We start from the raw sequence: 72,089 nt of genomic DNA, 5'->3' as shown, positions 1-72,089 counted from the left end.
TAATATTTTGGGGGCGTGGAACCAATTTTCAGCATTTCAATGATTTCTTATGGTAAAATTTGCTTGCTTGCTCCAGTGGATTTGGATTACAAACACTGTCCCGAAACAAATTATTATTGCTCGTATTCCAAGGCACTACTGTACATACATTATTACACTTGCAAAAAGAACAGGAGGGAAAGGTTTTACTCCAGATCTTCTTGTAAGAGAGAGGAAGGGAGAGACAAGACAGGAAGTTATATCTATTCCTAAACCCCACCCTGCTCATAGCAATACACTAGGCATATACTCTTCCCTCTTAACCCCTAGGTGACCTAGGACGTACCGGTACGTCCTGGAAGTCTGTCCCCAGACGACCCTGGATGTACCGGTACGTCCTGAGCTATGAAGCGCGCTCCGGAGCGGAGCGCGCTTCATAGCAGGTGGGGGCTGGCTGCAATCAGCAGCCGGCACCTCACCGTTAATGACACGCTGCAGCGTGACATTGACCCCTTAAACGCCGCGATCGCGCCGCAGCGTTTAAGTGTAAGTGACAGGGGGAGTCCCCTGTCACTTACCGATCGGGACCCTCGCAGTGTGACTGCGGGGGTCCCGATCGTTAAAACGGACCGCCGGAGGTCTCTCAACTGCCTCCGTGCGGTCCGATCGGCGCTCTGGTCACTGAGCCTGCACAGGCAGGCTCAATGAGCAGAGCGCCGATAACACTGATCAATGCTATGCCTATGGCATAGCAATGATCAGTTTAAAAATCTAAGTTATGTATGTACAAGTCCCCCAAAGGGACCTAAAATGTGTACAAAAAAAAAGTTAAAAATCACTAACACACTGCCCCAAAACCCCTCTCCCAATAAAAGTTTAAATCACCCCCCTTTCCCATTATATAAATAAAACATATAAAAAAATAAATAAACAAATAAACATATAATATACCGTAGCGTGCGTAATTGTCCGATCTATTAAAATATAACAGGCGTCATTGCGAACGGTGAACGGCGTAGACGAAAAGAGCGAAAAAAGTGAGCGGATTACCGATTTTATGTTACATTATATATAAAAATAAATTAATAAAAAGTGATCAAAACGTCCGATCTTCACAAATATGGTATTAATAAAAACTAGAGATCATGGCGGGAAAAATGACACCCCATACAGCCCCGTAGGTGAAAAAATAAAACTGTTATAAGCGTCACAATAGGCCCATTTTATTAATATTTATTTGCCAAAAAAAGGATTTCATTAAAAAAATATATATAACATTAGAGAATCTGTGTAAACCTGCATATGGTTGTTTTCGGGCTGACCTATAGAGTAATAGTATCATGTCGCTTTTACCATATAGTGCATTACGTAGACACAGGAACCCCCCAAACGTTACCATATTGCATTCTTTTTTACAATTTCACCAATTTATATCTTCATAAATAATATATTTGGGATTCCATCATACATGTTATGGTAAAATGAAAGACGCCATTACAAAGTACAACTATTCCTGTAACAAATAAGCCATTACATGGCCTTGTAGATAGAAAACTGAGAGTGCTGGAGCTCTTAGAAGGGGAGGAGGGAAAAACAAAAGCGCAAAGATCAAAATTTGCGCGGTCCACTGGGTCATTTTGGGCCTGGTCCTCAAAGGGTTAAAGCAGAACCACCTGTGCTTAAGTGTATACCACTATACAGACTGCAGGGGGTATAGGACCCCCCTTCCCTTTAAAATCCTGTCCACCTTTGCTTAGGGCTCCGGAAGGAGTCTGTAGCCAAGAGAGCCACACCACAGTTTGGCCATTGCAGAGCATCAAGTGAACCTCAGTAAAGGTCTCGGAAAAACCTGCCAAGAGCCGACCTATGTAAATCATTATTCCCCCTCTGGTGAAGAAGCTTTACAGGACTGTGACTACTCAAGTAAATTAAAAGACAGAGACTCCTATAGTATGTGCCATCTTAGCCTCAGGGTGTTCCCGCGCTCTAATCACCTGTCTTGTAGAATCCTTACTGCAAGACTGTACAATGTCCATTGTTTTATTGGAATTAAGTAAAATAGAAGAGACTGCCCTTATTGCTTATCAGTCATTGTGTCCTGCAGTTTATTCTCTACTACTCCACTCCATTGTAAAACTTATTTCTGCTCCAACCTACATAAATGAGATAAATGGTGTTCTGCCTGGGCTGAATGTACAATGTTTTACCAGGGGGAAATGCAAAATAATTTTTTCAACTGGTGTCAGAAAGTTATGGAGATTTGTAAAGTACTTTTTTTAAAAAATGCAAATCTTACATTACTTTTCAGCTGCTGTATGTCCTGCAGGAAGTGGTGTAGGGGAAAACATATAAAAATGGGTAAGCATTAGACAGTCTGATACTGCCGTCCTTGACAGAAGACCAACAATCCCTTCTCAATGCCGAGATAACGGAGGCCAAAGTGACTGCTGCTATCAAGTCCTCCCCCTGTAACAAAACTCCGGGCCCTGATGGCTTCGGCAATGAATATTACAAAATGCTGCAGGTGGACATGATACCAATACTCACTCGCCTATATAATGATGTGTACACTTGTAACGCCCCGGTGGATCTCTTCCTGGATTCCAGAACAATCTAACTCCCGAAACCGGGACGAGATCCTCAGCTGCCACAATCATACCGCCCCATCACCCTGCTCAATAGCGATTAAAAATTCATGGCGAAGATTTTAGCGACTCGTTTACAACAGTTTCTTTCCTCTCTCATACACCCTTCTCAACGAGGTTTTATCCAGACTAGACAGGCTGTCCGCAACATCCGCACTGCTATCTCCTGCCTGGTGGAGGCTCGTGACTTGTCCTCCCCCCTGACTATGTTGTTAAGTTTGGACGCGGAAAAGGCTTTCGATAAAGTCTCCTGGGCCTTTCTCCACTTAACCATCCATCGCAGACAGCTTGGCCCGACTTTCTCCAACTTTATTTCGTATACCCAAACTGACGCTTACTCCAAACTGACGGTTAACGGACTCAACACCCCGCCATTCGACATCTTTACAGGAACCAGGCAGGGCTGCCCTCTCTCCCCTCTTCTCTTTAATCTTTCTCTGGACCCTCTTTTATACTACCTATCTCCTGTTACTCCCTCGCCAACGCCCCCCCCCCCCCTACTCCCGCGATCTTACCATGGTGGCATTCGCGGATGATATCCTTCTCGCGGTTAAAAACCCCTCTTCTGCACTTTCCCCTCTGCTGGAGGACCTCCAGACTTTGAGCCAGCTTTCCGGTTATGTCCTAAATCTGAATAAATCGGAAGCTCTGATGCTTCGTCGTCCACGCTGGTCATACGTGTATCCATTTCGCTGGTGCTCCACGAGGATCAAATATCTCGGAAATACCCTGACAAAACACGCTGCCCTTCTGTATAAAGCTAACGTTGCCCCGTACATTTCTTCTTTAGAACTCTCGGTAGCTAATTGGCCACTTGCCCTTGTCTTATGTGGGCAGGGCACACCTCCTTAAAATGATAGAATTCCCACGTCTTCTTTACATCCTACATTCCCTCCCAATATTCCTGCGCCCTAGGGATGAAAAGAAAATCAACTACCTGTATCGCTATTTCATTTGGAAGGGGGGACGCCCTAGAATACCTTTTCACCTTCTAAAACAACCCAAGCCCAATGGGGGTTTGAATTTCCCGGATATCCGGGCATACAACATTGCGACCCTTCTGCGCATCACCATGGACTGGCTTTTTCACACCAATCACTTCACTGACACGAAGAGAGATCAACAATTCCTCCCACGCCTTTCCCTGACCAATTTCCTACACCAACCCTTCCACACTATCCCGGAGCCTTGCAGGCTTAAAGAGTCACTGTCGTATTTTTTTTTTTTTTTTGCAGAAATCAATAGTCCAGGCGATTTTAAGAAACTTTGTAATTGGGTTTATTAGCCAAATCTTCCATTATCTGCATGTAAAAAGCCTTTTCCCAGGTCCCCCCCCCCCTCCTTCCTCTTTTTCATCCACTCTGAAAAATCTGAAAATTGTGACTTGTTGCAGGAGACGTCCCCTGTCTGCTCTAGGGAGAGGGGAGGGGGGAGGAGGAAGGAGGGAGTTAGCCGGCAGCAGAAAGCAGATAACAGAGGATTACAGGCACGGAGCTGGGTGACAGCTGTAATCTGAGCTCAGACAGGTCACTGGTGACTGTCACAGGAGATATCCCGTGAGGGATTTGTAGATTAACTCTGTTGTCCTGTTTTGGTCTTTTCTTTAGCTCTCTCCATAGGAGAACAATGAAGACAGGGGGGAGAGCTTCAAACTGCTTTTTCATGATAAAAATGCATTTTTCGGATAATAAACCCAATTACAAAGTTTCTTAAAATCGCCTGGACTATTGATTTCTGCAAAAAAAAATTTCACAACAGTGACAATTTAACCCCTTACTAATGGCCACATGGAGGGCATGGCATAAGATGAGACTACTTAAGGGACTGCATCCTTGCTACTCACCATTTCTCTCTCTTATTCACAATCCTGACTTTTAGAACGGTTCCCCCCACAGAGATTTCTTTTATTGGCAGAGGGGAGGGCTTAGCTCTGTATCGCAGTTTCTGAGGCCAGATACCCCGGCCATCCTCTCCTTTCCTGAGCTTAGAGAGAAGTACCCACACTTAGATATTCACGTCTTTCCATATCTGCAGGCCCGTAGCTACATATCTAAGGTAACAGCTGAAATACATACACTAGAATGGTCTCCGTGTATTAGGAAGGCCTTTATGCACCCTGCCACCATGCGAGGCCACACATCCTTTTACTATAAATTCATACACTCTCTCCTAGACCTAGGGGGTTCCCCGGCCCTACTGAATAAATGGTTGCAGGATATACCAGGTCTGTCCACTCCCACTCTCCTTCATGCCCACGTGAGAGCCCTTAAATATTTACCTTCCAGCCGTTATCCAGAGATGCAGCTGCAGCTGCTTCACAGATCATATATAACCCCGCTTAGAGGATGCAGGATGGGTATCTACCAATCGAGTGCTTGTTTCAGATGTGGGGAGGAGGGAGCGGATATTTATCATTGTTTGTGCTCCTTCTGGGAGAAAATCAGGTCGTTCTCTACCGCCCACCTGGTCAACTATATTCCCTTAGGCCCAATTTGGGCCATATTCGGCTATATAGACGCAGACGACTTTCCTTGCTCGGCGGGTGGTAGAAAACTTCTATATATGCTTTCTGCAGCGGGTGTGAAAACCATACTACATACGTGGAATCACACAACGGCTCCTCCGTTTAAACTGTTCTTGGAAAAACTTTCCTTTATCGTGAAGATGGACTGGGTGGAGGCCTCGCAAAAAAAGGAGACTCATGTGGAAGGGTTCTTTGCTGGGAAAGCTACATAGCAATATTACCGTTGTAGATTAGACGTTCCATTAAGGAGTGTTTTTGTGTGACTAGTTGGTATCAGAAACGTCTGGTGGCGGAGGATCCGCCCATTGACCTGGGGTGAGCCGGAGTATCCCACACGCGTGGAGGGGGAGTTGACTCCCTATTTTATGTAGGAGCTTCACCAGTCTGTTTTTGTTTGTTATTTGTTTTTCTTGGGGGGGGGGGGGAGGTTCAATTGTTTTTCCTGGTTATTCTTTTGCTCATATATTCTTTGCTTATTCAATGGCAAGCTATATCCTTGTTGCCGTTTTCGGTTTCTGCTAAGCCATGCCTGCTGTATCATGCTTGCACTTATCAACAACATCTAATGAGTGTATGTTACTGTTGTTCCTTATATGTGAAAACTCAATAAACACATTTAAATATAAAAATGGGTAAGCAACTGGTTGAGTGATAAAAAAACAGAGGGTAATCATTGATGTGTTTTAGTTACTAGTGGGGTACCACAGGGGTCAGTGTTGGGACCACTTCTTTTTAATATTTTTTATTAATGACTTTGTAGAGGGTCTACAGAGTAGTACATGAGACTAAACTAAGTAAAGTGATCACCACAGAGGAGGAGAATATAGTATCACAGAGGGATCTGGAGAAGCTGGAGGCTTGGGCAGAGAAATGGCAAATTACGTGTAATATAGATAAATGTAAGGTTATGTACTTAGGCCGTAGAATTATATAAGTACAGTTATGTCCTAAATAATAAAACACTGGGTAAAACTACTTCCGAGAAGGACCTGGGGGTATTGGTGGACAGTAAACTGAACTTTAGTGATCAGTGCCAGGCAGCAGCTGCCAAGGCTAATAAAATAATGGGATGCATCAAAAGAGGTATAGATGCTAAAGATGAGAACATAGTTTTGCCTCTTTATAAATCACTGGTCAGACCACACATGGAATACTGTGTACAGTTTTGGGCACCGGTATATAAGAAGGACACAGCTGAACTGGAGCAGGTGCAGAGGAGGGCAACAAAGGTCATTAAGGGTAATGGGTGGGTTACAGTACCAGGATAGGTTATCAAGCTTGGGGTTATTTACGCTAGAAAAAAGACGTCTTAAGGGCGATCTGATCACAATGTACAAATATATGAATGGACAGTACAGAGATCTTTGTAGTGGTCTCTTTACTCCTAGGTCTGTAACCATTACAAGGGGGCATCCTCTACGTCTAGAGCAGGGGTCTCAAACTCGCGGCCCGCGGGCCAACTGCGGCCCTCGGGACACTAGTTTGCGGCCCCCACCTTAATGGTAACTTTACTGTAAGTGCGGCCCTGTGTCACTGACAGTGGCGGATTATAATGTGGGCGTTTTGGGCCGGCCACGCGGGCCGAGGCTCCGGGGGGGCCCATGCCGCCCACATTATTAATTTGCAGCACACGGCAGCACTTCACTTTCGGGGCCCAGTGGGCCCCTGAGTAATGTGCTGCTGTGGTGTGCACTGTCCCTGGAGTACGGATGTCGTATGCCCCGCTCTTGCGAGCCAGATGCGGCTCTTTTGATGGCCGCATCTGGCTGGCAGATCGCCCCGCTGCTGCCCGCCTCACCTACTGTAGCGCCCGGAGGTGCTCCTCCTATCCAATCAGTGGAGACCGGGAGTGTGGTGCGCTACGGCGGGCCGTGATGCACACATCCAATCAACGCGTGCGCTATGGCCAGCCACAGCGCACCACGCTCCCGGTCTCCGCTGATTGGAGGAGCACGTCTGGGCCCTACGGGCGGCCAGTAGGTGAGGCGGACAGCAGCAGCCACTATCTCGGAGGAGGTGAGGAGGAAGGGGGGGGGGACATGGGGATGGGGGAGAAACGGGAGAGAAGCATGGGGATGGGGGAGAAACCGTGGAGAGAAGCGGGGGGGGGGAATGGTGGGGGGAGAAACCGGGGAGAGGGGGGGCGGGGGGGGATGGTGGGTGGAGAAACCGGGGAGAGAAGGGGGGGGGAGAAACCGGGGAGAGAAGCGGGGGGGGGGGGACATGGGGATAGGGAGAAGCAGGGGGGGGAAACATGGGGATGGGGGGGGGAGAAACAGCGGAGAAAAGCAGGGGGGAGAGAAACCATTTGATGACATTGGAATGTTTTTGTAAGAGCTTTTCTTGTGCAAACCCTGATGCGGCCCAGCCTCACCCAGACTCTACCTCCAGCGGCCCCCGGGTAACTTGAGTTTGAGACCCCTGGTCTAGAGGAAAGAAGATTTCACCATCAGCATCGACGCGGGTTCTTTACTGTACGAGCGGTAAGACTGTGGAACTCTCTGCCACATGATGTTGTCATGGCCGATTCATTAAATTAGTTCAAGGGAGGCCTGGATGCTTTTCTTGAACAATATAATATTACAAGTTATGGGCATTAGATTTCCGGTGATACGTTGATCCAGGGATTATTCTGATTGCCATTGGAGTCGGGAAGGAGTTTTCTCCCTGTGATGGGGCAATTGTCATCTGTCTTATAGGGTTTTTTTCCTTCCCCTGGATTAACCCAGTAGGGTTTTCCTAGGTTGAACCTGATGGACTCGTCTTCATTCAACCTTATTTACTATGTTACTATGTTACAGTCTGACACGGTGCTCTCTGCTGCCACCTCTGCCCCTTACTGGAATTGTCCAGAGTAGCGGAAAATCCCCATAGAAAACCGCTCCTGCTCTGGCCAAAGTTGGCAGCAGGGAGCACTATGTCAGACAGGAAATAATATGCTACTTCCTGCAGGAAATACAGCAGCTGATAAGTTCTGGATTTGCCTTTTTTTTTTTTTTTTTATAGAAGTTATTTACAAATTTGTATAACTTAGTACATTTAAAAGTAATTTTGTGTCTCTGGAGTACCCCTTTAAGTTATGTTAGATGGTGAATTTTAAAGCCTCTATTCCTGTTATCAACAGAGCTGATCTCCATCCGATGCAATGTAAATGTACAGACTGGATTACCCATAGTGCAGGCATGCAGCATCATAAGTCATCCATTGGCTTTTATAGAGATACCTTTCTATACGATACACATTGCTGATCCTACATGTTATTCTATTTATATAAAAGATAGGCTAGTATATGCTTAAACAACACCAGGAGCCCTATGGAAAGGTCCAGTATATGGTCTGGGAGCTCTCCAAGCACATAATTCATAGGTAATTCACAGTCCTTATACTAATAGCTTTCTGCGTATATAACAATATGACGGCTCCTTTAAGAGACTGTGATGCTAATGAAACCAAGTGCATGGTCAGCAGCTGGATAATAGGGGTAATATCCGTGTATGGTATAAGAGAGTATCACTAAGAGGTGATGGCGGACAATAATAATGTGTCCAGAGATGGACGGGCTTCCTCATCCACTTTACTGCACTTCACATGGAGTCTTATTTACTGCTATAGTTAATGCGTATAATCCACTTCCATCATAAACATCTATGATGGAAGCGCCAGCTGATATTGGAAACCTGATCAATTGGTGATGGTTTTTCTATGTGTAGAAATAATTTAGGTTAGGTTCCCCCATATGTGGGCTGCATGTTGCCAGTATATGCCAGGATATTAGCAAAAATATATGCCAAGTTATACTATGGTGGGCCGGTTCACTTTAATGGACTAAACTTAAGGCCCTATAACACAAAGCAATTATCGGTAGTATTTGGCTGATTAAGGCCATTACACGGCCAATCGGCTGATGTTGGCTTTTAATGTCCTTCAACAGGTTGAAAGACAAAAGACAAAGATAGCAACGATGTGCTGCCGTCACTGACCAACCAACGTTATCTCCTATGGGCTCACCAGTGGACTGCCCTGTACAACCAATAGCGCCACCAGAGAAATCCAAATAACCAACAGTACCAGCAGAGTACCCCATGTAACTCATAGTGCCAGCAGAGTAACCCATATAACTTATAGTGCCAGCAGAGTAACCCATATAACTCATAGTGCCAGCAGAGTAACCCATATAACTCATAGTGCCAGCAGAGTACCCCATATAACTTATAGTGCCAGCAGAGTAACCCATATAACTTAAAGTGCCAGCAGAGTGACCCATATAACTCATAGTGCCAGCAGAGTAACCCATATTACTCATAGTACGAGCAGAGTAACCCATATGATTCATAGTGCCAGCAGAGTACTTCATATAACTCATAGTGCCAGCAGAGTAACCCATATAACTCATAGTGCCAGCAGAGTAACCCATATAACTCATAGTGCCAGCAGAGAACTCCATATAACTCATAGTGCCAGCAGAGTAACCCATATAACTTATAGTGACAGCAGAGTAACCCATATAACTCAAAGTGCCAGCAGAGTAACCCATAAAACTCATAGTGCCAGCAGAATAACCCATATAACTCAAAGTGCCAGCAGAGTAACCCATATAACTCATAGTGCCAGCAAAGAACCCCTATTACTCATAGTACGAGCAGAGTAACCCATATAACTCATAGTACGAGCAGAGTAACCCATATAACTCATAGTACGAGCAGAGTAACCCATATAACTCATAGTACGAGCAGAGTACTTCATATAACTCATAGTGCCAGCAGAGTAACCCATATAACTTATAGTGCCAGCAGAGTACCCCATATAACTTATAGTGCCAGCAGAGTAACCCATATAACTCATAGTACGAGCAGAGTAACCCATATGATTCATAGTGCCAGCAGAGTACTTCATATAACTCATAGTGCCAGCAGAGTAACCCATATAACTCATAGTGCCAGCAGAGTAACCCATATAACTCATAGTGCCAGCAGAGAACTCCATATAACTCATAGTGCCAGCAGAGTAACCCATATAACTTATAGTGACAGCAGAGTAACCCATATAACTCAAAGTGCCAGCAGAGTAACCCATAAAACTCATAGTGCCAGCAGAATAACCCATATAACTCAAAGTGCCAGCAGAGTAACCCATATAACTCATAGTGCCAGCAAAGAACCCCTATTACTCATAGTACGAGCAGAGTAACCCATATAACTCATAGTACGAGCAGAGTAACCCATATAACTCATAGTGCCAGCAGAGTAACCCATATAACTCATAGTGCCAGCAGAGTACCCCATATAACTTATAGTGCCAGCAGAGTAACCCATATAACTCATAGTACGAGCAGAGTAACCCATATGATTCATAGTGCCAGCAGAGTACTTCATATAACTCATAGTGCCAGCAGAGTAACCCATATAACTCATAGTGCCAGCAGAGTAACCCATATAACTCATAGTGCCAGCAGAGAACTCCATATAACTCATAGTGCCAGCAGAGTAACCCATATAACTTATAGTGACAGCAGAGTAACCCATATAACTCAAAGTGCCAGCAGAGTAACCCATAAAACTCATAGTGCCAGCAGAATAACCCATATAACTCAAAGTGCCAGCAGAGTAACCCATATAACTCATAGTGCCAGCAAAGAACCCCTATTACTCATAGTACGAGCAGAGTAACCCATATAACTCATAGTACGAGCAGAGTAACCCATATAACTCATAGTACGAGCAGAGTACTTCATATAACTCATAGTGCCAGCAGAGTAACCCATATAACTTATAGTGCCAGCAGAGTACCCCATATAACTTATAGTGCCAGCAGAGTAACCCATATAACTCATAGTGCCAGCAGAGTAACCCATATAACTCATAGTGCCAGCAGAGTAACCCATATAACTCATAGTGCCAGCAAAGAACCCCTATTACTCATAGTACTAGCAGAGTAACCCATATAACTCATAGTACGAGCAGAGTAACCCATACAACTCATAGTACGAGCAGAGTACTTCATATAACTCATAGTGCCAGCAGAGTAACCCATATAACTTATAGTGCCAGCAGAGTAACCCATATAACTCATAGTGCCAGCAGAGTACCCCATATAACTCATAGTGCCAGCAGAGTAACCCATATAACCAACAGTGTCAGCAGAGTACCCCATATAACTCAAAGTGCCAACAGAGTACTCCATATAACTCATAGTGCCAGCAAAGAACCCATATTACTCATAGTACGAGCAGAGTAACCCATATAACTCATAGTACGAGCAGAGTAACCCATATAACTCATAGTACGAGCAGAGTAACCCATATAACTCATAGTACGAGCAGAGTAACCCATACAACTCATAGTGCCAGCAGAGTAACCCATATAACTTATAGTGCCAGCAGAGTAACCCATATACCTTATTGTGCCAGCAGAGTACTTCATATAACTCATAGTGCCAGCAGAGTACCCCATATAGCTCATAGTGCCAGCAGAGAACTCCATATAACTCATAGTACGAGCAGAGTAACCCATATAACTCATAGTGCCAGCACAGTAACCCATATAACTCATAGTGCCAGCAGAGTAACCCATATAACTCATGGTGCCAGCAGAGTAACCCATATAACTCATAGTGCCAGCAGAGTAACCCATATAACTCATAGTGCCAGCAGAGTAACCCATATAACTCATAGTGCCAGCAGAGTAACCCATATAACTCATAGAGCCAGCAGAGTAACCCATATAACTCATAGAGCCAGCAGAGTAACCCATATAACTCATAGTGCCAGCAGAGTAACCCATATAACTCATAGTACGAGCAGAGTAAGCCATATAACTCATAGTGCCAGCAGAGTAACCCATATAACTCATAGTGCCAGCAGAGTAACCCATATAACTCATAGTGCCAGCAAAGAACCCCTATTACTCATAGTACTAGCAGAGTAACCCATATAACTCATAGTACGAGCAGAGTAACCCATACAACTCATAGTACGAGCAGAGTACTTCATATAACTCATAGTGCCAGCAGAGTAACCCATATAACTTATAGTGCCAGCAGAGTAACCCATATAACTCATAGTGCCAGCAGAGTACCCCATATAACTCATAGTGCCAGCAGAGTACCCCATATAACTCATAGTGCCAGCAGAGTACCCCATATAACTCATAGTGCCAGCAGAGTAACCCATATAACCAACAGTGTCAGCAGAGTACCCCATATAACTCAAAGTGCCAACAGAGTACTCCATATAACTCATAGTGCCAGCAAAGAACCCATATTACTCATAGTACGAGCAGAGTAACCCATATAACTCATAGTACGAGCAGAGTAACCCATATAACTCATAGTACGAGCAGAGTAACCCATATAACTCATAGTGCCAGCAGAGTAACCCATATAACTTATAGTGCCAGCAGAGTAACCCATATACCTTATTGTGCCAGCAGAGTACTTCATATAACTCATAGTGCCAGCAGAGTACCCCATATAGCTCATAGTGCCAGCAGAGAACTCCATATAACTCATAGTACGAGCAGAGTAACCCATATAACTCATAGTGCCAGCACAGTAACCCATATAACTCATAGTGCCAGCAGAGTAACCCATATAACTCATGGTGCCAGCAGAGTAACCCATATAACTCATAGTGCCAGCAGAGTAACCCATATAACTCATAGTGCCAGCAGAGTAACCCATATAACTCATAGTGCCAGCAGAGTAACCCATATAACTCATAGAGCCAGCAGAGTAACCCATATAACTCATAGTGCCAGCAGAGTAACCCATATAACTCATAGTACGAGCAGAGTAAGCCATATAACTCATAGTGCCAGCAGAGTAACCCATATAACTCATAGTGCCAGCAGAGTAACCCATATAACTCATAGTGCCAGCAGAGTAACCCATATACCTTATAGTGCCAGCAGAGTAACCCATATAACTCATAGTGCCAGCAGAGTAACCCATATAACTTATAGTGCCAGCAGAGTAACCCATACACCTTATTGTGCCAGCAGAGTACTTCATATAACTCATAGTGCCAGCAGAGTACCCCATATAGCTCGTAGTGCCAGCAGAGAACTCCATATAACTCATAGTACGAGCAGAGTAACCCATATAACTCATAGTGCCAGCACAGTAACCCATATAACTCATAGTGCCAGCAGAGTAACCCATATAAATCATGGTGCCAGCAGAGTAACCCATATAACTCATAGTGCCAGCAGAGTAACCCATATAACTCATAGTGCCAGCAGAGTAACCCATATAACTCATAGTGCCAGCAGAGTAACCCATATAACTCATAGAGCCAGCAGAGTAACCCATATAACTCATAGAGCCAGCAGAGTAACCCATATAACTCATAGTGCCAGCAGAGTAACCCATATAACTCATAGTGCCAGCAGAGTAACCCATATAACTCATAGTGCCAGCAAAGAACCCCTATTACTCATAGTACTAGCAGAGTAACCCATATAACTCATAGTACGAGCAGAGTAACCCATACAACTCATAGTACGAGCAGAGTACTTCATATAACTCATAGTGCCAGCAGAGTAACCCATATAACTTATAGTGCCAGCAGAGTAACCCATATAACTCATAGTGCCAGCAGAGTACCCCATATAACTCATAGTGCCAGCAGAGTACCCCATATAACTCATAGTGCCAGCAGAGTAACCCATATAACTCATAGTGCCAGCAGAGTAACCCATATAACCAACAGTGTCAGCAGAGTACCCCATATAACTCAAAGTGCCAACAGAGTACTCCATATAACTCATAGTGCCAGCAAAGAACCCATATTACTCATAGTACGAGCAGAGTAACCCATATAACTCATAGTACGAGCAGAGTAACCCATATAACTCATAGTACGAGCAGAGTAACCCATATAACTCATAGTACGAGCAGAGTAACCCATACAACTCATAGTGCCAGCAGAGTAACCCATATAACTTATAGTGCCAGCAGAGTAACCCATATACCTTATTGTGCCAGCAGAGTACTTCATATAACTCATAGTGCCAGCAGAGTACCCCATATAGCTCATAGTGCCAGCAGAGAACTCCATATAACTCATAGTACGAGCAGAGTAACCCATATAACTCATAGTGCCAGCACAGTAACCCATATAACTCATAGTGCCAGCAGAGTAACCCATATAACTCATGGTGCCAGCAGAGTAACCCATATAACTCATAGTGCCAGCAGAGTAACCCATATAACTCATAGTGCCAGCAGAGTAACCCATATAACTCATAGTGCCAGCAGAGTAACCCATATAACTCATAGAGCCAGCAGAGTAACCCATATAACTCATAGAGCCAGCAGAGTAACCCATATAACTCATAGTGCCAGCAGAGTAACCCATATAACTCATAGTACGAGCAGAGTAAGCCATATAACTCATAGTGCCAGCAGAGTAACCCATATAACTCATAGTGCCAGCAGAGTAACCCATATAACTCATAGTGCCAACAGAGTAACCCATATACCTTATAGTGCCAGCAGAGTAACCCATATAACTTATAGTGCCAGCAGAGTAACCCATATAACTCATAGTGCCAGCAGAGAACTCCATATAACTCATAGTGCCAGCAGAGTAACCCATATAACTTATAGTGACAGCAGAGTAACCCATAAAACTCATAGTGCCAGCAGAATAACCCATATAACTCAAAGTGCCAGCAGAGTAACCCATATAACTCAAAGTGCCAGCAGAGTAACCCATATAACCACCAGTGCCAACAGAGTACTCCATATAACTCATAGTGCCAGCAAAGAACCCCTATTACTCATAGTACGAGCAGAGTAACCCATATAACTCATAGTACGAGCAGAGTACTTCATATAACTCATAGTGCCAGCAGAGTAACCCATATAACTTATAGTGCCAGCAGAGTACCCCATATAACTCATAGTGCCAGCAGAGTAACCCATATAACTCATAGTGCCAGCAGAGTAACCTATATAACTCATAGTGCCAGCAGAGTAACCCATATAACTCATAGTGCCAGCAAAGAACCCCTATTACTCATAGTACGAGCAGAGTAACCCATATAACTCATAGTACGAGCAGAGTACTTCATATAACTCATAGTGCCAGCAGAGTAACCCATATAACTTATAGTGCCAGCAGAGTAACCCATATAACTCATAGTGCCAGCAGAGTACCCCATATAACTCATAGTGCCAGCAGAGTAACCCATACAACTTATAGTGACAGCAGAGTAACCCATATAACTCATAGTGCCAGCAGAGTAACCCATATAACCAACAGTGTCAGCAGAGTACCCCATATAACTCAAAGTGCCAACAGAGTACTCCATATAACTCATAGTGCCAGCAAAGAACCCATATTACTCATAGTACGAGCAGAGTAACCCATATAACTCATAGTACGAGCAGAGTAACCCATATAACTCATAGTACGAGCAGAGTAACCCATATAACTCATAGTACGAGCAGAGTAACCCATACAACTCATAGTGCCAGCAGAGTAACCCATATAACTTATAGTGCCAGCAGAGTAACCCATATACCTTATTGTGCCAGCAGAGTACTTCATATAACTCATAGTGCCAGCAGAGTACCCCATATAGCTCATAGTGCCAGCAGAGAACTCCATATAACTCATAGTACGAGCAGAGTAACCCATATAACTCATAGTGCCAGCACAGTAACCCATATAACTCATAGTGCCAGCAGAGTAACCCATATAACTCATAGTGCCAGCAGAGTAACCCATATAACTCATAGTGCCAGCAGAGTAACCCATATAACTCATAGTGCCAGCAGAGTAACCCATATAACTCATAGTGCCAGCAGAGTAACCCATATAACTCATAGAGCCAGCAGAGTAACCCATATAACTCATAGAGCCAGCAGAGTAACCCATATAACTCATAGTGCCAGCAGAGTAACCCATATAACTCATAGTACGAGCAGAGTAAGCCATATAACTCATAGTGCCAGCAGAGTAACCCATATAACTCATAGTGCCAGCAGAGTAACCCATATAACTCATAGTGCCAGCAGAGTAACTCATATAACTCATAGTGCCAGCAGAGTAACCCATATACCTTATAGTGCCAGCAGAGTAACCCATATAACTCATAGTGCCAGCAGAGTAACCCATATAACTTATAGTGACAGCAGAGTAACCCATAAAACTCATAGTGCCAGCAGAATAACCCATATAACTCAAAGTGCCAGCAGAGTAACCCATATAACTCAAAGTGCCAGCAGAGTAACCCATATAACCACCAGTGCCAACAGAGTACTCCATATAACTCATAGTGCCAGCAAAGAACCCCTATTACTCATAGTACGAGCAGAGTAACCCATATAACTCATAGTACGAGCAGAGTAACCCATATAACTCATAGTACGAGCAGAGTACTTCATATAACTCATAGTGCCAGCAGAGTAACCCATATAACTTATAGTGCCAGCAGAGTACCCCATATAACTTATAGTGCCAGCAGAGTAACCCATATAACTCATAGTGCCAGCAGAGTACCCCATATAACTCATAGTGCCAGCAAAGAACCCCTATTACTCATAGTACGAGCAGAGTAACCCATATAACTCATAGTACGAGCAGAGTAACCCATACAACTCATAGTACGAGCAGAGTACTTCATATAACTCATAGTGCCAGCAGAGTAACCCATATAACTTATAGTGCCAGCAGAGTAACCCATATAACTCATAGTGCTAGCAGAGTACCCCATATACCTTATTGTGCCAGCAGAGTACTTCATATAACTCATAGTGCCAGCAGAGTAACCCATATAACTTATAGTGCCAGCAGAGTAACCCATATAACCAACAGTGTCAGCAGAGTACCCCATATAACTCATAGTGCCAACAGAGTACTCCATATAACTCATAGTGCCAGCACAGTAACCCATATAACTCATGGTGCCAGCAGAGTAACCCATATAACTCATAGTGCCAGCAGAGTAACCCATATAACTCATAGAGCCAGCAGAGTAACCCATATAACTCATAGAGCCAGCAGAGTAACCCATATAACTCATAGTGCCAGCAGAGTAACCCATATAACTCATAGTGCCAGCAGAGTAACCCATATAACTCATAGTGCCAGCAGAGTAACCCATATAACTCATAGTGCCAGCAGAGTAACCCATATAACTCATAGTGCCAGCAGAGTAACCCATATAACTCATAGTGCCAGCAGAGAACTCTAAATAACTCATAGTACAAGCAGAGTAACCCATATAACTCATAGTGCCAGCAGAGTAACCCATATAACTCATAGTGCCAGCAGAGAACTCTAAATAACTCATAGTACAAGCAGAGTAACCCATATAACTCATAGTGCCAGCAGAGAACTCTAAATAACTCATAGTACAAGCAGAGTAACCCATATAACTCATAGTGCCAGCAGAGTACCCCATATAACTCATAGTGCCAGCAAAGAACCCCTATTACTCATAGTACGAGCAGAGTAACCCATATAACTCATAGTACGAGCAGAGTAACCCATACAACTCATAGTACGAGCAGAGTACTTCATATAACTCATAGTGCCAGCAGAGTAACCCATATAACTTATAGTGCCAGCAGAGTAACCCATATAACTCATAGTGCCAGCAGAGTACCCCATATACCTTATTGTGCCAGCAGAGTACTTCATATAACTCATAGTGCCAGCAGAGTAACCCATATAACTTATAGTGCCAGCAGAGTAACCCATATAACCAACAGTGTCAGCAGAGTACCCCATATAACTCATAGTGCCAACAGAGTACTCCATATAACTCATAGTGCCAGCACAGTAACCCATATAACTCATGGTGCCAGCAGAGTAACCCATATAACTCATAGTGCCAGCAGAGTAACCCATATAACTCACAGTGCCAGCAGAGTAACCCATATAACTCATAGTGCTAGCAGAGTAACCCATATAACTCATAGAGCCAGCAGAGTAACCCATATAACTCATAGAGCCAGCAGAGTAACCCATATAACTCATAGTGCCAGCAGAGTAACCCATATAACTCATAGTGCCAGCAGAGTAACCCATATAACTCATAGTGCCAGCAGAGTAACCCATATAACTCATAGTGCCAGCAGAGTAACCCATATAACTCATAGTGCCAGCAGAGTAACCCATATAACTCATAGTGCCAGCAGAGAACTCTAAATAACTCATAGTACAAGCAGAGTAACCCATATAACTCATAGTGCCAGCAGAGTAACCCATATAACTCATAGTGCCAGCAGAGAACTCTAAATAACTCATAGTACAAGCAGAGTAACCCATATAACTTATAGTGCCAGCAGAGTAACTCATATTTCCAACTTAGGACTGTTCAGACAGGTTGATAGAGGAAATATTCTAGTTCAATATAGGAAGATTTCATTTAAACAAAACGTTTGATATGTTGCTGCCTATTGTGAGACTAACAATTCCTTCCTTCCATACTTGTTATTATCTATTCAGTCTCCTTCTCCCAGTTTTGAGTTGCTTTCTGCTGAAGACACAAAAATCTGTGTGTGAGCCTTTATCTCCATCTCCCCCTCCTCCCCCTCCCTTCTGAGACGGCTGATGTAAACAAGTCCCTGACTGGCTTTATTTACAACTCTGTAGCTTCTGTGTACTGAGAGAATTAATCACAGTGAGCTCATTAGCAACCTTACCTCAGAATAACCCTACCAGCATTACAAAGAAGCTACAAAGTTGCAGATAGAGCCTGCCAGGGAGTTTACATCAGCTGTCTCAGAAGGGAGGGGGCAGATGGAGTCAGAGAGAAAATCTCACACACAGATTTTTGTGTTTTAAGCAGAAAGCAGCAGCTCAGAACTGAGGGAAGGAGACTGAATAGATAATAACAAGTATGGAATGAATTGTTAGTCTCACCATGGGCACCAACATATCAAAACATATTTTTGAGGGGAATCCTCAATCACTAAGCCCGTTTATGATGCAGTCTTAGGCTATGTTCACACTACGTAAGTACCGTAGTAATCACGGCCATTGTTGCTGATTTGCAGCAACGGCCATGATTTCTACGGTACTTACGTAGAGCTGCACCTGAGCCAGTTTCACTTTACACCATGTTTGATAAATCTCCCCGATACTGTATATCACATTAATGTAATGTACCACCAAATGTTGCCTTAAAAACACTCTTCCCTCCTATAAAAGGCCTCATACAGTCATTTCCATAAAGAAAAGAAATTAAAAGCTATTGCGGCCACCGTGCACAGTATGACTGCGTCATAAACAGGCTCAGACATTAAGGAGTTAATTGAACTGGAATATTTCCGCTATAAACCTGTCTGAACAGTCCTTAGCAGCCCTAATGATATTCATATTTGTAACGGGTAATAATAAAATTGCGCCTTAAGTGTTAATATTTTATTATTACGGCAGGCGCCGAGCCTGTACCTTACTGTGTGTTTTCTAATTAGACCAATTTGGATAATTGGCGGTCATATACAATACAGACTCAATCCAGTGCGTCTATGACTAAGGGCCCGGAGGGGCGGGAAACGCGACTGAGACCGAGATCTGAAGACTTTTCCACCTTTTGTACTTTCTTATGGGGACTGATAAAACTTTCGGTTTTTAGCTGTGAAGAGGGATTTATATATTTATGACGATATAACAGGATTGATCTCTGTACTGAAGTTTTATAAGGAAAGATTACAGAATTATTTAAGGTGTTTTTCATGTTCTCTTTTCAGTTAAAGTGAATCTTCACCTTTTATCATCATGTCGTTTTTAGGTCCAACATTCTATGCCAATGCATTCATTACTATATATTTATAGCGCCATTTCGTATGGCAGTCTTAAAGGGGTACTCCGGAGGATTTTAAAAAATTTTAAATCAGCTGGTGTCAGAAAGTTATACAAATTTGTAAATTACTTCTATTTAAAAAAAGATTAAAAAATTCAAGCCTTCCAGTACTTACCAGCTGCTGTATGTCTTGCAGAAAGTGGTGTTTTCTTTTCAGTCTGACACAGTGCTCTCTGCTGCCACCTCTGTCCGTGACAGGAACTGTTCAGATCAGTAGGAAATACCAATAGAAAACCTTGTTTTTTTGTAACAGGTACACTTTAAACACCCTGGAAATTTACATTTTTACATTTAAATTTTTTCCTTCTTCCTAAGAGCCATAATTCTCATAACAAGGATTGCTTATACAGATCAATGCTGTATATAAGAGCCATAACTCTCATAACTAGGATTGCTTATACAGATCAATGCTGTACATATGTATGAATCCCAGCATACAACCAGCAGTAGGCCTGACAAAGGTGCTGGACTATCATAGCAACTCTTTGATACAATGACAGGGAGATGATCCATCCCCCCAATACCACCAACATTTATTAGGGCTTTTTAAATTCCACTGTCAGATTTAACAGCATCATCTAAAGGGTTAAATAGATGGCATGGCAACCACTCCATGCTGGCTATCAGCAGATTGTGTTGCAGCACGTCAGCTCTGCTCTCTGTGTCAGTGAAAGAGTCGGGCTTCATTGACTAACAAAATGAGCCTAACTCATCACGTGACACAGCGCTTAGCGCAGTCTCCCAGCTTATTCTCACAATCAGTACAGGTCTGAACACCTGGACCGATCAAAACTTTTGACATGTCTCCCTGTCTGGAGAACCGGAGAGGTTTTCTATGGGGATTTGCTACTGCTCTGGACAGTTCCTGACATGGACAGAGGTGGCAGCAGAGAGCACTGTGTCAGACTGGAGAGAATACACCACTTCCTGCAGGACATACAGCAGTTGTTAAGTACTGGAAGACAAGATTTTTTAATAGAAGTAAATTACAAATCTCTGGCACTTTCTGGCACCATTAGATTTGAAAGAAAAACATTTTTGGCGAACAACCCCTTTAAATTTATTTATTCTTTACAGATCATCACGATTATGGCACAGTATCCTGATCTAACAGTACAACATGTGATTGGAGTAGCCTGATTTTCTGATAACATAACTCAGAAACTGTGATGTTTAAGGGTTTTCTGTGTTTCCAACATATGGGTGTAGTAGACACTGTGACTGTTCCACATTCATTTCAATGGGCAGACTTGTAGTATCAAGTCCATCATAGTTTTCTCTGTCATGTGCTACAACAAAAACCGCTGCCCCTTTGATATTTCTGATCAGCCGGGATTCTCACTCATGTCCCACACATAATCCCACATTATGCTATTCTCCATTTCCAAGCACCACACTATTTGCTTTTACAGTTTGGCCACTAGATGGCGGTATAGGACTGTGAACTCTAGGAACCAAACAAATCACATTCTATTACTGTGAAAAAGTTAGATATCTCTGTGAGTTGGATCAAGTTTTCCATCACAGCACAAAAAGGCTGAAGAGTCTTCTAATAGTTGTCTAGTTATTATATGTCTTCTAAACCCTGACGTCCATCATATTACAATGTGAAATATCTGCCATATATCAGCATCACAGCAGAACAAGATCCCCCATGTTTTCAGATTCACACTGAGGTTTTGTCTGGGAACAGGATGTATACTTATCGGACGTATATAGTCAGCATTATATTCTGTAGGAAACAGTAAAACTAGGTCAACTAGAGAGAATGTTCTGGAGTAGCACCTGAGTGTAATAGAGTTGGAGGTCTGTCACTGGGGATATGACTATACCTAACACTCTGATGCCTGTCAGAAAGCACTATAGGCTCTGCACTGGAGAAAGCTGCTGCCAAAGGAGAGAGTAGTGACATCCTGGACAAGAAGGGACAGTGGGTGCACAAGATACCATAAAGTATATGCAGCATTTGTAAGTACTTTGGAATATTACACTAAGGGGCGCATTACACGTCCCAATGCACGTGTAACCGAGTGATGATCTGCTAGATCCATTACAAGGCTCGATTATTGTGCGGCATCGGTTGCACTGACATTGTTAATGAAAATAACAGAAAATAATCTATATAAATAAAATAATATATAATAAATGTATACTTACCTCTCCACGCTCTCCGATGTCCTGTTGCCTTTTCTCCGCTGATCGTAGCTGCTGCTAAAGCTTCTGAGCCCATCTCTGCAGTGACAGGCCGTTCAGCCAATCACTAGTCCAGATGGGACAGCGACACAGTCAGTGATTGGCTGAGCGACCTGTCACTTTAGAGATGGTTTTATAAGCTTCTGCTGCGGCTGTGGTGAGCAGGGAACGTGGTGAAAAAGGCTGCAGGACACCAGGGGAGCCTGGACAGGTAAGTATAATGTTTCTATTATCTGTTAACTGTTATCAGCCCTCAGCTGCACATCACTATTATACGTAGTGAGGCAGCCGAGGATTTAAAAAAATGTCGAGAGACAACAATCAGCCAATAATCAGTTCCTGGGCTCATCACTGTCCTTATAACATGATGCGATATAAGCAGATAATCCTTTTTGTGTAGCGTCTGTGCACCTGCGCAGATGATAAATACTCCCCTCCCCATATTATTGGGCGCTGATATTGCTAGCACTATTATATGGGTCATGTATAGAAGTTTTATAATACCATACTTATGGGTTATATGAGGCACGCTTTATAATACCACTGTATGGCACTATTCTGGGTCTGTTTGCCAATGCTCCTTGTATAGTATATGGCTCTATATGATGGAAATAAACAATGTGTGTAATGTACAGTATATTTAATTCAGGATACGGAAGGGTATAAAGAAGGGGTTAAACACAGTTATTTCCTGTTGTTGAGCAGTAAAAAATGCTGAAACAGGAATTTTTTTATGATTTTTGGAATCAATAGATAATGTATTATGTAACAGGGCCAATGGAGGATAATAAAGGGGTTTATCCCACCGAGGGTCACCTAGCTGATCAGACACATTCTTCCCATGGTCGGTGGGAGTCTGAGCCATTAATCCCCAGCCAATCAGCTGGTTATTTCTTATACTTCGTATAATTTTTATTCTTGGAATGTGATGTGGCAACAGAAGAATAATACAAACAGTGATGTCACTTGCGGTTACAATGCAAACATGATGTCACAGTGCAGAAATATTTTGGTGAGATTAAAGCACATGGATAATACATAAAGTAAGACTGCAGAGTGATACACAAAGTGGGGGTAAACATAAGGCTTTTAAATTTGGGCCACTTTAGTTGTTGGGCCCCTTAGCAGCTGCTACGCCTGCTACCCCATAGCTAGGCCCATGGATCAGTTTATAATAGAATCCATGAAACTGACAGAGCTGTGTATGTGAAGCCAATTTTATTTGCACCTTAAGCCTTCCGAGAAACAAGCGGTGATATAGTATGGTCCAAGAAGGCTGTAAGAAGCAGGGGCGTAACTGGAAATGGCTGGGCCCTATAGCAAGCTTTTGACAAAACCCCCTCCTGACTAACCACTAAGCCATGAAGTGTAGTCAGGAGATATCTGCAGAACCCAGGAGGCTTGCTTGGCCACCTGCTGCTGCAAATGATGACAGCTCAAGGGGCCCAGTGTATCGCAGGAGCAGGCCACTGGGTCCCCTGATGCGGTGGGCCCTGTAGCAGCCGCAATGGCTGCTACAGTGGTAATTACGCCTCTGGTAAGAAGGCAGATGTGTTTCTGGCTGTGGCTTGGTCTACATGTGATTTCATATTTTTAAATTGTTACTTTAATACTTCTATGTTGTGATCGTATCTAGGGGGAGAGAGGGTTACTGATGCACTGAGTCTGCAAGATGCTATATGCAGAAAGGAAATAAGAGCAGCAGCAAAGCAAGGAAAGGTTTATGTTAAGCACCACTGCTCCTGAGATGAGATGGAAGCCTTGATTTACCTTGCATGGGCAGTGTAAATCCTTTGTACAATAAAAGATGCAGATACACAGTCTTTATCTTTCTCCTCTAACCAGCACAGTGCACATGTTAAGCCCCACCCCCACCCAGGGCAGGAATAGAGCTATAGTATGTCACAAGGATGTAGCTATAAGGGGAATAGAGGAAGCAGCTGCATTGGATCCTGGGGTCCTATTACTCATGCCTTTAATATAACATATTTATCAGATAGGGGAGAATGTGGCCTTTTGACCCTTGTCTGGCAAGTAAAATAGCCGGCAACAACTGAAGAAAAAGAACTATGCAAATTACAGTCAATTGGCCTTTCCAGGCTCCTGTGGCCACTTCTACTAGATTACCTATATGTATGTGTATTCACCCCCAAAATAGTAACCCCACAAACATAATCAGACCACAACTATAATAGATAAAATTACAATTTTCTCTGCAGTTTGCATACATTCACTAAGGTTTCTCTGACGGCCTATACAAGAAGATATCACCATAGATCTCATAATCCACGGACGTCCAGCTGATGAGAGTTCCATTACACTGAGAACAATTGGTAAAGTAGAGAGACTGCATTTCAGTGGGGTGGAGAGCGCGATCCCACATGTGAACGTTCCCAATTTCACCAATATAAGAGGGCCCTCCTACAGAAGAGCCTAAACCCGTAACAGAAGCGAGTTTATGACCCAGGACCGCCGTAACCTGTGGGCCAATGATAAAACCTGGTTTTAAGACCCTCCTTGGAAAAAGTTTGCCATTGACAACGAAATGGATGAGCCCTGTGCTGGATTCCCAGGACACACAGATCAGCCTCCACTCCATGCTCTCTTTGTTGGTCCTATATAAAACTTGATCTTTATCTATTCTAATGTAGTACACATTCTCAATTTGGAAGACATGGAACCGTGGTATGGAATATTTATCGTCCAGCTTGAAGAGGGAATCTCTTGCCACGTAGTCCGTGTAGGACTGCAGACAGACGGTGATATTGCTCAATAGTCCTGTGACTTCTGAGGGCTTCAGCACCACTCTTGCTGAATTACTGCTTTTAGAAAACACGAAAGACGCTCCTTGTAAATCTAAGGGAAGAAGAAACAACAATGACTGCAGGAACATCCGGACAAGATCTCTGTCATCTTACTAGGTAAAATATGTATATGGACTCTTGTGGCATGCACACGTCCGTTATATATGCTTTGAAAGCTGACTGTATACCACGGACTGAACTCTAAACCTCTTATGGAACTCTCAGCATCATAATATAATATGATGCCGGGAGCTCTGAAAGTTCTTTGGTGCTGAATAGACGCGGCTATGTCAATACAAAAGCACAGAACTGTAAAGGGGTTGTCCAGCAAAAATCTTTTTCTTTCAAATCAACTGATATTAGAAAGTTATATAGATTTGTAATTTTCTTCTATTAAAAAATCTTAAGTCTTCCCATACTTATTAGCTACTGTATGTCTTGCAGGAAATGTTTTATTTTCAGTCTGACACAGTGCTCTCTGCTGACATCTCTGACCGAGACAGGAACTCTGTCTCGGTTTTCTATGAATCCCCATAAAAAACCTCTCCTACTCTGGACAGTCCCTGTCTCGGCCAGAGATGTAAGCAGAGAGCACTGCGTCAGACTGAAAATAAAACATTTCCTGCAGGACATACAGCAGCTGCTAAGTATGGGAAGACCTAAGATTTTTTAATAGAAGTAAATTACAAACTTATATAAGTTTTCTACACCAGTTGATTTGAAAGAAAAATAATTTTGCTGGACAACCCCTTTAACTGTTCCAGAGCTCCTGGCATCATAATAATAAATATAATAGTATGTAGGTATATAGACAGCTTGTGGAGCGTATATCACAGACGTGTGCATCCCGCCTGATAGGTCACATTCTCATGAATTACAATCTGACATTGATTCATTGTTTGTTATTCCCTATTGATCTTGTAACTGTTTCCTGTATTCCTTGTGGTGCACCCTTTTCCTATTCTTTCCACTTTTGGCAAATATTTAATTATTTTAAATTGTTTCAGTATTGTAAATGAGCATGGAAGGAGATGGTTGTTATTAAAGGGGTAGTGCGGCGCTAAACAATTATTCACTAAATAACACACATTACAAAGTTATACAACTTTGTAATGTATGTTATGTTAGTGAATGGCCCCTTCCCCGTGTCCCCCCCCCCACCCACGCTAGACCCAGAAGTGTAGTGCTCTATACTCACCTGATCCGTGCCGACCCCCGTCCGCCATCTTGGTGATGGTGATACAGGAGGCATTATTAATATATAGGGGTACAGGTAGCATTATTACTATTTGGGAGTACAGGAGGCATTATTACTATACGGGGGTACAGAAGGCATTATTACTATATGGTGGTACAGGAAGCATTATTACTAGATAGGGGCACAGGAGGCATTATTACTATATGGTGGTACAGGAGGCATTATTACTATACGGGGGTACAGGAGGCATTATTACTATATGGGGGTACAGAAAGCATTATTACTATATGGGAGTACAGGAGGCATTATTACTATATGGTGGATACAGGAGGCATTATTATTATATGGGGCACAGCAGGAGGCACTATTACTATATGGGAGTACAGGAGGCATTATTACTATATGGTGGATACAGGAGGCATTATTACTATATGGGGGTAAAGGAGGCATTATTACTATATGGGAGTACAGAAGGCATTATTACTATATGGTGGATACAGGAGGCATTATTACTATATGGGGGTACAGGAGGCATTATTACTATATGGGAGTACAGGAGGCATTATTACTATTTGGTGGATACAGGAGGCATTATTACTATATGGTGGATACAGGAGGCATTATAACTATACGGGGGTACAGGAGGCATTATTACTATATGGGGGTAAAGGAGGCATTATTACTATATGGTGGATACAGGAGGCATTATTACTATATGGGGGTACAGGAGGCATTAATACTATAAGGGGACACAGGAGGCATTATTACTATATGGTGGTACAGGAGGCATTATTACTATATGGGGGTACAGGAAGCATTATTACTATATGGGAGTACAGGAGGCATTAATACTATATGGTGGATACAGGAGGCATTATTATTATATGGGGCACAGCAGGAGGCATTATTACTTTATGGGAGTACAGAAGGCATTATTACTATATGGTGGATACAGGAGGCATTATTACTATATGGGAGTACAGGAGGCATTATTACTATTTGGTGGATACAGGAGGCATTATTACTATATGGGGGTACAGAAAGCATCATTACTATATGGGAGTACAGGAGGCATTATTACTATATGGTGGATACAGGAGGCATTATTACTATATGGGGGCACAGGAGGCATTATTACTATATGGTGATACAGGAGGCATTATTAATATATAGGGGTACAGGTAGCATTATTACTATTTGGGAGTACAGGAGGCATTATTACTATACGGGGCAACAGAAGGCATTATTACTATATGGTGGTACAGGAAGCATTATTACTAGATAGGGGCACAGGAGGCATTATTACTATATGGTGGTACAGGAGGCATTATTACTATACGGGGGTACAGGAGGCATTATTACTATATGGGGGTACAGAAAGCATTATTACTATATGGGAGTACAGGAGGCATTATTACTATATGGTGGATACAGGAGGCATTATTATTATATGGGGCACAGCAGGAGGCACTATTACTATATGGGAGTACAGGAGGCATTATTACTATATGGTGGATACAGGAGGCATTATTACTATATGGGGGTACAGGAGGCATTATTACTATATGGGGGTACAGGAGGCATTATTACTATATGGTGAATACAGGAGGCATTATTATTATATGGGGCACAGCAGGAGGCACTATTACTATATGGGAGTACAGAAGGCATTATTACTATATGGTGGATACAGGAGGCATTATTACTATATGGGGGTACAGGAGGCATTATTACTATATGGGGTAAAGGAGGCATTATTACTATATGGTGCACAGAAGGCATTATTACTATATGGTGAGCACGGGAAGCATTATTACTATATGGGCGTACAGGAAGCACTATTATTATATGGTGGATACAGGAGGCATTATTACTATATGGGGTACAGGAGGCATTATTACTATATGGGGGTACAGGAAGCATTATTACTATATGGGGGCACAGGAGGCATTATTACTATATGGTGGTACAGGAGGCATTATTAATATATAGGGGTACAGGTAGCATTATTACTATATGGGAGTACAGGAGGCATTATTACTATATGGTGGATACAGGAGGCATTATTATTATATGGGGCACAGCAGGAGGCACTATTACTATATGGGAGTACAGGAGGCATTATTACTATATGGTGGATACAGGAGGCATTATAACTATACGGGGGTACAGGAGGCATTATTACTATATGGGGGTAAAGGAGGCATTATTACTATATGGTGGATACAGGAGGCATTATTACTATATGGGGGTACAGGAGGCATTAATACTATAAGGGGACACAGGAGGCATTATTACTATATGGTGGTACAGGAGGCATTATTACTATATGGGGGTACAGAAAGCATCATTACTATATGGGAGTACAGGAGGCATTATTACTATATGGTGGATACAGGAGGCATTATTACTATATGGGGGCACAGGAGGCATTATTACTATATGGTGATACAGGAGGCATTATTAATATATAGGGGTACAGGTAGCATTATTACTATTTGGGAGTACAGGAGGCATTATTACTATATGGTGAATACAGGAGGCATTATTATTATATGGGGCACAGCAGGAGGCACTATTACTATATGGGAGTACAGAAGGCATTATTACTATATGGTGGATACAGGAGGCATTATTACTATATGGGGGTACAGGAGGCATTATTACTATATGGGGGTAAAGGAGGCATTATTACTATATGGTGGATACAGGAGGCATTATTACTATATGGGGGTACAGGGGGCATTAATACTATATGGAGACACAGGAGGCATTATTACTATATGGTGCTACAGGAGGCATTATTACTATATGGGGGTACAGGAAGCATTATTACTATATGGGAGTACAGGAGGCATTAATACTATATGGTGGATACAGGAGGCATTATTATTATATGGGGCACAGCAGGAGGCATTATTACTTTATGGGAGTACAGAAGGCATTATTACTATATGGTGGATACAGGAGGCATTATTACTATATGGGGGTACAGGAGGCATTATTACTATATGGGGTAAAGGAGGCATTATTACTATATGGTGCACAGAAGGCATTATTACTATATGGTGAGCACGGGAAGCATTATTACTATATGGGCGTACAGGAAGCACTATTATTATATGGTGGATACAGGAGGCATTATTACTATATGGGGTACAGGAGGCATTATTACTATATGGGGGTACAGGAAGCATTATTACTATATGGGGGCACAGGAGGCAATATTACTATATGGTGGTACAGGAGGCATTATTAATATATAGGGGTACAGGTAGCATTATTACTATATGGGAGTACAGGAGGCATTATTACTATATGGTGGATACAGGAGGCATTATTATTATATGGGGCACAGCAGGAGGCACTATTACTATATGGGAGTACAGGAGGCATTATTACTATATGGTGGATACAGGAGGCATTATAACTATACGGGGGTACAGGAGGCATTATTACTATATGGGGGTAAAGGAGGCATTATTACTATATGGTGGATACAGGAGGCATTATTACTATATGGGGGTACAGGAGGCATTAATACTATAAGGGGACACAGGAGGCATTATTACTATATGGTGGTACAGGAGGCATTATTACTATATGGGGGTACAGGAAGCATTATTACTATATGGGAGTACAGGAGGCATTAATACTATATGGTGGATACAGGAGGCATTATTATTATATGGGGCACAGCAGGAGGCATTATTACTTTATGGGAGTACAGAAGGCATTATTACTATATGGTGGATACAGGAGGCATTATTACTATATGGGAGTACAGGAGGCATTATTACTATTTGGTGGATACAGGAGGCATTATTACTATATGGGGGTACAGAAAGCATCATTACTATATGGGAGTACAGGAGGCATTATTACTATATGGTGGATACAGGAGGCATTATTACTATATGGGGGCACAGGAGGCATTATTACTATATGGTGATACAGGAGGCATTATTAATATATAGGGGTACAGGTAGCATTATTACTATTTGGGAGTACAGGAGGCATTATTACTATATGGTGAATACAGGAGGCATTATTATTATATGGGGCACAGCAGGAGGCACTATTACTATATGGGAGTACAGAAGGCATTATTACTATATGGTGGATACAGGAGGCATTATTACTATATGGGGGTACAGGAGGCATTATTACTATATGGGGGTAAAGGAGGCATTATTACTATATGGTGGATACAGGAGGCATTATTACTATATGGGGGTACAGGGGGCATTAATACTATATGGAGACACAGGAGGCATTATTACTATATGGTGCTACAGGAGGCATTATTACTATATGGGGGTACAGGAAGCATTATTACTATATGGGAGTACAGGAGGCATTATTACTATATGGTGGATACAGAAGGCATTATTATTATATGGGGCACAGCAGGAGGCATTATTACTATATGGGAGTACAGAAGGCATTATTACTATATGGTGGATACAGGAGGCATTATTACTATATGGGAGTACAGGAGGCATTATTACTATATGGGGATACAGGAGGCATTATTACTATATGGGGGTACAGAAAGCATTATTACTATATGGTGGATACAGGAGGCATTATTACTATATGGGGTACAGGAAGCATTATTACTATATGGGAGTACAGGAGGCATTATTACTATATGGTGGATACAGGAGGCATTATTATTATATGGGGCACAGCAGGAGGCATTATTACTATATAGGAGTACAGAAGGCATTATTACTATATGGTGGATACAGGAGGCATTATTACTTTATGGGAGTACAGGAGGCATTATTACTATATGGTGGATACAGGAGGCATTATTACTATATGGGGGTACAGAAAGCATTATTACTATATGGGAGTACAGGAGGCATTATTACTATATGGTGGATACAGGAGGCATTATTATTATATGGGGCACAGCAGGAGGCACTATTACTATATGGGAGTACAGGAGGCATTATTACTATATGGTGGATACAGGAGGCATTATTACTATATGGGGGTACAGGAGGCATTATTACTATATGGGGGTACAGGAGGCATTATTACTATATTGTGGATACAGGAGGCATTATTACTATATGGGGTACAGGAGGCATTAATACTATATGGGGACACAGGAGGCATTATTACTATATGGGGGTACAGGAGGCATTATTACTATATGGGGGTACAGGAAGCATTACTATATGGTGGATACAGGAGGCATTATTATTATATGGGGCACAGCAGGAGGCATCATTACTATATGGGAGTACAGAAGGCATTATTACTATATGGTGGATACAGGAGGCATTATTACTATATGGGGGTGCAGGAGGCATTATTACTATATGGGGGTACAGGAGGCATTATTACTATACGGGGGTACAGAAGGCATTATTACTATATGGTGGTACAGGAAGCATTATTACTAGATAGGGGCACAGGAGGCATTATTAATATATGGTGGTACAGGAGGCATTATTACTATACGGGGGTACAGGAGGCATTATTACTATATGGGGGTACAGAAAGCATTATTACTATATGGGAGTACAGGAGGCATTATTACTATATGGTGGTACAGGAAGCATTATTACTATATGGGGTACAGGAGGCATTATTACTATACGGGGGTACAGGAGGCATTATTACTATATGGGGGTACAGAAAGCATTATTACTATATGGGGGTACAGAAGGCATTATTACTATATGGTGGTACAGGAAGCATTATTACTATATGGGGTACAGGAGGCATTATTACTATATGGGGATACAGGAGGCATTATTACTATATGGTGGTACAGGAAGCATTATTACTAGATAGGGGCACAGGAGGCATTATTACTATATGGTGGTACAGGAGGTATTATTATTATTATCATTATTACTATATGGGGATACAGGGACCCAAGGTTATAAAATTACATAAATACCAAGGGGGATGTATCCTGCAGTCTTTTAGCTGTATTATCCTCTGTTTCCTATAGCAACCAATCACAGCTCAGCTTTCATTTTACCAGAACTCAGGACCCAAAGAATCTGTGAGGAATGAAAGGTGGTATCTGATTGGTTGCTAGGGGCAACTGGGCCGGTTTCACTTTACACCATGTTTTATACATCTCCACCTTAGTTTTTTTTACTCTTTCTTCCTAAGTTTAGCATTTTTGCATTTTTTGAGATAAAGAGAGAAGAGAGAGAAGAGAGAGAGAGAGAGAGAGAGAGAGAGAGAGAGAGAGAAATAACTTACTCTCTTTGGCTGGGCATCCAGTGATGAGCACACACAGCAGGGCCAGGATCTTCATTCTATACAGAGACAGGACACCAGTCTGATTGATGGCTACACATTCCTCATACTCTATATAAACCACACTCAATAGGCCACCAGGGACAGGGGCGGATTAACTTTACCATAGGCCCCAGGCTGTTCGCCACGCCTAGGCCCCCCACCCCACTGTAACTATGGCAGCACTAGCGCAGTGCTCATAGTACAGGATAGATAATGTCATAATGCCCTGGTTTGTGCAAAATTGAGGTTAAAAAGCAGCTATTGTTTACAAATCATGGCAGAAGTGCTGTAGCCAGGGACAATGCACCACTGAAAGTATACGTCTGTTTGGGTGGCCATGGGCCCCGAAAGGACCTGTTATAATCCGCTACTGACCAGGGAAATTGCAAGAAGAGCTAAATAACTGAGGGAACCCTATTTTGTTACTCAGCGCTCCACTTTCTGTAACCAAGTACAGAATGACTGATAACAGGGGGCAATAGACTGTAACTGACATCATGGCAGCTCCAACAAGTGGTTGTCACTCTACTTTCCTAAATATCTAAAAAGGGATGGGATTTATCCAACTGAGCTACCCTAACCCTGGCCCTATATACTACCTAACTCTTATGCATGCTCATATGTGAAGTCTATGACAGTATAAAAACTTTTACTTACTTGGATTCAGGTCCAGTATATCTAGTGTGTAAAAGCCGTGTAATGACCGAGTGCACTCCTACGTTACTTTATATACTTCTGAAATACCCGACCTCAATAACTCACCCCACCCCATTCCAGCTGTTTCCTCCATATTCCCATATATATCCATTTGTTAACATTTCCTGGCAAACAGACTGAGCGGACATCCACCATAATAAATCTTGTAAGGAGGATGAACATGGATGTTAATGAACTGTTCCAGAGCCCCATTTGGCCTGGAGCTGCCCTCCTTACAATGTGGAGAGACCTATTCATTCCCAGTATGGATATAATTGTAATGAGATTATATCCAGTCACTGACAGCAAACAGAGATGTTTATACTAAAATATTAATACACAGATAAAATTGCAGATATTTCATCAAGCATTTATTTGATATAATATATAGAAAATTATATCTTTAGGTGGACAAAGCTGCTGAAGTCCCTTTGGTTCCTATCAGCCTTGCTTGATTTTGTTTGGGAGAGAAGCAGACAGTCTATAGACTGTTATGTAAGAACTGTGTATGTTCTGTCTAGACCTCCCCCATGTGAGGCTGACACATGACACAAGGGTATAGTGCTGTAACAGGTAGAGGTGGATGCAATGGTACTATACTTGGAGGTAAAGAGAAACAGGAGGTAAAGTGCAGCCAGTCAAGTGTGATGCAGAATTATTATAGGTTATTATAGGTTGTAGCCTTGTTTGAAGAGATGGGTTTTCAGGTTACTTTTGAAGGACTTGATGGTGGGTGAGAGCCGGATGTGTCGGGGTAGTGAGTTCCAGAGAGCATGTACCAGCAGTTTTGTGGAGTCAGGGGTGAGAAAAGATCGGATTCTGGAAATGTTTTTGAGGTGAAGGCGGCAGGAGGTGGTCAGGGCCTGAATTTGGGGTTTAAAAGACAGGGCAGAGTCAAAGGTGACCCCGAGGCAGTGGACTTGGGGGACAGGGGACAGAGTGCAGCCATTGATAGTGATTGACAGATTAGATGGCAGGGTGGAGCGAGATGGGGGAAAGATGATAAGTTCTGTTTTGTCCATGTTGAGTTTTAGAAAGCGGGAAGAGAAGAAGGAAGATATGGCCGATAGACACTCTGGAATCCTGGATAGCAAAGAGGTGACATCCGGACCAGAGAGGTAGATCTGAGTGTCATCGGCGTAGAGGTGGTACCTAAAGCCATGGGATTCTATGATATGTCCCAGGCCAGAAGTATAGATGGAGAAGAGAAGAGGCCCAAGTACAGAGCCTTGGGGAACACCAACAGTAAGGGGACGAGGAGAGGAGGTGGTGTGAGAAGGGGAGACACTAAAAGTGCGGTTGGAGAGGTAAGAGGAGATCCAGGAGAGGGCTGAGCAAGTGACGCCAAGGGATGAGAGAATTTGTAAGAGGAGAGAATGGTCGACTGTGTCGAAGGCAGAAGATAGGTCAAGCAGAAGGAGCACAGAGAGAGTATTGGCGTGAGGTTTTGGCAGTCAGCAGGTCATTAGCCACTTTGGTGAGGGCAGTTTCTGTGGAGTGGTGGGGGCGGAAGCCAGATTGCAGGGAGTCAAAAAGCGAGTTGGATGAAAAGTGGGAGGATAGTTCATGGTAGACATGCTGTTCCAGGAGTTTTGAGGCAAAGAGGATAAGTGAGATGGAGCGGTGGCTGGATAAGGAGGTAGGGTCAAGGGATGGCTTTTTAAGGATTGGTGTTATGGTTGCAAGTTTGTAAGGAGATGGTAAGATTCCAGAAGTAAGTGATAGATTAAAGAGATATGTTAGTGCCGGGACAAGTGCTGAGGAGAGGTTGGGGACAAGGTGGGATGGGATTGGGTCAAGTGCGCAGGTGGTGAGATGTGATGTGGAGAGTAGTTTGGAGAGGTGTTCTTCTGTGATGGTGGAGATGTGAGTTAGTGGGGATGAGCACTGGAAAGGCATGAGGGGGGGCTAAGGGGACTGTAAGGTGAATCTTACCCTGATGTCATCTATTTTCTGCTTGAAGAAAGTGGCAAAGTCCTCAGCAGAGATGAGAGAAGTGGGGGGTGGCAGTAGCCTAGGGTTGTGAGATAAGGAATATATGAGGGAAAAAAAGTAGTCCTGTTTAGCAGAGGTGAGGGCAGATTTGAAGTCAATCTGTATGTCTGGAAGTGTTCCTCGGAGTGGGTCTTCTTCCAGCGCCGCTCAGCAGCTCTGGACACTCGCCTTAGTTGTTTGGTTAGGTCAGTGTGCCAGGGCTGTCTGTTGATGCGTCGTGTTCTCTTTTTTGTCAGAGGGGAGACAGAGTCAAGGGCTGAGGTAATTGTGGAATTGTAGAAAGTTGCAGCTGTGTCAGTGTCGTTCAGAGAGTGTATGGTGGAGAGTGGCAGAAGGGAGTCAGCGAGGGTGGGCAAGGTTCTGGATGGCGGGGGCAGATGAAGAGAGGAGAGAAGAGAATGTTAGGAGGTTGTGGTCAGAGATGTGGAGAGGTGTGCTGGTGAGGTCAGATATGCAGCAGAGGCGGGAAAAGATGAGGTCCAGTGTGTGGCCCTTTTTGTGAGTGGCCATGGAGGACCACTGTGTGAGGCCGAAGGAGGAGGCTAGGGATAGGAGTTTAGAGGCGGCAGATTTTGTCGTGTTGATGGGTATATTGAAGCCGCCCATGATGATGGTGGGAATATCTGTTGAGAGGAAATGCAATAACCAAGTGTTGAATTGGTCTAGGAAGGTGGTTGCTGAGCCTAGTGGTCGGTAGATGACTGCTACTTGGAGGTTAGAGGGGGAATAGATACGGATAGAGTGTACCCATAGAAAACCTCTCCTGTTCTGAACAGTTCCTGACAAGGACAGAGGTGTCAGACTTGAGATTTCTAAATAGAAGTAAATTACTAATCTATATAACTTTCTGAAACCAGTTGATTTTAAAGAAAATGTTTTTTTTCTGGAGTACCGCTATAAAACTACTGAGAGCCCTAAACAAGGTACACATAGAGAAAAGTCAAGATACCAATGTTGCAATGCTAGGGCTGCCATGTTTCCCAGGACTCATCCATACTGCTAATAAATTTGGATGGTGCAAAGATGGCTGAAGCTTTCTACACAAGCACTTTTACGGTTGCTTCCTAAATCTAACTCTAACCAGATAGCCAATAGTGTTCTGAACATCCTAGCTAAGGGCTGTGGTTATTGGCACTCAGTACTGATATCAGCCCACGTGGAAGGGCCAGCGATCAGCCAATGAATAAGAAATCACATTTTTGTGCAGACGTTTGAATTATTGCTACTTTAAATGTGTGTGAAGGGAATAGGCTGCATGACCAAACCCTGTAATGGTTCAGCAAACAAGCTCAATGATCAGCGCTCTGATGTGGCACTAGCCAGGCCATGTAAAAGGGCTCTTAGCCTATCGTATGCAGCACCTTGCAGGGAGGCAGCACCAGGAAGCAGGGGTAAGGAAACAACTTTTTTTTGGTTCAGACATGCCAGTAAATCGAGTGTCTTTTCGAGGGGGGTAATGGTGGTATTGGTTAGGTCTGATGTGGCATTGTTATCCAGTCATAGTATGGTGGTATCGGTCAGGTCTGGTATGGTGGTGTTATCCAGTCACAGTATGGCAGTATTGGTCAGGTCTGTTATGGCGGTATTATCCAGTCACAGTATGGCAGTATTGGTCAGGTCTGGTGTGGCGGTGTTATCCAGTCACAGTATGGCGGTATTGGTCAGGTCTGGTATGGCAGTGTTATCCAGTCAGAGTATGGCGGTATTGGTCAGGTCTGGTATGGCGGTGTTATCCAGTCACAGTATGGTGGTATTGGTCAGGTCTGGTGTGGCGGTGTTATCCAGTCATAGTATGGTGGTATTGGTCAGGTCTGGTGTGGCGGTGTGATCCAGTCACAGTATGGCGGTATCGGTCAGGTCTGGTATGGTGGTGTTATCCAGTCACAGTATGGCAGTATTGGTCAGGTCTGTTATGGCGGTATTATCCAGTCACAGTATGGCAGTATCGGTCAGGTCTGGTGTGGCGGTGTTATCCAGTCACAGTATGGCGGTATTGGTCAGGTCTGGTATGGCTGTGTTATCCAGTCAGAGTATGGCGGTATTGGTCAGGTCTGGTATGGCGGTGTTATCCAGTCACAGTATGGCGGTATTGGTCAGGTCTGGTATGACAGTGTTACTCAGTCACAGTATGGTGGTATTGGTCAGGTCTGGTATGGCAGTGTTATCCAGTCAGAGTATGGCGGTATTGGTCAGGTCTGGTATGGCGGTGTTATCCAGTCACAGTATGGTGGTATTGGTCAGGTCTGGTATGACAGTGTTATCCAGTCATAGTATGGTGGTATTGGTCAGGTCTGGTGTGGCGGTGTGATCCAGTCACAGTATGGCGGTATTGGTCAGGTCTGGTGTGGGGGTGGTAAATGTGACGCCTGGAGCTATTACCTACTAATCTACCAATCCTGTGGTGAGAATTCCTTCAGACAATATGCAGTCGGCTCTTATCATTGATTCAATGTGGAAATTTTTTTATGTTTTAAGCAGTTAAAAACCATGAAAAAACAGTGCCCGCTCATCTGCCTCCTTCCCTGAGCTGCCGGTGCCATCTCATCTGCCTCCCTCCTTCCCTGTGCTGACCGGTGCCCGCTCATCTGCCTCCTTCCCTGAGCTGCCCGGTGCCATCTCATCTGCCTCCCTCCCTCCCTGTGCTGACCGGTGCCCGCTCATCTGCCTCCTTCCCTGAGCTGCCCGGTGCCATCTCATCTGCCTCCCTCCCTCCCTGTGCTGACTGGTGCCCGCTCATCTGCCTCCTTCCCTGAGCTGCCTGGTGCCATCTCATCTGCCTCCCTCCCTCCCTGTGCTGACTGGTGCCCGCTCATCTGCTTCCTTCCCTGAGCTGCCAGGTGCCCATTCATCTGCCTGCCTCCCTCCCTGTGCTGCCCATTGCCCCCTCATCTGCCTCTCTCCCTCACCGTGCTGCCCAGTGCCCTCTCTTCTGCCTCCCTCCCAGTGCTATCCAGTGCCCACTCATCTCCATCCGTCCCTTTGATGCCCGGTGCCTATTCATCTGCCTCCCCCCTCCCCGTGCCGCCGGGTGCCCCCTCATCTGCCTTCCTCCCCAAGCTGCCGATGCCTGCTCATCTACTTGCCTCCCTCCCTGTGCTGCCCAGTTCCCCCTCATCTGCCTCCCTCTCCGTGCTGCCGGGTGCCCTCTCATCTGCCTCCCTCCCTGGGCTGCTCAGTGCCCCCCTCATCTGCTTTCCTCCCTCACTGTGGTGCCCAGTGCCTCATCATCTGCCTCCCTCCCTGTGCTGCCGGGTGCCCTCTCATCTGCCTCCCTCCCTGTGCTGCCGGGTGCCCTCTCATCTGCCTCTCTCCCTCCCCGTGCTGCCGGGTGCCCTCTCATCTGCCTCCCTCCCTCCCCGTGTTGCCGGGTGCCCTCTCATCTGCTTCCCTCCCCGTATTGCCGGGTGCCTTCTCATCTGCCTCCCTCCCTGTGTTACCGGGTGCCCTCTCATCTGCCTCCCTTCCTCCCTGTACTTGCTGGTGCCAGCTTATCTGCCTTCCTCCTGTCATATGCTGCCCTGTGCCATGCAGCAAGGTGGGTGCTCCCTACCTGCCTTCCTCTATCCGTCCCTGCCGCCTCTCTCCCGCTGCAGTAATTGATCAGTGTCAATTCTACATATACTGCGCCCCCTGCTGGACCCTTTAGGTACATGCACTTGAGTCGTGACGTCACATTTTATAAAGGGTTGAAGCCTGGCTGATCTACTAAATTAAGGGAAATAGCACTAAATGTACATTTCCCATAATTAGCGTACATTAGGAATTTGTCTAACTTTGCTTATGTAATATATTGAAAAATAGATTTTGTTCTTCTTTAAGGCAGAAAGAGTTTTGAGTAGGGAAACTAGAGTCAAATGAGAGCAAAAAAGTAAGTTAGTTGTCAAAGTCGACCCAGAAATCCATAGGACCAAGTCCCGCTCCTGCCAGGTATTTACAGAGATAACCTGTGTATGAGTTTCACCCTTTACCCTGATACTTCTGTAACATTCATTGAATAGCGGCCGCACAAAACAGGCTCTGGACGCACTTTCCATTGTGTGCTATGGGTAATTGGAATGCGGGCACACCGGAATGCGCCCCCATCCCAACTCAAAAGAAATTAAGTTCATCCGGCTGGTATTGCAGTATCGGCCAGGATGAACATCACTGACACCGGCCATTCTTTGTCACAGAACGGCCAGTGTCTTACGTTATGTGAACCCGGCCTTACTCTGTACCATTTGATGTCCTAGCCACCACTATGGTAAGGGTCCAGATGGCTTTTCTACCCCTCAGTCCCCTCTGCTCTGAATGATAGCTGTAGCACCCAATCTGGAGGAGATCACTATAGCTGCTGATCACAGCTGAGAGGAGGGGATGGAGACACTGTCATACAGGGACGGGAAGAAGATAAGGAATATAAATTGCCAATTTTACTGCACAGTAAACTGTGTAAAAAGTTTCAGAATTTTATTTTTTTTTTAATTTCACCCCAGAAATAATTTCGGTTTTGCAATTTATTTGATAGTAAAGTGAAAAGTGTCATTACAAAGTTAGTCCACAAAAAGTAAGCCCCCCCCCCCCCCCCCCCCCCCGCTACTTCCTATGACTAAAATAAATGAGTTTTGGACCAAATTGGCAGGGGAGTTTCTGCATTTAGAGGGCACTATTATCAGATACCTGTTTTTGTGCAGTCATATAAGAAACATTGCAGTTTTCATGTTGGCCTCTAGATGGCAGCAGCATAGGATACAAACTGGAAACTCATCAATGTTTGTGGAGCACAATGAAAGTAATGTTATTAGCATAAGGTTAAACATTGTATGAGAAGTCCAGATAAACAGTCTTTCCAAACTGGCCCTGGACACACCAATAACATCTTACAGGGTGGTGGAATAATAATAATAATATAGGTAATCGGAATGGGATGGGAGGATAGGACATCTTACTGGGTGGAAGTATTATAATATAGGTAATCGGAAGGGATGGGAGTGATAGGGACATCTTACTGGGTGGAATAATAATAATATAGGTAATCGGAATGGGATGGGAGGATAGGACATCTTACTGGGTGGAAGTATTATAATATAGGTAATCGGCAGGGATGGGAGTGATAAGGATATCTTACTGGGTGGAAGTATTATAATAATATAGGTAATCGGAAGGGATGGGGGTGATAGGGACATCTTACTGGGTGGAAGTATAATAATATAGGTAATCAGAATGGGATGGGAGTGATAGGGACATCTTACAGGCTGGAAGTATTATAATATAGGTAGTTAGAATGGGATAGGAGTGATAGGGACATCTTACTGGGTGGAAGTATAATAATATAGGTAATCGGAATGGGATGGGAGTGATAGGGACATCTTACTGGGTGGAAGTATAATATTATAGGTAATCGGAATGGGATGGGAGTGATAGGGACATCTTACTGGGTGGAAGTATTATAATAATATAGGTAATCGGAAGGGATGGGGGTGATAGGGACATCTTACTGGGTGGAAGTATTATAATATAGGTATTCGGAAGGGATGGGGGTGATAGGGACATCTTACTGGGTGGAAGTATTATAATATAGGTAATCGGAAGGGATGGGAGTGATAGGGACATCTTACTGGGTGGAAGTATTATAATAATATAGGTAATCGGAAGGGATGGGAGTGATAGGGACATCTTACTGGGTGGAAGTATAATATTATAGGTAATCGGAATGGGATGGGAGTGATAGGGACATCTTACTGGGTGGAAGTATTATAATATAGGTAATCGGAAGGGATGGGAGTGATAGGGACATCTTACTGGGTGGAAGTATTATAATAATATAGGTAATCGGAAGGGATGGGGGTGATAGGGACATCTTACTGGGTGGAAGTATTATAATATAGGTAATCGGAAGGGATGGGAGTGATAGGGACATCTTACAGGCTGGAAGTATTATAATATAGGTAGTTAGAATGGGATGGGAGTGATAGGGACATCTTACTGGGTGGAAGTATTATAATAATATAGGTAATCGGAATGGGATGGGAGTGATAGGGACATCTTACTGGGTGGCAGTATATTATTAACTTGAGGATGGTGGATGAAACAGTATAATAGGGACATGGATAAGCAGAATGGATGGAAGCTGTAGTAGTAGTATGCACCACACAGATGTTGTCAGTGCCATCCCTTTATTCTACCTTATGGTCATCAGGGTCACGTAAGCTCCAGTTGCTGAGCAGAAGAGAACCACCACATGATCCTAAATGATAAAACTCCATTGTTTGGTATGAGCAAGGCTTATGGTATGTCAGCCTGTGCACAGTCATCCCTCTATCCCTCCCCCACCATGTAAATCTGAAATCCCTTTGTATGTCAGAAACCATAAAAGCTGTAGCTAGTAAGTGCAGCCTCCCATGCCGTCACTCATCTGTGTACATGATAACAAAGAAGGAAAGACAAACTGTAAATATAAAAGGTTTATTTGTGGTAACAATCTGCAAAAAGAAGAGCACAGAAGGGCAGAAGGGATGGGGCCTACACCCTGAGGGCCCCCCAGTCTTCATGGTTCATTCACTGGACTGTAGATAAAGACGTTTTGGAGGAGACAGTTCCTTTACCTTTCCGGGAAAGAGTTAACCCTTGTGCAGGCAGGAGGTAAACCCAACAATGCATTCAACCCCATTCAATCCTCACCCTATTTAATGTGCAAATGAGGAACACCGCAGGTGGAGGGATGAAGGCAGTGAGGAGAACACTCAGGGTACCATGAGAATCTCCATGTGCCCGGGGATGGTCAAACATCTATTTGCTTAAAGTCTTTAATGGGGTTAATGCGATTAGAAAACAATGCCTGTGTTTTTTTTTTCTTTTGTTTTTTAGTGTTTGCTGTTTTTTTTAGCTTAGAAACAGCACCACCCTTACCAAAAGGCTGTGTCTTAAGGTGGCAAAACACCTCGCCGTCAGTCTATGATGTATGAGGCCCCTCTGATCAACCACCGACACCGACACCGAGCTCTATTCAAAAGAATGGGGCTGAGCTGCAGTACCAGTCATAGTCTATAGACAAGGGTGGCACTGTTAAGGTATGTTCACATTGAGTAAATGTGGTGGAATTCTGCGGCAGAGAGATCCCGCCTGTCTCAATGTCCCATAGCATCACCGCTCCAGCCGCTCTCCGCGTAAGAGATCTGCCGCAAAATTCCTTTACATTTACTCAGTGTGAACATACCTTAAATGTATAAAAAGCGGATACCTTTTTAAGAAAAAAAAAACTCTTGCAACCTATTAAAAGCCAGCCATACACCTGCAATAGCTTTTAGCCATATATTCAATTGGCTGACAGATATCTCTCTTGATATCCCCATATACATGGGGGAACATGCAAGTGGGTTGGGTAAGCCGCTGTCAGACACCTCTTAGCACTTGGAGAACAAAGGGGTCAAGCAGTTGAAATTCAACAAATCCTCCCATTTCCCACATCTTCTATAGAGACCCCCAGACAAATTAGACATTCGGTTGTCCTGGTAAAATCGTCAGATTTGGCCAACTTTTGATGAAAGTGTATGGGGACCTCAACACCACAGGATCAACCAAGCAATAATGAGCCCAGACAGAGGAGGACAAGTGATTTTCTTTACATGCCCTTCCCCCACTCTGTTAACTCTGTTACATTTGGGTTTGATGTTTTTTGTCAATACTTTAAAAAGTTTTTAAAGAAAGTTAGTCCAAAATACTTCTTCCGTATTGGTTTTAAGGCCTTTGTTTTACCATTGGTTTCTGAGAAAGTCACAATCATAGAGTCACTGGTTGTATTAGTGTATGACTGCAGGCACTGGATGCTGAAGACACACTTGTCCCTCTCCCGGGAAGAGCAGTGGAGACTGGATATAGTGCTGGACCAGGTCTATGATGCACGGGAAGGATGGACCGCTGTCACCGAGCATGTACCGACCATCCGGCAGGCCTATCACCTTCACATGTAAGATGCTGCCGCGTCCTCTGTCAGATACAAAAGATTTCCAGATTATCGCCTTAAGTAGAGCTCGATAGATCTTAGCAATAAACTTTGCCAACCTGAAGTTGTGTCGAAGAAAAGCAACATCCCTAAGTGACCAAAGGCCACCACTATAGAGGTTTTTCACTCAACTTTTCATAGATCAAATGAATTGGTGACCATGTGGGATCCTGAGGAGGACCCCTCCTATGACATATATATATATATATATATATATATATATATATATATATATATATGGAGCTCACAGTACAAAGATCCCCACCAATCACAAGAATGGGGCACCTGTTTGAATTAGGCAATGAGGCATATGTACTATGGATAGGTCATAAACGTCCATGGTGGGACATACAAGAAGGATACAAAATCAGGATATCCTGATGAGCAAACAAGATAGAGGTAACTAGGATCACCACTATTATTGGGTAGAGGGGTTTGTGGATCATCTGTGAGGCTTCCATATCCTGTGATGTGGTGATTTGTACTTTTACGAGTGATTTTAGCTGCCATCTTGGTTTGTATCATGGGACCTGTTCTTTCCCATGACTCTGTCTTCTCCTCAACACAACTATTGAATAGAACAGAACCCACTAATTCAATACTTACCGGACTGATAGGAAGAACATACTCTCAGCTTCTGTACGTACTAGAAAGCTCCCCGGTTCACTTTTATGCAAGCGTCTCTCAGCGTCGGTGCAGCTCAGAGCTCCGTGGAACCACCTGTGTATGGAACAGACTTGGGTCAGGCTTTACCTAGAATTTTTCTTCCATTCTTCTACTCTCTCACTATCTGCTAGAGGAAGACTCACGTGTGTCTTTGTAGCTCTACAAAATTTGCCTTCCGTACCCTTGAGGAATCTATAAGCTCTTTAGGAGGAGAGCCATGTTCTCTTAGATGAGCGGCCATCTCCGGGCTGGACGGTCTAAGGTTTACAGGACTTCTGGGAGTGGACTGTAGAAGCCGCGCTCTTGAATGGGGAGAACCACAAGGCCAGGCTGAGCTCTCAAACTGTACTGAAAAATGACAAAACAGTAATACATTACATTTAGCTACAAGGGTTGGTGAAATGCCATCTGACTGTGAGCCTAACTAGGCGGAAAACAACTATGGGGCCCCATATGTACGTTGTATTGTATAAGTGTAAATGTTATTACCCGGTTTTTGGTGGGATGCGGATAGATAACCGTGACGTTTGGCACACACAATGTGAATCTAGCCTAAAACACTATTAACATGAATAGCACTTTGGAGGATCAATCACCTTTCTTAAAAACAGCCATGCATACATTACAAATGATAAATATATCCTATATCTTACACTGTGAGGGTGCTTTCATACTGAGGAAAAGAGGTGGAAATTCCAAGTGGAATCCCAGCCGCAGACTCGGAATTCCGCCTGCCTCAGTGTCTCAATGTTAAATTGAGACACTCCACTCTCCACAGCTCTCCGCTGAAAGAATTGACAATTCCAAGCGGAGTCCGCGGCTTGGGTTCTGATCAGAATTTCCGCCTCTTTTCCTCTGTGTGAACGCCCCCTAATATATATACCAGTCTTGTCTCCTGCTCCCCTACCTGCAAATGCCCTGCTGATGTCATCCTTCTTCCATTCCCACGGCTGGTCATACTCGTCAGCTGGTCTTTCATCTTCAGATGGCTGGCACCTTTCATGGGGAATTGTCTTGTATTTATCATTATATGGGGAATCATAGAGCTGCAACACCTTGTCCGCCACCTTCTCTGCTCCATCGTGTTGATCTGTAGATAGGAAATATAATGTTAGGCTCCTATTAGACAAAGCGATTTTCAGTTTTCTCCGATTAACAACAAATGATTGCAAGCCAGTGATTTTGCGAATGACCTGAAATCATTATAATACACAGAACAATAGTCGATAGTTACGATTGCAATTACAATCGTTTGTATAGGAATTATATTAATAACGACCAATGTGTACATACACAGAAAGATTTGCGAACGATTAACAATAATTTTATGGTCAGCTCAAAAGCTGCAATCAGCAATTTCCACCTGCAAACACACGGAAAGATTATCGCTGAAATTTGAACGGCATAATGATTTTTTGCATGATAACCTTTCCGGTTACTAGGTCCCTTAGGGGCGCTCTACCTCCATTGTCAGCCCCTTCACCGCTCAAGGGACCTTCCAACTCTTCCTAGACATAGATTTGTTGCGGCTATTCTCAGTATCCTATAAGCTCTATCGGTCCAGGCGGTTATTATGATGTGATACAAGGTGCAGGAGAAAGGGGGCTTCTAAGTCAAAGTAAACTCAGCCCCCACACTCGGGGCTACTATGGAAATCAAATTTAGGGTATGTTCACACGTACCGGATCTGCAGCGGATTTCTCGCTGTGAATCCCTGCCCAGTCAATTCTTTGGGCAGACAAATGCGCAGCAGGATGCACATCCCGCTGCGAGTTTGTCCGCGGCCCGCCCCGTTAACCCCCCGCCGCCAGAGACTATACTTCACCTGGTCCCCGCTCCCCGCTTTGTCTGCCCATAAAGTTTACTGGGCAGGGATCCGCAGCAGGTCTCGCTGCAAATTCGTGTGAATGTACCCACACGAATCGAAGTACAGTCCTAAAACATACAAAATAAGTCACCCCTAATCTAGTCTGACCTTGAGGTGGATGGAGATTTTAATAATGATTATTAATGAAAAATAATAATAATTATGATAATGACAATAATAATAATAAATTAATAAATGACTAATAACATAAAAACCTACTTTTAGGTTTATTTTACCCCGTGTTTTCTCCACACCATAGCACTGTAGGTGATGACCTATCCCTAGGATATACCACCACTGATGGCTGAGGAGTCTGGCAGTGGCTTTCTCCCCTGTCCACAATGAGAACACAATCTAGTGTATGAGGGAGCTGGTGAGAAGCCACTGGCTGAATACTGACCACTACATGACCAGCCATACAGCTCCCAGCACTGCAGCATTTTAACCCCTTAGTTCTCTGAATTATGAGTCATCCATATATCTCAGAGCCCACTGATCAGAATTGTATTGTATAATCTAGTAATATTCCATAATATTCAATAATAGAAATAACCAACCATGGATTAAAAAGGACAATGACCTAAGCGTTTTTCTCTGTGTATTTGCTTACTTTGCTCCCTTGCAGCTGCACAGTAACACGATGAGGACAGAGCCTATGGCCCAGCTTATTACAGCCCTGCCTAGCTCCAGCTTTTATTGATGTCCCTGGTGTCTTTATTAGGTGTATCTGGTGTCCTGTTTTGATGCATTGTCTAGCATCATCACATTTCCAGATTCATAAGTGGCATCTGACTGTTCTACGGTATTAACTAGAAACATAGAAACAATAGATATCTATATATATAGATATATAATTATCGCAGGCAGATTTACATTCACCATTTAATGCATTTACCTCCCACATCTGCAGGAGGTTTATTCAAAGCATCTACTACTCTTTCAGTAAAGTAATATTTTCTTATGTTGCTCCTGATCTCTCCTCAGACTGTGTCCCCTTGTTCTTGTGTCCAGTTTTTTTTTTTTTTTTTTATTAAACACTTCCCTATTGAACGTTCTTTAGTCCTTTAACATACTTAAGGGTTGCGATCATGTCGACCCCCCCGTTCTCTTCTTTCCTCCAGACTATACAGATTGAAATCCTTAAGTCTTTCCTAATATGGTTTATGCCTCACACCCTCCACTACTTTTGTAGCCCGTCTTTGGACCCGTACTATTCTACCAGTATCTTTTGTAGGTGAGGTCTCCAGAACTGGACACAGTATTCCAGATGTGGCCTCACCAGAGCTCTATACAGCGGGATCACAATCTCTCTCTTCCTACTGGTTATACCTCTGGCTATACACCCCAGCATACGATTTGCTTTCCTCACCGCCTGGTTGCATTGGGGACTCATTTTAAGGCTGTCAGAAATCATTACCCCCCCCCCCCCAATCCTCTTCTGAAGTCTTTTCCAACACAGTACTGCCGATGTGATACTCGGATAGAGGATTCCTCCTCCCCAAGTGCCTTATTGTACATTTAGAAACAGAAAAGTTTTCATTGTTTGGACCACTTATCTAGCAAAGCTAAATCATTTTCCATATTACTGACACCTCCAGGAATATCAACCCTATTGCACACTTTTGTGTCGTCAGCAAACAGACAAACTTTACCTACCAACCCTTCTCCTATGTCATTTACAAACATATTAAAAAGAACAGGACCCAGAACAGACCCTTTTGGCACACCACTTAACGTAACCACGTAACCAGTCTCTGCTCGGAATATACACCATTAACAACAACCCTCATACATCTATCCTTCAGCCAACCACAAATCCACTGAACTATCCGGCGATTAAGTCCAAATCCAACTAAATTCTGTATCAGCTCTTTATGAGGAACTGTATTAAATGCTTTGCTGAAGTCCATGGGAGATGCTAATAAGGCAATGGGTAGGGAGTAAAGCAAAATAAGGAGTAGTAGCAGGCCCTGGACACGGGAACCCTAGGCCCCGCCTCCAAGACAAACCATGACACACCCCGCCTCCATGGACCTTCCATGATCTTACACTCCTATTATCCAGCCATGATTAAGCCCTTGCCGCAAAATGACGTTTGGGGAACGTCATGTAAAACAAGTAGTTCCCGCAACATGACGTTCCCCAAACGTCATGCTTTCCCTGCCTCCCCCTGCTGTCCCTGACGGTGATCGGGCAGCGGGAGGAGGCTATGTCACATAGCATCCCCCCGCTGCCTCTGCCCGGAGGGAAGCCGCGCTCCCCGCGGGCAGTTAACCCCATAAACGCCACGGTCAATGCGACCGCAGCTTCTATGGGGGAGATTTGTGTCCTCCCGCCGATCGGGCGGCGGGAGGAGGCTGCAGAATGTTGCCTCCTCCCGCCGCCACAACTAATGTCCCCCCCGCCCCCCCCCCCCTCATCCCCCGATACTGGCGGATCGCCGCTATTACCGTTATAGCGGCGCTCCGCCGGTACCGGGCATTACCGGCGCCGCCGACAGCTTTCATCTCCCCCCCCCGTGGGGGGAGATGAAAATGTATCCCCCAGACCCCGTGGGGGGAGATGAAAATGTATCCCCCAGACCCCAGATCAGCCCCCCTAGTTGCCGATCACTAACCCTCTCCCCTCCCCGGGCGGCCATCACATCCAAGATGGCCGCCCCCATCCCTGTGAACAAACGATGTTTGTTCGCAGGGATGGAAATGAATAAATGATCAAAGCCCCATGCTCTCCGCCACCGGAGGTAGCGGAGAGCATGGGGCAGTGATCGGGGACCCCCCCGTGTGGTCCCGGAGCAGGCGATCGGCGGTATATACTATATACCGCTGATCGCCTGTTCCCAGTGCAAAGATGCACTTTTTATCCCCTGTCACCATAAATCATTGGTGACAGGGGATAAAAAGTGATAGTGTCGCCCCCCAAGTCGCCCCCCACCCCCCTTTGTCACCCCCGTCCCCCAGTCACCCCCCTTCCCCATATACGTTACCTGATCCTGGAGCTCCTTCCTCCTCGACGTCCTGGCTGGTTATGAAGTGCGCATGCGCTTCACAACCAGCCAGCTCTGAAAATTTAAAGTGACAGAGACCAATTTGGTCTCTGTCACTGAACTATGATTACTGTGATAGAAAATATCACAGTAATCATAGTAATACAGTGAAAATAAATGTATAAAGTACAAAAAGTGAAAAACATACAAAAAAATAAAACACACACTTTTCATTATAGTAATAATTGCAGTTTACTCCCAAATTACCCCTAACCCCCCCAGATTACCCGTAACCACCGCAGGTTGCCCATATCCGCCCCAGGTTGCCCGTAATCACGCTAGATTGCACGTAATCACCACACGTTGCCCGTAACCACCGCACGTTGCCCGTAACCACCGCACGTTGCCCCTAACCACCGCACGTTGCCCGTAACCACCGCACGTTGCCCCTAACCACCGCACGTTGCCCCTAACCACCGCACGTTGCCCCTAACCACCGCACGTTGCCCCTAACCACCGCACGTTGCCCGTAACCACCGCACGTTGCCCGTAACCACCGCACGTTGACCCTAACCACCGCACGTTGACCCTAACCACCGCACGTTGACCCTAACCACCGCACGTTGCCTCTAACCACCGCACGTTGCCTGTAACACCGCACGTTGCCTCTAACCACCGCACGTTGCCTCTAACACCGCACGTTGCCTCTAACCACCGCACGTTGCCTCTAACACCGCACGTTGCCTCTAACACCGCACGTTGCCTCTAACCACCGCACGTTGCCTCTAACCACCACACGTTGCCCATAACCACCACACATTGCCTGTAACCACCACATGTTGACCGTAACCACCCCGAATTGCCAGTGACCCCCTCCAGATGGTGCGTAATCAGCCCCGATTGCCCGTAACCCCCCAGATTGCACGTGACCACCGCACGTTGCCTCTGACCACCGCACGTTGCCTATAACCACCGCACGTTGCCTATAACCACTGCACGTTGCCTCTGACCACCGCACGTTGCCTCTAACCACCCCAAATTGCCAGTGACCCTCTCCAGATTGCCCGTAACCACGCCAGATTGCCTGTAACGACCCCAAATTACAGGTACCCATCCCAGATTACCTATAAGCACTTCAGTTTATCCACGTTGCCCATAACCCCCCCTCAGGTTGCCCGTGACCACCCCAGGTTGCCCATGACCACACCAGGTTGCCCATAACCACACCAGGTTTCCGATTTTTCCGAAGAAGTTTCTAATTGGCGCTCCTTCCCTTCTGAGCCCGGCTGGGTGCCCATACAGTGGTTTATGCCCACATATGGGGTACCGTTCTACTCAGGAGAACCTGCGTTACAGATTTGGGCATGCAGCTTCTCCCCTGTTCCTAGTGAAATTGAGAAATTTCAAACTAAACGAACATATTATTGGAAAAATTCTAGGTTTTCAATTTTACTGTCTTATTTTGAATACTTTCCTCTAATACCTGTGGGGTCAAAATGGTCACCACACCCCAAGATGAATTCTTTGAGGGGTGCACTTTCCAAAATGGGGTGACTTTTGGGGGGGTTCTCTTCTGCGGACACTACAGGGGCACTACAAACGCACCTGGCGCTCAGAAACTACTTCAGCAAAATCTGAACTGAAAATGCTAATTGGCGCTCCCTTCCTTCTGAGCCCTCCTGTGTGGCCATACAGTGGTTTATGCCCACATATGGGGTACCGTTGTACTCAGGAGAACCTGCGTTACAAATTTTGGGGTGCGGATTCTCTCATGTTCCTTGTGAAATTGAGAAATTTAAAACTAAACGAACATATTATTGGAAAAATTAAAGTTTTTCATTTTTACTGTCTAATTTTAAATACTTTCCTCTAATACCTGTGGGGTCAAAATGGTCACCACACCCCAAGATGAATTCTTTGAGGGGTGTACTTTCCAAAATGGGGTGACGTTTGGGGGGTTTCTCTTCTGCGGACACTACAGGGGCGCTGCAAACGCACCTGGCGCTCAGAAACTTCTTTAGCAAAATCTGCATTGAAAAAGCTAATTGGCGCTCCTTTTCTTCTGAGCCCGGCTGTGTGCCCATACAGTGGTTTATGCCCACATATGGGGTACCGTTGTATTCTGGACGACCTGCGTTACAAATTTTGGGGTACTTTTTTTCTCTTGTTCCTCAAGAAATTGAGAAATTTCAAACTAAACAAACCTATTATTGGAAAAATTAGTGTTTTTCATTTTTACTGTCTAATTTTGAATACTTTCCTCTAATGCATGTGGAGTCAAAATGCTCATCTTACCCAAAGATGAATTCTTTGAGGGGTGTACTTTCGAAAATGGGGTGACTTTTGGGGGGATTCTATTCTGCGGACACTACAGGGGCTCTGCAAACGCACCTGGCGCTCAGAAACTTCTTCAGCAAAATCTGCATTAAAAAAGCTAATTGGCACTCCTTCCCTTCTGAGCCCGGCTGTGTGCCCATACAGTGGTTTACGCCCACATCTGGGGTATCGTTGTATTCAGGAGAACCTGCGTTACAAATTTTGGCATGCTTTTTTCTCATGTTCCTTTTGAAAATGAGAAACTTTAATCTAAACTTATATATTATTTGAAAATTAAAATTTTCGATTTTTTTCCGGCCTAATTGTGAATGCTTTCCTCCAGCCCCTGTAGGGTTAAAATGCTCATTATACCCCTAGATTAATTCTTTAAGGTGTCTAGTTTCCAAAATGGGGTCACTTATGGGGGTTTCCAGTATACAAGCCTTCTCAATCCATTTAAAAAAAGAACTGGTCCCTAAAAAAAATCAGTTTTGGAAATTTTCACAAAATGTGATAATTTGCTAATAAATTTCTAAGCCCCGTAACAACCTAAAAAAGTTAAATATGTTTCCCAAATTATGCCAGAATAAATAGGACATATTGGTAATGTGATTTAGTAACTAATTTATGTGCTATGACTTCCTTTTTTAGAAGCAGAGAATTTCAGAAGTTCATAACATGCAAAATTTTAAAATTTTTCATGATATTTTGATGTTTTTCACAAAAAATACACAAAGTAGTGACCAAATTTTGCTACTAATATAAAGTGTCATATGTGACGAAAAAACAATCTCAGAATCACTAGCATATGTTAAAGCATCACTGAGCTATAAGCGCAGAAAGTGAGACAGGTCAGATTTTGAAAAATGAGCCTGGTCATTAAGGCCAAAACAGGCTTTAGAGGCCCCTTTTTTAGTAACTTCCATTAGGGGAACAACCCTAAAGCCCAAAACCAGATAAGAGCAGCATGGTGGCTCAATGGTTGGCACTGCCGCCTTGGGTCACTGGGGTCCAGGGTTCAAACATCTATCTGCATGGACATCTGTATGTTTAACTGTGTGCTGTTTTCTTCCCACAAAAATGTATAGACTGTGAGTCTAGCAGAGATTGGTGTTAATTATGACAATCCCTATACACAGCTGAGGGACCATAGGAGTGACTCTAGGTCCGAATGTCTTACCATACCACCCATTTCGGGAGAATATGTGACTGCAGACATGAAGTGAATGAAGTTACAGTCTACAGCATAGTCAGCTGTTTTTAGATATTTCTAGTCCACTGTGCAAATAGGGAGCTCAAGACCCCTAAAGGTATGTAATGGATTTACCTGGCATTGGCCTTTGGCTCTCGTATGGCTCCATATAACTGGTGTCTTCTATGTCTTCATGGTCAAATTGATTGCTTTTCATATCAAATGGGTTAGAATAATCAGTAACCCCTGTGACCTATTTCAGGAATAACATAAAATTATTAAAGTATCAAAACTATGTTAACAATAAGCATACAGAACTTTGTAAAGGACTCTTGCAACGTCTATGGAGGGATGGAGTACACTGCTGTAACTTACAAGAGGAGCAGTAATCTGACTCCATGGGGTAGGCTCTTCAGACTGAAATGGTCACTTTAGTCCCTAAGATATAATATGTATAAGCTCAATGTGTGAGTGGACACTGACCTTTCCTCCTATACTCTCTTCCGATCCTACACGTAGTCTCCTCTTACATTCTGATGGTTCCACCTTGATAAGACGGTGTCTCGGGGACACTATGGTGAGCTGCAGCTCCTCCAGTCTAGGCTGGGATCCTTTATCATTGCTCTTGTCCTCATAGGGGTCCTCAAAGTCTAGGTTCTTCTGAGCTCTGTAGGCACGGAGGATTTCACTCTCTGTATAGTCTGGCTTGGGAGGCTGGGGTGGAGACCTCTTACTCCCAAAATGGAGGTAATCCTTTAACCACCTTGCCATTAGAGCCCTGTATTTACACAAATTTACACAAATAAATGACATGTTATTCTGCAACTTTTCCCACAATATATCAATTTTCTCAGCTCCTCCCACTGTATAACATGGTTTTTTTTTGTTTGTTTGTTTTTTTTTAGGTTAGACTACATTTCCGATGTTCCCTTCAGGTCCCTTTACTCTTTATAGTGGCTTTCTAGATTTGTCTCATGGTCAGGGGTTGTTCTCCTGAGACATCTCCTATAGAGGAGTAATCCCAAGAATGTAACTTATCACCTGGGTCCCTTGTCCCCTTGTCGAGTGTTGTAACATATGCATGCTGCCACTATAGGAATGGAGAACATAGTCTTGCACTGTCCTGTGCTATTTTGGCCGTCCCAAGGTAAGTTAATGGAGCAGCAGTGGGTAACTACTGTGTAGGGGCAACTACTTTATTGGGCAGTATTAGGGGTACTATTAAGGGAGCTAGACCCACAGAATGGGCCTATTACCATTTTGGCCACTATGAATGGGGCGATTAAGACATGACATGGGTGGCAAGTTCTGTGGACAGCCCGGGACACATGGTGCAGTTAATCTGCCACTGGCGTCTACGTCCCTGTTGTACTTACTGCCCATGTCATTGGATGCTTCCTGCCATAAAGGAGCCAATATACTAGGCCGCAACTCAGCCATCCCTATAGGACACCTGTATGTGAATCAGGGGCAGTACATGCGGCAGTGACGTTACACACACGCTTCAATAAATATCAAGGTTGGCTGTTACTAACATAAAAGTAGAGAAAATTGTAAATAGAATTTTTTTGTATAAGCGGCAGCATATTCAGCTGTGTCTCCAGTGTTATAGGCTACAAACCAATCTTGTGCGCACACAGGAGCACTATGGGTCTGTTAGTCATCCGTAACCCTGGGGTCACTTACATCTACATTATTATAGATCTTGTAGGCTTTATAGGCATCTTATAAAAAGTGTGTCTGAGGGTACAAACACACACACCGTATACGCAGCAGATACACACCAGATCTGCAGCAGATCTGCAGCAGATTTGATGGTGCAGATTTGATGCTGTGTTCAGTTATTTGTTGCGTATTTGCTGCGTATCGAAGCAGTAAATACGCTGCGTATGCGGTGTGTGTGTTTATACCCTGAAATAAGAAGATTAGACTGTGATTCTTTTGTACATCCCTACACAATATGTGTGCCATATATAATAAGGGTATGAGCTGCCCAGTCAGCATATGTGTTTGCTGCTTTTAAGCCCTCCATGTCATGTTCCCTTTTGTTCCGAGAGAATCAATAATTCCTATTTATAACAATGACTAGTTAATGTCTCTATGTGGCAGAATAACCAAACCACAATAGCCAAGGGACAGATGTAACGTGCCAGCGTGAGCAGCTTGTGTCCCGATGGCCGTCACTAATGCGTTTTTAGTTTTTGTAGAGGAGGCTGATTTAAATGCAAAAAATTTCATTATCTGAAGACGTGATGCCGGTGACCCCATCGTGACCTCAGAGTAAGCAGCAGCCGCTTCCATCTATCATGAATAGACTGACTACAAATACTGAATGCTTCACTAATGATCAATCCCAAAACGGTCAAGATTAACCTCAAAAGTGAGGACTTCACCTTCAAAGTCTCTTTTTAACAGGATCCCCCTCCCCTGCTCTTCCCATAGTTGGACATCACTAAGGGGATGTTCACATTGCCATTTTGCTTACTTGCTGAGCATATATGTTTAGGCTTTTGTGCTGTTTATATTGGAGATAGATATAAAACAGATAGCTACATACGCGCACATCAAAAATGCCGATGTAAGCATAAAGTTGGATACGTTTGTCTATGCTTTTCATTATGTATGTGCTAAGCATGTAGTAAAATCTTAATGTGAACACAGCCCCTAAATCCCTTCTTGGGGATGAGCACATTTAACCATTTATAGAACAATGGGGGGATTTGACATGCCTTAAGGGATAGTGCGCTGGACATAATGCGCCAATCTTAAGCCTCTTAATAAATGTGGGATCAGTGACATCAGTGTCTGTCCACGCACCGCACGCTTTGAAGTCTACACTAGCTACAAGCTGGTAATGATTTCTGCTGTAATCTGCGTCGGTTCCCAACCCCCTCCCCCTAAGGTTGCCAAAGATTTAAAAAAAAAAAAAAAAAGTGTTGTGTAAAATCACCAAAAACAGGCACAAATAAGTTTTAAAAAATTTTCACAAGAGATCCCAATAGTAGTAAATTCATAATAGATCCCAATAGTAGTAAATTCATAAAAAATCCCAATAGTAGATTTTTTTTTTTGTGCTTTTGCATACGAAGGGGGAAATGTATTCAGCAGAAGGAAGAGGAGCACAGGCCTGGTAATAATATATGGCTATCCATGCATCACCCACAGAAATCCATACCAGCTATGAGCTTGCGTATTTTCTGCTATTTTGTGTGTAAATTTATTATAGTATTAGTATTATTTGTTATGGCCCAAGAGAGGCCACACCCACTCTCCACTTAGCCCCGCCTTCTCTCCGAAGGGCATCAAGTGCAACATAAAAATGCTGAAAATTTGTGAGCCAAAAATTTTATTTTTTTTTATAAAAAATATTAGCATAGATATAGCAGGCAAACTCAGACCTGGGCCTGAAGGCTCCACTGCCACATAACAAGAGTAGTAGACACCAATACACATGGTAGGATAGGATCAGATCTAACATTGGGGGTTTCATCTTATATCAATTCTTTAAAGAGTCGCCTACACGCAGACAAACCTATGAAGCTGGAGGGTTTACACATTATTAGACTTTCTGGATTATCAGATGCTGGATTAAAGGAATTTCATTGTAGTAGGAGTTATGCATTTTGAATGGCAGTGTATACACCCCATAATATTAGGGCTTCATATGGTCTGTATCACAATTTATGAAGAACAGGTCTTCAGCTTGCTACAGAATGTGAACGTTTATTGAGGGGGGCACAATGGGGAACACGTTCATGACGGGAGAAGTTAATGACCATCTCCGGTGTTTACATGGGACCAGCTCATGAATGAGACATGTTTACATGGATGGAGAATGTCCACAGAGGTGCAGTGCGTATCCTTCATCTATGGACAGCCTCCATGTAAACCAAAACTGGAGGGTCTATGCAGTTCTCAATCACACTCCATCACAGCAGAGGCTGTAACCACCAGGTCCCAAACTCTGCACTCACTTCAATAAAGTTTATTCATACAGAAAAAAAAATCATAAAAATAAAAAACGTAAATGTCAAAAAGTATACAAATAAAATAAATGCTGAGTATAAAAAATTATTAAATATGTAAAAAAAATTATATACAAAATAAATAAATATGAACTAATAAAAATAAATAAATAAAAATTCAGACATATTAAACAGCAAGAGTAATTTATAAAAGAAAAAATAAAAATTCAGACACAGATTAAACAGCAAAAAAAATTGTTAAAAAAAAACTAAATAAAAATTCAGATACAATTCAGAATCAGCAAAAAAAAAAAAAAAAAAAATTATTAAGCCCAATAAAATGGTTAAATAAATAAATAAATAAAGAAAGAAATAAAAGGCCTTACCCTGCCACTTTATGACAACCAAAACTTTTCTGCTTCTTTACAAGAAGATGATGACTGGCATGCTCCAGTCTGTGTAATAGCCCAATGATCTGTATACAGAAAATAGTTACATTATTATTATTATTATTATTATTATATTATCATTATATACTTTTTTGCTTATTTTATACTATATAAAAAAATAATAAAAAGATGAGAAATACAACATACTTTCTTTAGTTAAGTTTCGGTAATGGGCTACAGAATGTAGAACTACAAGCCCCAGCAGTGAAATATTAGCAAAGCATGCTGGAACTGTTAGTACCAGAGCAGCTAGATGCAGACCAGCAGCCACAGGTTGGCCAGCAGCTCTGCTCCATCCAGTATCAAGTTGCTGGGAGTAGACCGGTATTGTCCACATCACACAAAGGATACAGGGAGTGGGAGAGACGGAGAGGGAGCGAAATGCAAATAGAACTGGAGCAAGTCCTATAAGTTAGATCAGAGCCCAGCCCGCCGCCATGTGCAAACCCAACAACCCAAGGCAACTTCACCTGGCAATGAGTGGTCCCTCTCTGCCCACATAAAGTAGCTTCTTGTTGTGGTTGCTGGAGGATGGAGGAGGTGGCAGATGAGGAGGGGAGGAGGGGCTGTCCTGGCTCCTTGTGAAACTACTCCAGGGGGAGACAAGAAAGTCTGGATCTGATTGCAGGAATACAAAGCATTGCACAAGGGGGGGAGGTATTGGAGGTGGGGGAGAAGGAAAGTGGAGGGAGGTGAGAGATGGGGGGAAGCCATACGGCCCTCCATTGTGCCAAGACGTGACTGAAACTCTTGGAGCTTGATGCAAAAGTCATTAGTATATAAGGGAGTGTAGCCCTTTAATTATGGGTCTCATTATGGTTTATGGGGATGGCCGTAGACATAGAGACTTATAGGTGATGTCACCGACGGTGAACAAAAAGTGTGTGGAAAGATTCATCCATACGAATATTCATATCTATCTATATATATATATATATATATATATATATATATATATATATACATACATATGTGTGTGTAGTTGGCATATATATATATATATATATATATATACATATATATATATATATATATATATCTCAATCTGGAAATTTATTTTATATATATATATATATATATATATATATATATATCGGTCCCACTCTAACAATTAGCAGAGCTGGGAGTGTGTGATAGCTTTTCCTATTATAAATTGTACAGATGAGTGCACACAATGATTTGCGGATCTAATGCTCCAGTGAATTGGCGTGCCTGTCACACAGGATCAGTGGTAAGGCACCTCTGCCAGAAGACCTCGGCATTGAGAAACAAGGTCACCTATACGTTACCTGTGCAGGAGCAGAGTGGTGGCACTCGGGATCCCACCTTATAAACTCTCCTGATGCTGTTACGGATGAGAACATTTGGGGGGTAGGATCCGCTCCCCCCAAAATAGTCATTTTTCAGTTGGATACTGATCATACAACATGACCCCTAAACTCTTATTTGAGAACTGTGTAGCGGACCTGTAGGAACCAGAGCCGAGACACTTGATTAAGGGTTTAAAGGGGTACTCCGGTGAAAATCATTTTCTTTCAGATCAACTGGTTTCAGAAAGTTTTATAGATTTGTAATTTACTTCTATTTAAAAATCTCCAGTCTTCCATTACTTATCAGCTGCTGTATGTCTGGCAGGAAGTGATGTATTCTTTTCAGTCTGACACAGTGCTCTCTGCCACCACCTCTGTCCATGTCAGGAACTTTCCAGAACAGTAGCATATCCCCATAGAAAACCTCTCCTGCTCTGGACAGTTCCTGACATGGACAGAGGTGGCAGCAGAGAGCACTATCTCAGATTGGAAAGAATACGCCACTTCCTGCAGGACATAAAGCAGCTGATAAGTACTGGAAGGCTTGAGATTTTTAAATAGAAGTAAATTACAAATCTATAGAGCTATCTGAAAGCAGCTGATTTAAAAGAAAAAAAATGTGCGGAGTACCCCTTTAAACCCAAAACGTGTCGGTTGTCCTGTAGTGAATGGGATATGGCGTTCTACAAGTTATGTTTTACTGCAGACATCTAGCTACTGGACACTTCTTCTTTCGGCCAAACCAGGAAATCTAATATTTTGACGGACATATTCCTTCTTCTATATGGTTATTATTTTGTACGATTGCAATCTGATTTCTTCTTCTTCATACGGGCTTGTTCATCTCCATCCGGCATGTCATAGCCCAGGACATTGATCATTTATGACTCATACATGGCCCCATTACACAATTACACTTACCATACAAATGGCCAATGAATTATGCCAACAATTTCTGTGCCTGGCTGAGAGAAGACAATTAGATTGTGAGCCTCGCTGGGGACATGGACTGATGGCAGGGAATACACTGCTGCTACATACTGTATGTAAAGGGATCTTTCCCTTCTTAGGCAATACTATAGGAATGGTGACCGGCAGAGTTACTTTTATCATGTTAGTGTTATTAATGGGGTGGTCTCATTGTGACAAGCCGTTGTAGACTGAATCCTGCCTGTTAATCAGATGACCATGACCAGGGGTGTAGTTAGGATTCAAGGGGGCCCATTATTGAGAAACTGTACTCACATGACCCAGCGCAGTCCCGTGGCATTCCGTTCTTCATGATCCCCAGTGCACTGGGAAGCTGGGAGAACGAATGCAGAGGGACTGCGGACAGTCATGTATGTGCATCAGGGGGGAGGGGGCCCTCTTGTGGCTGGAGGTTCAGCACTGCCTCCGGCCACAAAAGAGTGGCGGATGTGGGTTCTGTGATCCGTAGCTACCATGGAGGTGGACCATGCTTCACCGGGCCAGGCCCAGGCCCTGGCCCCTCTCCTGCACGGGCCCCGTAGCAGTAGGGTGGTCTGCCTCTGTGGTAGCTATGCCACTGACCATGACAGCTCCTTCTTCTAAGACTTACTATGATCTCCTTGATAGGTTGGTGAAGCTGTGCATTTCCCCTGCAGTGGAAATGTAAAGATATATTACATCTAACCATGATTTAAAGGAAAACTCTGGCAATAATGATGAGCTGGTACCAGAAAGTTATACAGATTTTGAGTTACCTCTATTAAAAAATCTTAATTTTTCCAGTATTTATCAGCTGCTATATGTCCTGCAGGAAGTAGTGTATTCTTTCCAGTCTGACACAGTGCTCTCTGCTGCCACCTCTTTGCATGACAGGAACTATACAGAGCAAGAGAGGTTTTATATGGGGACTTGCTGCTGCTCTGGACAGTTCCTGACATGGAAAGAGATGGCAGCAGAGAGCACTGTGTCAGACTGGAAAAACATCACTTCCTGCAGGGTATACAGAAGCTGATAAGTACTGGAAGAACAGGATTTTAAGGGTGAAGCGAGCCCTGATCTGACAGGTCGGCGCTCGCTTCCCCCTGATTATCGTGCAGTGTAATACGGCCTTTACTCACTGCTGGAATTTGTGGTTCCAATTGCACATCAGCAAATACGGATAGTAGAGGACCTGTTAAATCCTGTGGGCCATGGTCAGTAAACTTCACATGTGCATGGTTTGTGATCCATTGCTTGAGTGTCATCCATTGGCAGGCAACAATCATGAAGTTTTATCAAACTGGCGTAAGGGCCAGTTCACAAGGAGTAAAAGAGGCAGAATTCCGCAATGGAACTCTCCAACGCGGAATCCCGGCAGCCTCCGTGTTATACAAGCAGTATGACACGTTAATTCTTCGAGCAGAGAGGCGCGTGAGCCCTCCCATAGACTGCCTGTATGACACGGAGTCTGTCGGGATTACGCAGCGGAGAGTTCGGTGGCAGAATTCCGCCTCTTTTACTGCATGTGAACTGGCCATAAAGTAGAATTGTCCCAGTTGCCCTTAGCAACCAATCAGATTCCAACTTCCATTTTCCAAGGAATCTGTGAAGAGTGAAAAGTGCAATCTGATTGGTTGCTAGGGGCAACTGATCCAGCTCTACTTAAAAACCCTTTGATAAATCTCCCCTATATGACACACAGATGTTTGTTAGGGCCCTATTCCACGGGACGATCATCATTCGGATAATCATGAAATCGTTTGGAACGAAGCGATAACCGTTCCGTTGAATAGCAGGTTACGATTAAACAATGACTGAGAAATCGTTGATCGCTTAATAAGATCTGGACCTATTTTTATCGTTGCTCGTTCGAAAATTTTTTGCATGGAATAAGATGTCGTTCGCAGTAGCGACGAACGCAATAGCGACAACAAGATGACCACAAGAATGATCATAAGTAACAATCATCGTTCCGTGTAAATGGGTGAACGATTTCAGGTCGTTCGCAATAGTGGTCGTTTGAGATCGCTTATCGATAATCGTCCCGTGGAATAGGGCCCTAAGGGTGCCATTACACAGATTTTTGAAGCCAAAGCCAGGAACAGACTATAAACAGAGAACAGGTCATAAAGGAAAGACTGTCAGCTAAATCTCTCAGTGTAAAGGCCCTATTCCACGGAACGATTATCGGTCGCATTCGTCCGATAATCGTCCCGTGGAATAGAAGGCAACGATCAGCCGACATTGTTCGTGTCGGCTGATCAATGCGTTGTTTGTCTTTTAAGCATGTTAAAAAACAAACGACTGTGATAGTAGCGATGTGCTGCCTGCGCTCCATGGAACAGGAGCAGCAGACCGCCGCTATCTTCTATGAGCTGCCCGGACGATCTAGTGATCACCCGAGCAGCCCCCCGCAGCTCCCTGCTGCCACTCCCACACCCACCTGCGAGGAATAGCGGCGGCAGCGAGCAGGGAACGAGGAGCAAACAAGCTCTTATAGTGCTCGTTTGCTCCTCATAGTTGCCCCTTGGAATAGGGGCTTAACAGGCGTAATTCTGCTGCGAAATTCTCCGCCGCAGAATCCCGCCGCCATAATGACAGTCTATGGGAGGCTCGCACGTCTCCTCTCTCGGCGTCTCTCCGCGCTGAGGAATTGGCATGCCCTTTCTTAAGGGCGGAGAGAGGAGCCTAAAGGCACCCTAATGCTGCGTTTACACGGAACGATTATCGCTCGAATTTTCACAATAACGGTCGCATTTGAGCGACGATCGTTCCGTGTAAACACAACAAACGATCAAGCGATAAGCGAAAAATCGTTCATTTTGATCTTTCAACATGTTCTCAAATCGTCGTTAGTCATTCCCTAAAAATTCGCTAAAAGATCGCTTCGTGTAAACAGTCTTTCAAAGATTAACCCTTTGTAAAAGATGGGCTTAAAAACGATTGCAATACCGATTTTTCTTACAAATCTTCTAACGATTTTTCTCCATCTAAACGCTGATTGTTATAAAAACCAAATCGTTGCTTCAAAATCGTTAATCATTCGATTGGGCAAATTATCGTTCCGTGTAAACCCAGCATTAGAGGTCTGATAGATGATCACTGGGAATATCAGTAATATTCAGCTAATTTCAGAGGGTCTAATCTAATAAAATCTGACTGTCCAATGCAGACAACCCCTTAAAGCACAGTGGAGTCCTGTAAAGAAAATGCACTGAAACACTGTAAACTTCAGAGTTTATGGTAACATCAAAAGCCACCAGACACTAAAAGGTTAATCCACATTTAACAATGTTTCGGCCTTGAGAGAAAGCAATGGCAAGCCTGAGACCCTGGGGCCTGAGGATCTCCATAACAGCAGGGGCCCATGGGGAGGATAATGTCCCGGAGAGCTGTGTTTATAGAGACTCGCTCGGCATACCTTCTCACATGAATCATTTCTTAGGAGCTTTATTCTTCCTCCATTATGTCATATTGTAAAAACCTGGATGGGGTTAATTTAAAGGAAGACCACACTTGCCCAAATAACTCATGATTCAACGTCCCTCAAATGTAATTGTTTCCTCAATTGCGGAACAAATGAATCAAAGGTGGCTTGTTCCTGAAGGATGAGGATGAAGATTGGAACAAGCTGCAACTACATTGTCTGGCAAAATCCTTGAGCCTTTCTAGCATGTGCTTTAAAGTGGTTACTATTAGCTCCAGCAAGGCTTAAAGGAGCTGAATAAGACTAAACAAACATGGCTGTCTTTTATTTCCCAGAAATAGCGCCACCCTTGTTTAGTGGCGATATCTAGTACTGAAGCAGAATCCCATAGACAACAGTGGTGCTCTGTCTGGAAGAAGGGGGCTATGTCTTTTTAATTTCATTCTATCCCTTTAAGCCTTACCAATGTTAATAGTTTGCACTGATGTGATTGCATAGTTAGGCTATGTTCCCACACAGTATTTTTGATTATTATTTCGATAAGTATTTTGCAACCAGGAGTGGATTGAAGACACAGAAAGGCTGTGTTCACACTGTTCAAATTGAGAGGATGGCCCCCATTTAATGGCAAGTAACTGCCGTTATTTTAAAACAATGTCCGTTGTTTTGAAATAATGGACGTTATTTGCCCTTAAATGGCGGCCATCCTCTCAATTTCAACAGTGTGAACATAGTTTTGGTTGCAAAATACTGAGCAAGATACTATGTGTGAACATAGCCCCATATTGTTTCCATGATGAACCAATAGCAGTACCACACATATATGGCTTAGGGTCCATTTACGCAGAAAGATTATCTGACAGATTAAAGATTTAAAGATTTAAAGCCAAAGCCAGCAATGGATTTGAAAAAAGGAGAAATCTCCCGCTTTCCTTTATGACCTGATCTCTGTTTATAGTCTTTCTGGCTTTGGCTTCAAGTCTTTGGCAGATAATCTGTCAGATAATCTTTCTGTGTAAATGGACCCTTAGGGTAACTACTACATGGCCCGATGGAGGCCCAATAATAACTGTAAATGAGTGCTGATCTGCTAGATCGGTGATCATTTACTGGGCCTATTACACAGCCCAATAATCGTTTAACAAGGGCTGCATGGACATCGTTACCGATCTCCTGGCAGCCCTTGCTTAAACTGCATACATTACCTATCCATGGTCCAGGGTACCTCTTGCGGTCCGCTTCTCCCCGGGTCCCGCATGCTGCAGCTTCAGAGCGGCCTGTCTTAGCTGACAGGCTGCTCAGCCAATCACTGGCTGCGGCGGTCTCGGCCAGCGATTGTCTGAGCGGCCTGTCAGCTAAGACAGGCCGCTCTGAAGCTGCAGCGCGCGGGACCCAGGGAGAAGCAGAGCGCAGGAGGAGCCCTGGACCATGGATAGGTAATGCATGCACTTTGTAAATCGTCAGCCGCCGGCCACGCACTGCTATTACACATAGCTATGCGCGGTCTGCCTTTACACATTCATCAGCCAACCAGTAATTGGCTGAGCAGCCTGTCACTTCAGAGACAGGCTCTGCGGTTCTCCCAGCAGCTGTGGACAGTGGAGAGGTATGTATATACTTTATTATTTTACAAGACACGGTCTGCACAGACATACCTGTATATGATATATATACAGTAATACCCTTGCTGCACATAGTCATGCCGTGTAATAGGCTTAGTAAACGAACACCATTCTAGCAGATTGGCACTTGTTTATTGATCAGGCCATGTAATATGGTACTTAAAGGGGTTGTCCAGAAATTGATTTTTTTTAGAAATACCCTTGGTAGGCCCATACTAACCTGCCCCCATACCCCACTGCTGCCGGTCTGAAGACACCTTGGGGGAGATTTATCAAACATAATGTAAAGTGAAACTGGCTCAGTTGCATCTAGCAACCAATCAGATTCCACTTTTCATTCCTCACAGGGGGTATGTGCACACTGAGGAAAAGGTGAGGAATTAGGTGAGGAATTGAAGAGGAATCTTTGGGGATTCTGCTAGAGGAATCCTATAGAAGTCAATGGGGGCTTAAATTCCGCTTGCATTCTGCTTGAATTCCGCTCAAATTCTGCTTGAATTCTGCTTCAATTCCTCGAGAATTGCTCAGTGTGCACATATCCAGACTCTGGAAAATTAAGGATGGAATCTGATTGGTTGCTAGAGGCAACAGCCAGTTTCACTTTACACCATGTCTGATAAATCTCCCCCCTTGTCTTCAGTTCTATTCACTACTGTTTCTAATACTGCTTCTAATGGGAACTAATAGACGTAAAGTTCATCTATAGAATGGAGGATGTTATCTGTAGCCTCTTGATGCTACAACATTAATGGTTAATAAAGAGCTGCCCTGCTCTATATTAACCAGTTTACTTCTCAGATTTACCATGTAAGTAAGTAAGAAAAATCTGATGCTGCTGATATCTGAGCTCATCTTGTTGGATCTGGAATTTTATACTCGAGGCCCTAAAATCTGGATCGAATTGATTGACATCATGTCGGAATCTGTCTCCATCAGGGCAGACTGACAGGCTGAGTATTCATCATGCTCCATGCCCTAAGAGCCAAATGTTGCAAATGAAACTCTTTCATGTCCCCATATGTTAACAATTAGAGAATTCCTGAGCCAGGGGTTGCACCCATAGGGACTGCGGGGAAGGTATGAGGTCCCCCCACTAATAGATGACAATGGATATTGATATGTCAGACTTTCTGAGAAGATCTAGTAATGTATCATATCCATGTTGGAAAATAGCTGATTGCTAGAAGGGTCCTCTGAGAATAAGAAGAGCTCAAGTTTTCCCCAGTTGAGACCCCCAATAATTCACTGTAATCTGCGGGAAAACCTGACAGCAAGTGTTTAATTTCTTTGCAATGATTATACATAGCAATACATTGTCTGTAATCCAGGACAGGCCTGCTCCTCCACAACCACTCTCCACTCTCATCAGGACATAATGATGCTTACGGCCGGGTTCACACGCTCTAAAACACCGGCCGTTCTGTGACCCGCCCAGTGTCAGTGAAGATCATCCCGGACCGGATGAACTTCCATTTGTGCGGAATTGGGATGCACAACCCATCACTTTTTTTGTTCTTGCATTGCATTGCATTTTTGTTCTTTTATTTGAAATGGCGCAGGCCCCCAGTGTGATGATATCCCCTCCCCTCTGTGACATCTCTCCATTGATCGGGCCTGCCTCCAGTGCATAGAGCCGGACCAGTGTATGCCGCTGAGTGTGGAAACCGGGCAGCGTTTCAAAAATAGGACTGGGCCATCAGGATCCCGGCACTAGCACAGATCAGCTAATGTAATAAAAAAAAAAACAATGTGTGGTGTGAGCCCCCGGTGATGTTGTGTCGGAGGATTAGCCGGTCAGATGCTAGGTCGTGAGGTGTGACTCCAGTCCGGTGGTGGTTGGCCGAGATACAGCCGGACCTTGAGGAGTTACTTCATGATGCCAGTGCCGGTTGGGCACACAGGTATGATGGCACACCTGCTTTTATTTTACAAGGCTGGTTGTATTTTTTTCCCTGTGGTCAGTGTCCTGCTGGGCTGCTACAGGGTCCCTTGGGATAGTGTAATCACGGATGGCCAGAGCAGTGTAGTGACCCTCCCGGACTATCAGATCTGCCACCCACAGAAAGGCGAAATGTCCCACGGTTGCGGTGTGCGCTATGTCGGTGTAAGACAAAGAATAAAAGAGTCTCTTTACCATAAATAAGCTTGGTTTTACTTGGCAGGTACTTGTGTGAAGCAAGACATACAGCTGTGCATGGACAAGATAGGTTACACTTGATAGTCCCCTTGAAGCACTAGATAATACCCTGGACAATGCGATAACCAGATCTGTGACAGGAATAGAGTGAGGAGTACTGAGCTGACTGAGTATTGTGCTGAGTGATACAAAGAAGCAGAGTAGCGGAGAGGAGGATGTCGTGAGAGTCTCAACCCAAGTAGTACTGTGCTCTGCCGGGATGTTGGAGGATGAGGTAGAACAATACTTAGAAGATGAAGAAGAATACTTGTGCCCGTGTATTGACCTTTTGTTAGTCTTCATACCACCTTATGCCCACTAGATTTGGCCGAAACATCCTAGGGGGTGACTCAGGCCCCAGACCTTGTTACCTAGGATGAGCGGAAAGCTGAGGGTTCTCTGCTGAAAACTGTGCTGCAAGATAGAGTTCCTAGGCTTTGCTCTATCCAAATCAGTTCCAAGCTTACTGCTGTCTGTGAAAACTGTTCTGCTCTGTGATACTCCTAGTCAGGGCCGGCTCCAGGTTTTTGTGGGCCCTTGGGCGAGAGAGCCTCAGCGGGCCCCTTTGTATAGCACACCTCGGGGCACACCTCCCAAATAAAGTGTGACAAAATACCGAAAAAAAACTTAATTCAGTAACTCACAGGTGACGTCTTCTTTGATCTGAGGCAATCGCTCTCCGTTTCCTCTCCATCTGGCCCAGACCTTCATGATGATTTCTTCCAGCTACAATTCATCTCTTCAGGACCTGTCAGACAAACATGTTAGGCTCCGCACTTTTCCAGCAACTTCCTTCCCTTTTTCCCACCCATAGACTCCCATACAGTAGTAACTCCACTGTTTGGTGTCATGTGCAGCAAAGTAAGGAGGTTTGTGGGTCCCGTACTGTGCCCCCCATATAGTAATAATGTCCCCTGCCCCCATAGTAATGCCCCCTGCCCCATAGAAATGCCCCCTGATCTCCCTCAGCACAAGAAAATAAAAAAATAAAACATACTCACTAAACCGGGCGGGGGAGGGGTCCTCTTCTCCCTTGTGTGCGCCTTGTGGATCCACCAGCAGGCGTGATGACGTCATCGCTCTGTGCCTGTTGGTGAGATCGGATCCATGCTAGAATGGACTAGAATGGAGGTGCTAGAAGGAGGTCGTCCCCCTGGAGTCTGTATTCTAGCTTCTTCACCATAGAGCAGGCTAGAATGGAGTTACAATCAGGAGGCATTACATGAGGTATACCAGGGGGAACTACAACTCCCAGCATGTCCAGCCTGTTATTATGGGATATCAGAGGACATTACAGGAGGAGATATAAGAGGAGGACTACAACTCCCAGCGTGTCCAGCCTGCTATTATGGGAGATCAGAGGACATTACAGGAGGAGATATAAGAGGACTACAACTCCCAGCATGGACAGCCTGTTATTATGGGAGATCAGAGGCCATTACAGGAGGAGATATGAGGAGAACTACAACTCCCAGCATGGACAGCCTGTTATTATGGGAGATCAGAGGCCATTACAGGAGGAGATATGACGAGAACTACAACTCCCAGCATGGACAGCCTGTTATTATGGGAGATCAGAAGACATTACAGGAGGAGAACTACAACTCCCAGCATGGACAGCCTGTTATTATGGGAGATCAGAAGACATTACAGGAGGAGATATGAGGAGAACTACAACTCCCAGCATGGACTGCCTGTTATTATGGGAGATCAGAGGCCATTACAGAAGGAGATATAAGAGAAGGACTAAAACTCACAGCATACAGAGGGAAGGTATAAGTGAGCCCCGCCTCCTCATGTCACATGACAATGATCACAGGTCCTTCATCCATATGCAGCCTCTCCCGTTCTCAGCCCCGCCCCCTTATGACGTCACCACAGGTCCTTCCCCAGTGCAGGTCCTTCCCCAGCCCCTCCAGCCCTCCCCCGGACTTGGGGTCGGCAGCACCCGCTCCGCCGGCGGTCGGTGATGCGGCGGGCGTCTGTCTCACTGCTTGGGCAAGTGTCGGGGGCCCCCTGAGCGGCCATGGGCCCCGGCACTTGCCCGAGTATGCCAGGTGCTGACGCCGGCCCTGCTCCTAGTCCACGGCATGGGTTGAGGTTGTCTCTGACTTGTCCTCTCTTAGAAGGGGTTTAGCACTGTATACTGTTGTATAGCATTACTGAGAAGAAAACTGTTAGGCGTGACCTGTCTGAGGTCCTACCCATACGGGATTCTGACTAAGACTGACCAGAGTAGGGGACCTGGCAGAGAGCCAGGGCCCAGAGAGGACCACTGTAGAGAACTATCTAGCTTGCGTCCTTCCTCTACAATGTCCAAATCGAAAGACCCATGCACTTTCTCCACCCATGTGACTTAATTCCTCAGCATGACTAACGTGCGCTGTGAGTGGGTGAAGAGTGCAATAGAAGAAGTAAAGAGAGAGCTGATAAGAGAGAAGAAGAACAGATTTCTATTGGTCCGCAGATCCATGTGACATTCAAAGAAACAATAGCCCTTTATACACTTCAGCTGTTCAGCTTCTGAACAAACATATCTAATACAGCAACATCTAGTGGGGAAACTTCATTATTACTTTCATCACCACATAAGTACAACAAATACAGACTTTTACGAAGGGTGTATATAATAGTAACACCTGAGGTAGGACACCACATATGTACCTAATGGTACATTTGCTTTGACAATCTCTGCATTGGGCCCCGGCTACTGTGTAATGAATAAAGACATGGGGGCCTGCGGCATTTCACATTTATTAGGTGTCTTTCACACACAGTGAAATCCATTGCAGTACTCAGTACCAATATAGTCTATAGCCCTTCATTCTCATTGGCAATTTTCATCCCGCTGCCAGAATCTATTAACAGCCATGGTTAACCATTTAGCTGCTGTGCCTGTAACAATAATAAACAGTCAATGCTTACCCACCTGCATTCCCCCCCAACACCCTCCTGCTTGAGGTCCAGCCAATCAGTGCGCTGTCCAGCCAATCAGTGGCTGAGCGGGCCGTCATTGACTCAATCAGGAGTGTGTCGGGGGGAATGTGAGCATTGGCTGTTTATTATTTTTACTGGTACGGCAGCTAAATGGTTAAACAGGCTGTTACTACATTCTATGGAGGGCGATAGACTGTAGTGGTACTGGCGATACAGAATGAAATCTGCTGCAAACTCGCTAAGTGTGTAGGCATCCTAAAGGGGTTTTCCGATTTAAACGTAATTGTCCTCTATCCACAGAATAGGGGACAAGTATGAGTATCTCACAGACAGGAGCACAGTGACAGGTGACATCAGTATATAGATAACACAGACAGGAGCACAGTGACAGGTGACACCATTTGCTCAGTGTGAACATACCCTAACAGTTGTGTACATGCAGTGCAGGTATTCCCAGGCTATAGGGGTGCAGTAGTAGCAGTTGCCCTCAGACCCCCATGGCGCATAGTATATTAAATGGCACAGGATGAAGATTCCACATAGGGGCCCAGAAGCTTGCAGAAAAGCTCATTTAATACTCACCTCTCATTCTTCCTGCTTGTGTTTTAGCTCAGTTTTTAGAGTGCATGTGTGATCAGTGACCATAACCCAACTAATTCTCTAACGTAAAGTCCCATTGATAATATCTACCAATGACCCATTGGATATATGTATATATACAGTGGTGCCTTGGATTATGAGCATAATTTGTTCCGGGACCGTGCTTGTAATCCATGTATGGAAAATGCATAAGAATGAAAAAACAGCAGCAGTTTGTAGATACAGGATGGAACTGCAGATCCCCATAATGCAGTAGCGTAGTACAACAGGCTAGAATAGAGAAGCAGGGCTGCTGTCAGAGGTCTGTGTGGTCACATGACAGCAATGGGGAAGGGGTGTGTTTAGCATTGACCAATCTGTAAGTGAGAACCACAGAGCCGTGCAGGAGGACAGTGACAGAAATTTTTGTATACAGCAATGTGATTGGCTGTGAGTGTAAGTGTAGGCACATTATAGCAGTGTGTATAGCTGAATGTGAGTGAAGGCACATTATAGTAGCAGTGTTTATAGCTGAGTGTAAGTGCAGGCACATTATAGCAGTAAGGGAGAGGATGGGAAACACAAGGGCTGACAGAGACTAGGGAGGAATGAGTAGGGCAGATATGGGAACAGTATAGCAGCACTCTCTGTCTGAGGGGTTACAGCTGATGCAAGCCCCAGCCGAAGTGGATCTGCTATGATTTTAAAGGTGAGGGAGACTTCCTGGCTCAGAGTACAGGGCTGTAGACCCCAATATGCAGACCCTGCCCCTCCCCCACTCACCATCCCACTCAGTACAGGGAGCTCTTACACCAAAACAATGCTCTTAAATTGAGTTACAATTTTCAAAAACTGTGAGCTCTTCTTGCTAAATGCTCTACAACCAAGGTACCACTGTGTGTGTGTATATATATATATATATATATATATATATATATATATATATATACGTTTCAGGCTGGAATACGTTCCTAAATGTCAGTGATGTGGTGTTGGTACCAAGCTCTAACAGTGCTATGACCTTCCTGGTACCACAGTAGTATCCGAGCTGACAGCAGCTGGGGACTGGGATGCAGAGAGTCACTGGTTGGGGAATACCATCCTATAAAGCCATTGGGGGATGGGCACTGTGGAGCTCCCATTGTCTATCTGCCTGGCCCCAGGTGACCACATTTGCTGTTCATTAAAGAACTCTTGTGTATTTCAATAGAGCTTTAAAGAGAATCTGTCCTTCAAGGTCTTATACATCTTCTCCATTGTATCATCTGCCCTCAAGGTCTTCAAGGGTCTACACTACAAGATCAATAAAGAAATTACATTATTTCCATTAGCACGAAATCCCAAATTACAAGTGTCCTGTAACAATGGTCTGTCATTTGCTTCCTTTTATTCATACAGGTCCATGTTCTTGCCCTCAAAGACACCATGTGGGTGTTCCTGCCATGTCGCATTTTAGTAAATACTTGAATGGCCTATGAAATAACAAATCTTTTCGTAAGGCTCCCATATGCAGTAGACATATGTTGGATGACTCTGGATGGATGATGGATGAGCATGTGTATAGAAGGATCGGAAGAGATGCCAGCCAAATGGGCCAATAGCTATCCAATGTATATGTGCAGCTTTAGGACTCTCCTGCAAGTAAGTGTATGGCTATTGGGCATTACCATTACCCTTGTCAATGGGGCATATCCCTATACAGTTCGTCATGGTCCAATCAATGGTGACAATCAGACTGTGTTGGATCCCTATTCTCTCAGTATCTAGTCTACTACACCACATACGGTAATCTCTGGTGTTCTCTCAGTATCTAGTCTACTATACCACATACGGTAATCTCTGGTGTTCTCTCAGTATCTAGTCTACTATACCACATACGGTAATCTCTGGTGTTCTCTCAGTATCTAGTCTGCTACACCACATATGGTAATCTCTGGTGTTCTCTCAGTATCTAGTCTATTACACCACATACGGTAATCTCTGGTGTTCTCTCAGTATCTAGTCTACTACACCACATACGGTAATCTCTGGTGTTCTCTCAGTATCTAGTCTGCTACACCACATATGGTAATCTCTGGTGTTCTCTCAATATCTAGTCTACTACACCACATACGGTAATCTCTGGTGTTCTCTCAGTATCTGGCCTACTATACCACATACGGTAATCTCTGGTGTTCTCTCAGTATCTAGTCTACTACACCACATACGGTAATCTCTGGTGTTCTCTCAGTATCTAGTCTACTACACCACATACGGTAATCTCTGGTGTTCTCTCAGTATCTGGCCTACTACACCACATATGGTAATCTCTGGTGTTCTCTCAGTATCTAGTCTACTACACCACATACGGTAATCTCTGGTGTTCTCTCAGTATCTAGTCTACTACACCACATACGGTAATCTCTGGTGTTCTCTCAGTATCTAGTCTACTACACCACATATGGTAATCTCTTACTGTTCTCTCAGTATCTAGTCCACTTCACTACATACGGTAATCTCTGCCTCTGAGTAATAAGAACAATAATCAGCTGATTGTTGT

The 72,089-nt window shown here is 44.0% G+C and overlaps 2 protein-coding genes across 2 annotated transcripts; both read right to left on the bottom strand.

Moving 5' to 3' along the window:
• Window positions 1-22,646: 22,646 nt before the first annotated feature.
• On the bottom strand, window positions 22,647-33,181 carry LOC138770847 (C-reactive protein-like). Its single transcript, XM_069950102.1, has 3 exons — window positions 33,096-33,181; window positions 32,400-32,455; window positions 22,647-25,016 (listed from the first exon to the last, which is right to left on the bottom strand). Exons 2-3 carry the CDS (start codon window positions 32,452-32,454, stop codon window positions 24,394-24,396), a joined length of 678 nt encoding a protein of 225 aa, XP_069806203.1. The 5' UTR covers window position 32,455; window positions 33,096-33,181; the 3' UTR covers window positions 22,647-24,393.
• Window positions 33,182-41,557: 8,376 nt separating this feature from the next.
• LOC138770881 (SH2 domain-containing adapter protein D-like) lies at window positions 41,558-57,092 on the bottom strand. The gene is made up of 8 exons (XM_069950166.1): window positions 57,022-57,092; window positions 56,489-56,577; window positions 52,621-52,915; window positions 52,273-52,390; window positions 44,684-44,866; window positions 43,920-44,124; window positions 43,717-43,830; window positions 41,558-43,094 (listed from the first exon to the last, which is right to left on the bottom strand). Exons 3-8 carry the CDS (start codon window positions 52,906-52,908, stop codon window positions 42,908-42,910), a joined length of 1,095 nt encoding a protein of 364 aa, XP_069806267.1. The 5' UTR covers window positions 52,909-52,915; window positions 56,489-56,577; window positions 57,022-57,092; the 3' UTR covers window positions 41,558-42,907.
• Between the last annotated feature and the right edge of the window lie 14,997 nt (window positions 57,093-72,089).

The sequence above is a fragment of the Dendropsophus ebraccatus genome, chromosome 13 (assembly GCF_027789765.1).
Source record: "Dendropsophus ebraccatus isolate aDenEbr1 chromosome 13, aDenEbr1.pat, whole genome shotgun sequence".
NCBI classification, from domain to species: domain Eukaryota; kingdom Metazoa; phylum Chordata; class Amphibia; order Anura; family Hylidae; genus Dendropsophus; species Dendropsophus ebraccatus.
Note: the sequence above shows the minus strand (reverse complement) of the source record. Positions and strands in the feature narration are given on the sequence as shown.

Coding starts and splice junctions, on each gene's coding strand:
- LOC138770847 (XM_069950102.1), bottom strand. CDS start 32,454: ATGAAGATCCTGGCCCTGCTGTGTGTGCTCATCACTGGATGCCCAGCC. Junction 25,017..32,399: donor TGGATGCCCAGCCAAAGAGA/GTAAGTTATTTC, acceptor TTCTTCCCTTAG/ATTTACAAGGAGCGTCTTTC.
- LOC138770881 (XM_069950166.1), bottom strand. CDS start 52,908: ATGGCAAGGTGGTTAAAGGATTACCTCCATTTTGGGAGTAAGAGGTCT. Junction 52,391..52,620: donor AAGAGAGTATAGGAGGAAAG/GTCAGTGTCCAC, acceptor TTCCTGAAATAG/GTCACAGGGGTTACTGATTA. Junction 44,125..44,683: donor CATCAGCAGGGCATTTGCAG/GTAGGGGAGCAG, acceptor GTCATTTTTCAG/TACAGTTTGAGAGCTCAGCC.